This window comes from Sarcophilus harrisii, chromosome X (genome assembly GCF_902635505.1).
Source record: "Sarcophilus harrisii chromosome X, mSarHar1.11, whole genome shotgun sequence".
Lineage (NCBI taxonomy): Eukaryota > Metazoa > Chordata > Mammalia > Dasyuromorphia > Dasyuridae > Sarcophilus > Sarcophilus harrisii.
Window position 1 is genome coordinate 53,754,047 of NC_045432.1, and position 60,948 is coordinate 53,814,994.

A 60,948-nucleotide genomic window follows, 5' to 3' on the forward strand; every position below is an offset into this window, starting at 1 on the left:
TAACCCCAGCTGTTCTTAGCATATGTGGGAAGTGCCCTTGGTGACCCCTTCTTCCTCTCACTTGAACCTTCTAGAGAACAACTAGTTGCTAGAGCTGGCCCTTGCTTAAAAGAAGGTATTTGCCAGGAGAGTTGATAAAGAGTATTTGCTGAGGAGTTAGGAGATTGACATTTTGGTCCTGTGTCTGCCACCAATGTTGTCACCTGGAGTACTCCACATCACACCTTCTTGATTATTTTCCTTACCATAACATCATGTGTTGCCATTGCAAGGATAAAGGCACTGAGGCAAAGATTTTGTCCCTTGCCCACAGCCCAGGATTCTCTTCTGTACCATGTCTTGCATTGGTTTATCCCTCTTGGGCCTGTTTCCTCATCTGTAAACTGGGAAGGTTAGATTACAATTCTACTATGGTTCCCTTATAGTTTACAGTTATCATCCAAAGGGATTTTAATCTTTTAAAACAGGTTTTTATAATTTAAAACCAATTTAAAGCAAATACTCAGGTTGGGGTTTTGGGGGTTTTTTTTGGTATCAATTTACTTTTATTGAATTTACTCACAACAGTTTGGAAATGCTACTAAAATTTGTAGAGGGATCCTGGTTTCCCAAACTCTCTTGACAGAACTCCTTTCCTTTCTTCTGGGAATCCCTGGTGAAATTTTCCACCTGAAGGGATGGTTTCTTCCAGAGAATTAAAATTCTATTTTAAAAGTAGGCTTTAATGTGGTTTTATCACTGGGAAAAATGGGGCTCTCTGGTCTTGCAGCGAGGGAGCCCAAGGCCAAACTTGATCTCACTCGTGGCTCTTTTCACTTTTCTTAGTGCCAACTACTCAGTAGGTTCTTGCCCTTTCCCACAAGGTGATGGTAGGTGTCCTCCTGACAGCTGGGCCTCAGGTGAGCTCCAGTCCCCTTCCCTCCTTCCCAAGATTCCATTGCTGCTGCCTGAGTGTTGGCTTGGCTCCTTCTGTCAGCATCTCTCCCCAGCACTGTGCCATCCAGGGGCTGCAGGTCCCCTAAGAGCCTGGGCTCTTCCTCCTGGGTTATAGACATGGACTTGTATTCTTCCCATTTCAGAGATGGGGAAACTGAATTGTGCAAAGGTTGTGATTTGACTGCAGGATCTTGATCGGTTAGTGGGAGGGCTAGGAATGGAACCCAGGCTCTCCTAACGGGCTGTTCTTTGTCCTGTGCCATGCTCTGTGTCCCTCTTTTCCTCCACTCTAACATCCACTTTTGCATGTCCTCTGAGCTGCTACACCTCACCCTTGCTGCCTGTGCATCTCATCCTGAAGCAGACTTCTGAGATTGTCCTGGGGGCAGCAGGAACCTGTTCTTTTAGGAGTTGGTGACATTTGAGGATCTGGCTGTGTATCTCTCAAAGGAGGAATGGGGGCTACCAGACCCTGCTCAGAGAAGGCTCTACAGGGACGTGATGCTGGAGAATTATGGGAATGTGGCCTCCTTGGGTAAGAACTCCCACCCACCGACCTACCCTCACCTTCCATCGCAGCCCTGCTGTTGGATGTTTAAAAAACAAACAAACAAACAAACAAAAAAAAACTCTTTCTTGATTTCCTCATTTGGTATACTATGGACATGAGAATGTTCCTTGAAATGCTATATAAACATGAATTGTGATGATAATAATACTCCTAAACATAGGATTTTATATCTGGCCAGGAACATAAGGAAACTTGTTTTAGGCTAGTGTAGTTGGTAATTGCCAACCTATGGACTTCTCTTGCTACATGTATTCTCCAGTTTCTTCCCCCTTCTTTTTAAAAGCCTTTGTACTAATAAAGGAAAAAATGTAACATAAGCAAACATTTCATAAGCAATTGTAAGCTAAATCTCAGATATACCTAATTGATTTCTTTTACCGAGTTTAACAGGGTCCTGCTATTTTGCTTGGTTGTTTGTATGCGGAATGCTGCCTGTAGTTCTGATGATCACATGAGGAGTAAGATATCAAGGAGCTGGTCCAAGGAAAGACAACTCAGATGGTCAAGGGGCAGGGCAGCTTCTGTTTGAGGACACCAGTGGGGTAACAAAATCATTGGCATTTTTTCCATCCTCATCCTCTATAGCTCTCTGTAGCATCTGACGCTGTTGCCTACCTTCTTCTTGAAATGAACTATTTGCTGGCACAGGATTCTCCTATTTCGCTGCTCATTCCTTTTTCCACCCCTGCATTTAGAAAGCGCTACAGATTGTGGTCTCAACTCTCCCTTATTCTCTGCTTTGGAGATCGCCTCTCCTCCCATTGCTACCCATATATATTTCTGCTTTCATTTCTGTCCTGTTTCCAGCTGCCATGTACACAATTTCCCCTGGGTATCCAGTTGTTATTCATCCTAATTCCACATGTTTAAAACCACCCACCATTTTTCTCCATCAGGCCATCTCTTTGACATCCCAGTTGTGTGTGTCTTTTTTCCATAGGTCCTCCTCCCACCTCCATCTAATCATTCACATTGATTCTTTCTTCACAAACGCTTGCCGCGGCTTCTTTCAAAGGATCGGATTTCCTGACTGACCTTCCTGCCTCTGGTTAATTTCCCATACCATCTTCTTTCTTCCTAGAAGCCATGTGCACCATGTCATTCTCATGCTCTAAAACCTTTCATGGCTCCCCACTATTTACAGGTTGCAGTCTAAACTCAGGATGAGGGCAGGGGCAAGGTGGCTTCCCAGGCTGACCTTTGTTTTACCTTATTGTTCATTCACCAATCCTGGGAGGAAGCCAAATAGTTCTACTTGCCATCCCCCCGCCCCAATCATAGGCCATGCTTTCCTGCCTCTGTTCCTTTGCTTGGCCATTCCCATCCTCAGGCCCACCTCTGAATGTCAGCCATCAAGATCAAATGCCAACTTTTCCATGAACCATTCCTCATGACCCCAGCCAGAAGTTATTTCTCCTTCTAAATTCCCAGAGCATCTTTTGCCTCTGTCAGTCCTCTGACTGTTTTGTATAGTGGTAATTTGTGCATCTATTTAAACTCTGATATTAGGATCATAAGTAGCTAAGATGCGGGGACTGTGTTGTTATGCTAGCATAATGCTTTGAAGATGGTAGGGATTCAGATGGTGTGGGATGAAATTGCACCATTTAAGTCTTCAACGACTTGAGGACCGGAGGAGATATTTGCAAGGTTTTGCATCCACAAGGAGCGCAGACATGGGGTGAGTACAGTCTCCTCTACCAGACCTAAAATTCATGGTAGGCGAGTCACCTTGGAAATAACGAAAAAGTGTTTCTTTACTTGCAGGTAGTGAAATCCCATTATAATGAGCCTGATTATAACAATGACAAAAATAACATGGGAATTGTTACTTCATTAAAAGCATGACTTCTTTGGTTTACCCTAAATCAAAGAATTTCAGATTTAAAGGAAGCCAGATTTTAAAATCTGTGCTCATATTTGTTTCTCTGTGATCTGTTGAGACTGACATGATGAATATCAAGAAGCTGCTTCTTCATCTTGATGGATCCTTTTCAGCGGCCTTCTCAGGACTTTTTGTGCTTTGGCCTTGAGGTCAATGAAGCAAGTCAGATTTATGTCCAGAGATCTTCAGGCCACAAACACAGAGCATTTCTGCTCTGTAGGATTTATTTCTCTGTTCTGTGAACAGATAGGAGTAGGCAGCTTTCCGAAGCTTGTCCTTCAACTGTGCCTTTCCTATCCTTGGGAGGCCCATGCTTCCCCAGGGTTCAAATACAGAGATGATCCAGTCTTTAGGCGTTTCCTATTATCCTACCAAGGGAAAGTTGAAAAACCTAGTCCTTCCATTCTACATCAAGACCTTCTTCAAATCTTCTACCCCAGCCCACATTGGATCCTTCTTTCTACTCAGGACATACATGTGAAGGAATGTGCCATTCAGAGAGATCCTGGCTTGCTCATGTATGTGTGTGTCTGTGTCTGTGTCCTGTGTCCTGTCTGTCTGTCTGTCTTTCTGTTTCTCTGCAAATATATCATCTGTGCAATTTTCCTTTCCTTCCACCATTATCTGAACACAGTGACTGATTTCAGAATTCTTTTCACTGAACTACTGTAGCTATGACCACCTTCTTTTCCCATAAGCAGGAGTTCCAGTTTCCAAACCTGTCTTGAAATCCCAGCTGGATCGAGCAGATCTGCCCTTGGTCCTACATCTGTCCCACACTGAGATTGAAAACCTTCTTGATGGTGAGTGAGGCAAAAGGAATCAGAAATACGGGATCCAAAGACAGTGACAGCTAGATGGGAACAGGCTTTGTTTCTATATTGGATGGGAAGATTCTTCAGTGTAAGAAGAAGGGACTATGGGAACTGGCATGAACAAGAAGTTCCCCTTTTCCCTCTTCTTACGCTGGTTGTTTTCTTTAGTCCAGCCAGTTGGTTCTCCTTCCTGCCTGCCCTTGCTGTGGCCCCTGTCTTTTTACCTTTATCCACTATTATTCCCACATTACACTAAGTTCATGACTGGAGAAGCAGCATGGCACAGTGGATGGGGTGCAGTAAGAGGCAGAAAGGTTGGGATCCAAATTCTGCCTCAGAAACTTCATAGCAATCTGAACCTCCTTGAGTCTAATTTTCTTATCTGTAAAGTGGGAGTAAAACTAACACCTCCTTCCTGAGGGTTGTTTGTTTGAGACTCAATTGAGAACCCATGTGAAGTGATAAGGCCTGGACCTGGGCTTTCATTAGTGTAGAGAGCTTGTGGTGAGGAATAGGAATGGCGTAGAGTATTGAAGTTGTTACTTGCCCAGTCATAATACCAGTATGTCCCAAAGGTAGAACTTGAACTCTGATCTTCGTAGAGCTGGAAGATGAGCAATATCAAGTACTTTCATTTTTCATTTTACAGAATAAGAAACTGAGGCCCAGAGAAGTTAAATAGGGCATCTGGATAGAGCACTGGGCCTGGAGTCAGAAAGTTCTGGATTCAATTCTAGCCTGAGACACTTATTAGCTGTTTGAGCTTGGAAAGTGGGGCTAATATTAAATAGCACCGAACTCTTCCAGAGTTTTTGTGAGGATCAAATTCCTGGCACTAAAGGAGGCACTCATAAATGTGTATTCCCTTCCTCATATGTAACCTCACTCAGGTTGCCCGCTACACGCAGGCAGCAGTGGCAGAGCCAAAACTCTTAACTACCCAAGACCTCTGATTTCAAATCCAGTCCTCTTTCCAGTCTATCCTTCCATGCCATAGAAATGGGCTTGTGGATAAGTGAGTTAGATTCCACTGTGAAACCTGTGCTTGGAGAGGCTTAGGGGAAGAGCCTAAGCTTAGCCCAGTTCTGAAACTGTTAATGGATACTTTCAGAAGGAAGTGAAGCTATTCTCTCTCAGCTGCTGATCCCTTTGGAAAGGGCTCCAGTGGAAGATGCAAAAGGAAGTCTCAGAGAACCCAATTTCATTGCGGGGCACGTGTTGCAAAATGACTAGTTTTGCAATTGGATTAGCAGAGAGGGATGCTCCATTAGTGAGAAGAAGAATATGTTTCCTGGCATGGGACTGAAGATCAGGGTTGGGTTAATGCCTTAAAATTTGTTGTAGGCCTGTGAATGTTGATTTTCTCCATTATTAATTAGGTGGCTTATGGGATATTTATAAATTTTCTTGGAAAACAGCAACACTAGGGTTCGGGCATTATTTGGGAATTTCGTTCTCTTCCAAAGCATTAGACAGAACATGGTAAGAATTGAAACCGACTTGAGTTTGCACTGGCCTGGGAGTCAGTTATATCTTTGAATTTCAATGAGCAGCTAGCTAGGTGACACAGAGGGCAATATGCTGGGTCTCGAATCAGGGAGACATGAGTTCAAATGTGGTCTCAGATACAAGCTGTGTGACCTTAGGCAAGATGCTGAACCTCTTTCAACCTCAGTTTTTTCAGCTGGAGAATAGGGATAATAAGATCACCAGCCCACCCCACCCTCTGGCCACCCAGGGTTGTAGTGAGGAACAGATGAGATAAACATGTTTGGCCCTGATACCTCCTAGCTGTATGATCCTGGAAAAGTCATATGCTTCACTTTCCTCACCTCCCAAATAAGTAGGTTGGACTTGTAGCCTCTGGGGTCTTGAACACTGCCTACCATGACACTGGATTGTTGCTACATACAAAAAGCATGATGACCACGTCCACAGGCCTTCTCTCTCTTCAGTAGTTGATGTGTCTGCCACCCCTTTATTCTAAATGGAAATTGTCTCCTCTCTTAGTTTCCTAGGGAACTTGTGGTTCTCTGAACTTTTTTATTTGTCTGTCTCCTTCCACTGTCTCCTTCTGCCCTCCCCAAATCTTTCACAAGCTGTTCCCTGGCTTTCCTGCCAACCCTCTCTTTTCAACATTGTCTTCTTTGGCACTCATTCATTCTTTCCCTTCATTTTGGGGTTTTTGCATACTACTTTCAGACCTCATTTGGTCATGGTGGACTCCAATTGGCTCCAAGGGAGTGTACATAGCAATTGGCCCTTCTCAGATCGATTTTTCTTTTTTTGACCTGGTAAAAGAAGAAATTTTCTGCCTCCTTTCTTACCTAGCCTTAATTAGTGAATGGGCACAGGCCTACAGTCAAACTGAAACCTGTTGAAGACCTTAGCTTAAAAAGGGCCAGGTTTCCCCCTGCAACTGGAGCCATATCAAGCAATCCTAATCTATATTTGGCCACTGGACCCAGATAGCTCTTGAGGGGAAAGGGAGGCTGGTGCCCTCACCCAGTCCTCCCTCACTTCAACCCAATTCACTTGCACATCATGTCATCACCTACCTCCATGATGTCATGCTCCTCTTTAAAAAGGAAGGACAAATATCTTTGAGTCGCAGTAGCTGCCCCACTGGGGACCCAACTAGCCAGTTGCATTTGGGCAATGCAGTTTGCTCCTCCTTCTCTCCCTCCCTCTCCCCCTTCCTTCCTCCCTCCTTCCCCGCTTCTTCCTTCTTTTCTTCCTTCCTTCTCTCTCCTTCCCCCCTCCCTCTCTCCCTCCTTCCTTCCTTGTCTCCTTTCCCCTTCCTTTCCTCCCTCCTTCCTCCCTTCCCCTTTTTCTTCCCTCCTTCCCTTCTCTTGCTTTTTCTTTCTTTACTTCCTTTCTTTCCCTCCTTCCTTCTTTTCTTCCTCTTTCCCCCTTCCTTCTCTCCTTCCTTCCTTGTCTCTCTCACTGTTCCTTTCCTCCCTCCTTCCTTCCCATCTTTTCTCCTTTCTTCCTTTTTTCTCTTTCTTTTGTCTTCCTTCCCTTCTCTTGCTTGCTCTTTTTATTTACTTCCTTCCTTCCTCCTTTCCCTGTCTCTCTTCCCCTTCCTTCCCTCCCTTCTTCCTTTCCTTCTTTTCTCCTTCCTTCCCTTTCTCTTTCCTTCTCTCTTTCCTTCCTTTCTTTCTCTTCTTTCCTTCCTTTCTCTTCCTCCTTCCCTCCCTTCCTTCCTTCTTTCTTTCCACCATTTCTTCTCCTTTCCATTTCCCTCCCTTCTTCCTTCCTTCCCTTCTTCCTTTCCTCATTCCCTCATTTCTTCTCTCTCACTCTTTTCCCTCCCTTCTTCCTTCCCTCCTTTCTTCTTTCTTTCCTTCCTTCCTTTCTTCCATTTCTCTTTGTCTTTTCTCTTTCTTTTTCTTTCTTCTATTCCTCACTCTTTTTCCTTCCTTCCCTCCTTCCTTCCATCCCTTCCCTCCTTTCTTCCTTTTTTCCCCTCTTTCTTTTGTATTTCTTCCTTTCTCTTTCTTTTTTCCTTTACTTCCCTTCCATCCATCTTTCCTTCTTTTCCTGTCTCCCTCCCCCTTCCTTCCCTCCTTCTTTCCTTTCCCCCTTTTCTCCTTCCATCCTCCCTTCCTTCCCCTGTTTCTTCCCTCCTTCCTTCCTTCCTTTTTCCTCTCTTGCTTTTGTCTTTCTTCCTTCCTTTCTCTTGCTTTCTTTTTCTTCCTTCCCTCCCTCCTTTCTTCTTTCCCTCCTTCCTTTCTTCCTTCCTTCTCTCCTTTCCTCCTTCCTTCCTTCCTTCCTTCCTTCCTTCCTTCCTTCCTTCCTTCCTTCCTTCCTTCCTTCTTTCCTTCCTTCCTGCTTTCCTCTTTTCCCTGTCTCTTTCCCCCTTCCTTCCTTCCCTCCTTCTGTCCCCTACCTCCCTTTTCTCTTCCTTTGTCCAAATAGGGAATCATAGCCTTATCTGCAGGTGCTCTCCCCAAAGAAATATAAGAGGCCATTCTCTGCCTCTTTTACTTGGTCAGAAAAATAAATAACATAAATCTGAGAAGGAAGACTTTCAGGGTTTCTGGCCAAAACAGAAACAATGGCTATTTACACTCACTGAACATCAGGACTCAAACAATGACCAATTGCAGCTTGGGCTGGGACCTCCTGTTACCCAATCAGTGAGTGCATCGTTTTGGTTTAAAGCATGGTCCTTAAAAGAAATGTAGCCCATAAACCCCAAGATATCTTGCAAGGTTTCCGGGATCAAAATTTATATTTCTTTGTAACCTTTTTGGTTACATCTCCATATCTCTCTGCCCATTTCTCTGTTTCTATTGTCACCATCCTACCATAGGTTTTGATTCCCAGCCATCTGGATTTTTTGCAGTAGCCTTCCATTAGCTTCCCTTTCCAATCTGTCCCTCATCCTGTTGTCAGAAGAATTCTTATGTATTGCTCCCCTGCCTAAAGATTTTCACTGGTTCTCCATATCTAACAAAAGTTTCAGCTCGGGGCAGCTAGGTGATGCAGTGGATAGAGCACCAGCTCTGAAGTCAGGAGGACCTGAGTTCAAATTTGGTTTCAGACACTTAATGCTTCCTAGCTGTGTGACCCTGGGCAAGTCACTTAACCCCAAATGCCTCAGCAAAAAAAGAAAAAGAAAACAAAGTTTCAGCTCCTTGACTGACTTCCATGCTTACTCTTTAAAGCCAAACCAAACGCCACCTCCCTCAGTAAACATTTTCTGATCTCTTGTATAAGAAACGCTTTTATGTCCCTCGAACTTTGTAATGCATTTCTCTTCATGCACTTTCAGTAAATTATTTATATTATAAATATCTACATGTCCCATTCCCTGGCTGTACTGAAGATTCCAAGAAGGCAGGGATTATCTCTTATTCAAATTTTCTATCCCAGAACCTCACACAATACCATACATATTAAAGCTGCTTAATAAATATTTGTTGAATCAAATCAGTTCTCTATCCTGTTTTTGAGATTGTAGTAGGCTATAGAGCCCTTGACTCTCATCAAGACTGTATGATCCTGGGCAAGCCACTTGCTTTTTCTGTGCTCGTTCTTCAGTTGGAGTTTTAAGTTTTAAATTTCTAAACTTTAAAGTTCCATATTTTTCTGAGATACTGTAGTATCTCAGTAGTAGTATCTACTGTAGTAGATAAGTTGTAAGCCAAGCCACTCTGATCATAGAATCAGAATTAGAATTAGAAGAGATGGGGTCTGAGACCTCATCGGAGCCAGCTGTCTCATTTTGCCCATGAGGAAACCAAAGGGCAGAGAGATTCAGTGACTTGTCCAGAATTACACAGGTGGCAAAGAAGAATTTGAATCCAGGTCTATCAAGTACAGATGAAGTACCCTTTCCATTGTGCCATGCTGTAGCTTGGAGGGGGCTGACTCAGGTATCCTTCTAGTTACTCTTAGCATGCCTTAATATTACTCAGACTTTAACGGAATCCATTCAATTTTTGTTTTGGCAGAGAAATTAGACACATTCATTATGTCTTCCAAACGCCCATCTGACGGTAGTGGCGCTTCAGAGAAGAAAATCCAGCGCAAATCTATCTCTTTGGAAAGGAAAATCGAGATAATCAAGAGAGTAGAAGCTGGAGAGACGAAGAGTGAGGTGGCCCGTTCATTTGGCCTGGCACAGTCAACCTTAAAATCCATTTTAAACCAAGCTGACAGAGTGAAGGCCTCCGTGCACAATTCTAGTAACCTCACTGCTGCCAAGGTGACCCGAATCCGAAGTAGTGTCATGGAGAAAATGGAGAACATGTTAAGTGTTTGGGTGGATAACATGATACAGCATAACATGCCGCTGAGCCAGGCATTGATCATGCAGAAGGCTCTGAGTTTATTTGATCATTTGAAAGCACAGGCAGGTGAAGAATCCAGTAAAACATTTGTGGCTTCCCGTGGATGGTTTGAGAAGTTCAAAAAACGAAATAAAATTAGTAACATTCGCATCTTGGGGGAAAGTGCCAGTGCTGACATTAAGGCAGCAGCAGAATTTCCCGCAGCACTCAAGGCTGTGATCGAGAGAGGAAAATATTCTCCAAATTTGGTTTTTAATGTGAGTGAAACAGCACTGTTCTGGAAACGCTTGCCTTCCAGAGCTCTCTCTGAAGAAGAGAAGGATGCTGCTGACTTGAAAGCTGTTAAAGACCGTCTGACTGTCGTGCTAGGTAGTAACGCCTCAGGAAACATTAAACTGAAGCCTCTAGTCGTCTACCATTCTGAGACTCCTAAACATATGAGAGGTTTTTCTAAACTTACTCTGCCTGTTATCTGGAAGTCCAACAAAAAGGCCTGGGTGACAACAGACATGGTTAATGATTGGATTGTTAATCATTTTTGTCCTGTGGTTCAGTGTTATTGCACAGAATATGGTTTTAAACCCAAAGCACTGTTAATCTTAGATAGTTCCATGGGCAACCTGTCAAATTTTGACTCGCTTCAGACATGTATTCCCCTTGAGGTCTTGTTTTTTCCCCCAAACACAGCCTCACTTCTGCAACCCCTGGACCAGGGTGTTTTTGCAGTGTTTAAAGCTTATTATCTGAGGTGCATGTTTAGTCAGATACTTGAGGTTAACAGAAATAATAAGCAGTTTTCAGTCAGGGAAATTTGGAAGGATTATAACATCATGAAGGCAATCGACAATGTCAAAATATCCTGGGCAGAGGTGAATAGCCATTACTTGAGTAGTGTTTGGCGCAAAGTGTGGCCTGATTTAGAGAATGATTTCTTTGAGGTAGAGTCTGAGATTTTGGCTATTGCTACAGAGGTCGAGCACTTGGCAAAGCTACTAGGCTTTGAGGAGGTCACCCTCGATGATGTACAAGAGCTGTTGGATAACTCAGGAGACACATCCAACGAAGATCCCCAGGGCTTTCCAGAGGAAAAAGTCGAGAGCAAGGATGATGAGAAGGAGCCTGCCCCAGAACGAATATTAACAACGAAGGTTCTGTCTGATTGCTTGGCTGAAATTTCACATGCATTAGAGGTTTTGTCAGAGAACGATCCTGACTGTGAACGAAGCTGTTCAGTGAAGCGGACAGTTTTACAGGCTATGGACTGCTACTCAGAAATGCTCCAGGACAGAAAGAAGGCATGTCCAGCTAATTTGGAAGTTTTCTTAGAGAAACCTAACCCTCAGCCACAAGAGTCACAGTCAGGTTCATCTGCCAACCTGTGCAACTCATGAGCCCTCAGCTCATCCTCCTGACAGTGCAGGGAAACAAGGCTAGAGTAAAAGCTGCTTTTTGAGTGTGTGTGTGTGTGTGTGTGGTGAGTTATACATTTTAAAAGTCTACATGAATTTGAAAACATTGTTAATGTGCTTTTGTACAGCACATATGGCGATTTTAGAATTAAGTGATCTTGACATATCATAATTCCCCCCTTGTGACAACCTAAAACACAAGCTTAATCCTCTGGGATATACTCCTATGTGGAGAGCTGTACAAACTGAAATTTTTCCCTGGCCTTCTAGGTTGAAGTTCTTGCTCCTAGATGATGCTGATTGGTTACTGAAACCTGGAATTCAGGGTTTTTTTTCCAAAATGGACAGTGATCTTTGAAGCTGAAATTAATCCACTTGGGAAAAATAAATCACTACTATTTTTCTAGCTATATGTAAAGACTATGAGAAAAAAGATACCACTTTAAGAGGGGCTAAGGTGAGGAACACTGGGCCTGTGAGCGTATTGGTATAGGTAACTCCAAGGGGAAGGAACCCCTGTGCCAATGTCAAGTGACTTGCCCAAGTTCACAGAGCCAATATGTGCCAAAGGTAAAGATTTGAACCCAGAGCTGCTTTAAGCCTAGTTTTCTGTGCACTGGTACCATTTGCAGCAAGATATCCATGTGCATCTTAATATCACAGGTACTTGAATAAACCACCTAGATTTCTCCTTCTTTTATTTGCTTTAACAAAAATTTTGAATATCCTAGCCTCTGAGAAATCCACTAACTTTCAAGTACCTCTTTAGGGTTCTGAGCCAAGTACCTCATTTATTCATTGACTGAATACATTGATTGCTTCTTCTATATCTCTTGCAGTTTTTAAGCTTCCTGAATCATCTGTGGAAAGACATTTTGGGAGCAAAATTGTCTATTGTCCTTTCCCAGGTCATACCTATTGAGAATTGAAATGGTGGCTCAGCTACCCTAGATCTCATGAATTGGGAATTCCCTGACTTAGAGGAAAATTGGTAAAAGAGCAAAGTGTGGGATACCTTGGGTTCCTGCTATGTCTTGTATTTCTGTTCTTAACTCTCCATCCAGTGTGCAGGAGTTCAGGACTGCCTTAATGATTTTTTTCACATAGAAAAAATGATTTATCAAACCCCTTTGCTGAGAAAAAACATTTCTTCCTGGCTGCCCCTGCTAGCCACTCTTCAAATTGCTAAGTAACAGCATTCACCATTGCTTCGAATGATTCTGTCTCTAGCAATGGTGTTTTACTCTCTTTAACAAAGTGTTTTAAAAACCTGTTTGTTAATCAGCATTATGTGGTATCAGATGTGGATCTGAGGCCAGGTTCCACCACTTGTTATGGGTTGCCACTGCTATGTTATTTAGCCTTTTCAGTCTTTAGTGTCTTGACTGTTAAAATGGGAATGTTACTTATCTAACCTACCTCACACTTTGAAAATGAAAATGTAGAAATGTGAGCTGCTATCATTACTGTACCTTAAAAGTTTAAATCCAATAAATCAATAAATGAGCATTTGTTAAATACTTACTTTGTGCCGAGTACTGCTTGATGTCATCGTCTTGTGTCTTTCTCTCTTACTCCTGATTTTTCTGGCCTGCTTCTGCTTTTCAGAATTCTCCATGGTGTGGAATGATGTGAATAGATTCAGAATCTAAGGCTTAGATTGCAAATCTTACCAGCTATTTGACCATTCAACTTAACTGAACCTTGATTTGCCCATTTGTAAAATGAGGCTAATGCCTGCAAAATTTATCTCATGATATTCTCATGAGCAAATCTCTTTGCAAATGGGAGAAGTCTACACAAATTGTCCAGTTATCTGTCACACTGAAGGCTTGTTACAGAGTTGATCTGTATTTCTGGGCAAGGATATTTAGTGAAAGGGCAAATCCAATTCTTGTGTGATGTCTGAAAGCAGCCCTGGGTCCAGTGGAGGCACCTTAGTGATAGTCTTGGGGGAATGGTGGTGGTGGAGAGCATTCACTGCATCATAGTCATAAGCTGTATAATACTGACTATGCAAGAAGCAGGAAAGCTAGATGTATCACCAGATGCAACGTGGATCTGTTGTGATATTTTGCCTGATTGTAAGTGCTACAGCAAATGAAGTGCCTCATGATTTGAACAGAACCTTGCCTTTCTAAACTACCAAAAAAATTGAGTTTGGTTAGAAAATTCAGCCTTGGCAAAGTGCTCTGTGGGAAATACAGCTGTGTAGCCATCGGTCTGTCTTCTCAAGAAGGATGCAAGTGACAATACCAGTGGACTACTATTTCAAGAATCTGTCTCAAGGTTAGTATTAATCCTGTTTCTTTTATGATTTTTTTTTCTTAAAAATTGTATGGCTTATCAGCTTCTTGCTTTCTTAATATGGGAGTGTGGTGGGGAGGGATGAGGGGAAAGAATCTAGACCCCAAAGTTTTAAAAATGAAAGTTAAAAAAAATTTTTACATACAATAGGGGGAAAATATTAAGTTAAGAAAAAAATAGAGGACAAAACTGGTAGTAGAGTTTCTATTATACTCTGAAAATGGATGTGATAGAGGGGAATGTGGCTATGCCTAATTTTTTAAAACCCTAGAAAACAAGATTTAGGACAATATTAGTAAATTTCAGGTGGCAGGCTTCATGAACAAATTCTGTTTCCCAAGTTAATCATATGAGGGGTTTGAGAAGGCAACCAGAGAGATAGAAAGCTCCTTTGTACTTAGTGGACTACAGCAGAGGGCTAGGAATACTGCCAAAGATTTTGAAATGTCATATAGACCTAAACAAAAAATACAATTGTGTTGATAACCTATTTTCTGTTATGGTGGCATTTTGTGGGAGAGTTACACTTAGGAAATGGTCAAAAGCAAGGCAGTCACAGAAGTCTAAACCATTATGAATAAATCTGTCTTTGCCATTATATGCCCAGATTGTGATGGTATTCTGATGCTGAATGCCTAAGTTCTTAATAAATGGGATGTTAGAGATGACATATGTGGGGCCCCCTTGCTTCCTTCTGCTACCTGAGATCCTAGGGATATTAAATGTCACTTAGGATTTCTTCTGTCCAATTGTGCCAACTTTGATCTGTGGTTTCCTCCTGTGATTTTTTTTTTTTCCCAAGGCGGAGTTCAGATTGTCTGCCCTTTTCCTGATTGGTGATAGGCAGTATCCCAGTTCTACTCCACCTATAACTAATCCTTTTGAAAAATTACTTTTAATAAAAACTTCTATTGGTGGTTTTGACTCTTACCAAGAATGATCACAGCAATAATTGCTATGAAGTTTTAGTTATTTGGTTGATAAAAGCACAGGGACCCTAGACATTTGCAGAACATAGATTCCATGAGTTTGGAAATATGGGACTCGTCAAGTACCTAAAATAAAGGAGAGGGAAGAATTTGTTGGAAGCTACATAAGAAGAGAAATCTGGCTTATCTTGGAGTTCGGGCACCTAGGTGGTGCAGTGGTTAGAGTGCCAGGTCTGGAGTCAGGAAAACCCGAGTTGAAATCCAGCCTCAGTGATTTACTAGATGTGTGACTTAGGTCACTCAACCTTGTCTGTTTCAATTCCTAATCTGTAAAATGAGCTGGAGAAGGACATGACTAATCACTCTGGTATCTTTGCCAAGAAAATCCCCAAATGAGGTCACAAAGAGTTGGACATGACTGAAAAACAACAAACTTTCTGATATATGTTCTTTCTCTTTTTCATCTCCCTAATTCCTGTTCACTTCATAGTGAACCCTTCATAGCTAAGTCATAAATAGGCTTACTTGAACCAGGGAACATTTTTGTCCCTGATCTCAAAGAATGAGTTGGAAGGGATCTTGAAGGTACAATGGAAAGGTGAGACATTTTGGAGCCAAAATTGATTTGTTGTTCCTAGTGTTTCCAAATTGGGAATGAGAAATCGGAATTCTTGAAAATTCCTAAAATCACAAGTCATTCTGTATTTTTCATAATATTTTATTTACAATATTTTAAATCAGTGACCAAGACAATAAACAGTAAATTATTTTTCTGTAATGATTTTAATAAAAAATTCAGAGGTTTTCTATTTAAAAAGTAACAAATACATAAATTTTATTAAGAATCAATATATTGTGCCAATGACTTAAACCATATCTGGCAATGAAATGGCTGATTTTATTTTTCTTAAAACTACTTTCAAGATTCTTCATACTCTACTTATCATTATGAATATAAATGGCAAGTTTAATAGTATTTAAAAAGAACTGTAGCCTGTAGTGAATTTTCTAACATTGGAAAACACTATTGAATAATTTATCATTCAGATCTAGCAAGGTTAATAGCTCTACAAACAGTCATTGCCAATTAAAGGCTTATTTTTCTTCCAAAACTTATTTCTTATAATACCACCTGTAAGATTTGTACAAAGTATACTATGTGTGTAAACTCATTATATACATTTTATTTGGAAGAATGACTCATATAATAGAGCCATGAACATGCACCAGTAACGCAAATTGCAAGCAAGACTGAATAGACCATGACTGTTTCTCTCCAATGTGCTCCCTTCCTGGTTTATGGAAATGTTGACTTTAATCTATGACAGCACATCAGCATTTCCTGCTAATGTTTTTGACTTGTATTCCTTTGAATTAGTAACGTCTCTATGTTGATTAATCTGTCATTCTCAAAGGAGAATCACAATACTTTCCCCTAATTTCTTACCTGATTTTTCTCAGGAATTGAAAGTTAGAAAAATAAAATTCCCGAGAAATTCTGGGAAGGAATTTTCACACTAGTTACTTGTTGCTAAATTTGGCAAGCCTTGACATCCATCAGTGTCATGACAAGTCCAACCAAAAATCAGGTCACTGGGAAGTATTGTGCGTGGCATCACTATGGTTCAGTAGTAGAACAGAGTTGTTAACACTCAATTACCCTTCCTCATCTTACAAAATTATATTTCAGGGGCAGCTAGATGGTGCAGGGTATAGAGTACCAGCCCTGAAGTCAGGAGGACCTGAGTTCAAATCTGGCCTCAGACGCACTTAATACTTACTGGTTGTGTGACCCTGGGCAAGTCACTTAACCCCAAAATGCCTCAAGGGGAAAAAAAATTACATTTCACATTGCAGATCCTGTCTTAGTTGAGTTCTGTCTGTTCCACTGTTGTACCGGCCCTTTTGGTCATCTGGTCTCATGACCCCATACTCAAACTACCGCCTCCTAACTCCCTCAATTCTGCAACAAATTAGTTCCCCAACTCAGTCTGCACTCTTGTTCTCTTAACACCACCACCACCACCACCCTCCACCATATCCTTGAATTTTTCAATCAGCATCTTTTATACCTCCTCACTACCTTTCCTCTGAGGACACATCTTTTGTAATCTGGTCAGAAGCAGGAGGAGCTCCAGAGGCAATCTAATCAAACCTGTAACTGGAGGAGGCTCCCTTCTACAACATTTTTTTTTACTTAATATTTCATTTTTTCCAATTATATGTAAAGAGTTTTCAACATTCATTTCTGTAAGATTCTGTGTTCCAATTTTTTCTCCCTTTCTCCTTTATCTCCCCCTTCCCAAGACAGTAAGCAATCTGATATAAGTTATACATGTACAATCATTTTAAATGTATTTCCCTATTAGTCATGATACAACATTCTTGACAAACGATTGGTTATCCAGCCTTTGCTCAAAAGCTTTATTGTGGTCTCACCTTCCTTTCCCAACAACTCAGAACCAGAAGGAAGTATGGACAGTCTTTGTTCCCCAGTACTGTACCACTGTCCCCAGATGGCCACTTCTAAGAGCTGTCAGTTTGTGTCAGTTCATGGTGTTCTCTAACCCATGCCCTACTATTATTCTTGGGGTCTTCAATATTCATGTTTCTAGTTTGATCACATATGTCCCCAAATTCATCTTCAATGACCTCCACCCCACACGGTATATCACACTTTAGCTCTCATATCTCAGAACTGAATCACTTCCCAAGATCCAAAACTTTCCAATTCTACTCTGCAACCACCACCTTACCATTAAACCTCTCCCAATTCTCTTTCACATCCATCCATCAATCTGTGCTTCCTTACTATTGTGTTTTCTTCCCCTGATCCATCTTTATTCTACCAGGCTATCTTCCCAAATTTGAATTCACTTGCTCACACTCTCAGCCCTGACCCTCAGAATCTTTGACTTGAATATTTCTGTAGCTATTAGCTTAAGCTTCCTTCCACACTCCACCCCACCCCTCTCAGCCTCTGGGCCTGCTTAAGTCAAAATATGCTTTTGCTATGTTCTTGTTCTTGGACTGCTGGGAGTTTGGAGAAATTCACAAAATCCAGTTTTTCACTCATTAGAGATAGATGGTATGTAACTCATTGTAGCTCAATTAATCCTACTTCATCCTTGTGTACTTCCTTTCTCATTTCTCATAGTGACTGTTTCAGATCTTTTCTTACCTCCCCCACTTCCATACACTTCATTCTACTTTAATGCATCTAATTTTACCTCTTTTCGTTTTTCTCTTCCATTTTCCATAATGCCTTAGGGAAGGGGTCCTCAAACTTTTAAAATAGGGGGCCAGTTCACTGTCCCTCAGACGGTTGGAGGGCCGGACTATAGTAAAAACAAAAACTATTAACAAATTCTTATGCACGCTGCATATATCTTATTTTGAAGTGAAGAAACAAAACGAGGACAAATACAATATTTAAGATGAAGTAAAGTTAAATCAACAAACTTACCAGTATTTCAGTGGGAACCGTGGGCCTGCTTTTGGCTAATGAGATGGTCAATGTCTGGTTCCATATTTGTCACTGCTAGTCATAACAAGTGTTGCAAGTGTGCATCCGTTAGTCTTGATCTGGTTGGAGATTTCAAATGTTTCATTCTAGAAAAAGTCTGTTCACAGATATAAGTGCTGCCAAAGATGGTTGCCATTTTGAGTGCATGGTTCCTGAGATGAGGGTATGTCTCAGAGAGGAGAGATGCATAGAAATTATGAAGGCTGCTTGACTTGGATGCGTCTTTCAGAGAGTCACAATTCTGCAGTTCAGCCAGTTCCATTTGGTAAATTGTATCCACCTTTTCAATGTCAATAGAAAAGGGATTATGGAAAAGCTGTATGTCCTGTTCATGGAGATGAAGCTCTTTAAATCTAAATTGGAACTCTATTTTGCAATTTTTCCCGTGAATCCACAGATATTTTGTATGGGAATGCAATCAGTGGTTTTTCCACTAATAGATTTTGAGTTGTGGGGAAATGGCAGAAGTTTTCCTCCTTCACTTGTTTGATGGGGAGGCCTAATTTTACTTCAAATGCTTTGACATGTGATTGCATATCACAGATGAGCTTCCCCTTTCCTTGAAGTTGCATATTGAAATTGTTGAGTAGCTCTGTTACATCTGTCAGAGAAATAAGGTGCCATTTCCATTCTGCATCATTGAGCTCTGTTATTTCTTTGTTTTTTGAAAGCAGAAAAGTTGTCATCTGTGGAAGTAATTCATAGAAACGTTTCAAAACTCTCCCTCGACTCAGCCAACGGACCTCTGTGTGATATAGAACATCTTCATACTCAACATTTAGTTCAGACAGAAATTCCTGAAATTGCCTGTGATTTAGTGCATTAGCTCTAAAGAAGTTACCACAAGATACCACAATTTTCATAACAGAGTCCCACTTCAGTGATTTACTATACAGCACTTGTTGGTGGATGAGGCAGCGTATGGCTATTGGATGAGAATGGTTATTTTTGTCCATCTCTTGGTTAATGTGAGCAATTACTCCTTTCTTAAACCCCACCATGCTAGGAGCATCATCATTTGTCATGCTGGCTAGTTTAGCCCAATCCAGCTCCAAACCATTCATAGTTTGGCAAATCTTTTCATAGATATCCTCTCCTGTAGTTGTTCCTTTGATGCTCTGCAGTGCAGCAAGCTCTTCTATGCCTTCAAAATAATCATTCATACCACAACTAAAAATTAGAAGTCGTGCAGAATCACAAACATCATTGCTTTCGTCGAGTGCCAAGGAAAAATATGAAATTTTTTTAATGGAGTTTTGCAAATGCTGATGCAGATTGTCTCCCATTTCTTCAATCCTCCGTGTAATTGTAGGTCCTGAAAGACTCACTGTACTAAATAAATCGGCCTTCTCTGGACACATCTCTTTGGCAACAGAATCATTGCTTTTGGCAAATGCCAAGGAAAAATATGAAATTGTTTTAATGGAGTTTTGCAAATGCTGATGCAGATTGTCTCCCATTTCTTCAATCCTCCGTGTAATTGTAGGTCCTGAAAGACTCACTGTACTAAATAAATCGGCCTTCTCTGGACACATCTCTTTGGCAACAGAAAGAAGGCATTCTTTAACAAATTTTCCCGCCAAGAATGGTCTGCCAGTGTGTGCTATTAGCTTGGCAACTTGAAAACTTGCTTGCAGGGATGAAATATTTAGCTGCTTCTGCTTCACAAAAGTATTTTGCTGAGTCGTCAATGTATTTTTCAGGTTTAATATTTTATCTTTTCTCACTTTTCCAACCAAACAATCATATTTATCTTTATGTTGAGTTTCATAGTGTCCATGCTAATTATATTCTTTGAACACAGAATATAGTGTCTGGTATATCAGACATACAGCTCTTTCCTTGTACTGCATGAAAAAGTAATCATAAGTCCACTGTTCTTTGAATATCCTATACTCCGAGTCAATTTTTCTTTTTCTTGACATTATTATCTCCTAGGGATTCCAAATTGCTATTAGTAAAATATATATATATATATATATATATATATATATATATATATATATATATATATACACACACACACACACACACATACAGCGCTACAAAAACGATATACCAGCAATAACTTTGCCCACACAGAGACATACAGACTGCAATGCCCAACTTCCTCCAAGCTGCCTCTGCGCTGTGATGCCTCCATTTCCCACACTCTCTCTCCCGCTCTTCGTGCTCCCGCTTCTGACCTTCACTGCTGCAGTGAATTCCTCCTGCAGTGGCCGTGACATGTGCAGCATGCACTGTACATCCCCCGCGCCTGTCTGTTGTGGTGGCTGCCATTACTGTACAAGGCTGTGGGCCGTCAGTTCTCCATCTTCTGCATCTCTCTCTCTTCCCCACACCACACACCCGGGCCTAGGAACTCACTTCACCTTGTTATGGCCTCACACTCTGTCTCCGCCGCTTCAGCCCAGTGCTGGAAGTGTGCATTGCTAACTCGAGTTTAAGTCGAACGTCACTTCCGGTCTGATTTTGCCATAACCCGGCGGGCCGCATAAACGTCCTCAGCAGGCTGCATCTGGCCTGCGGGCCATAGTTTGAGGAGCCCTGTCTTAGAGTGTTGCCTTCATTCTCTTTGTATCCCATTCACTCTTCTCTTCCAATACTTTGTTCCACCATCCATCTCTTTCAGGTCTCCTGTCTCTCTCAGTTCTCTTTTTGTTTGCATATAAACGAGATCAGGTCTCCTTTTCTTAAAGAAGTCTTTCCTTGGTCTTCTTCATCTAATTAGCATCTTATCTCCCCCATCCCACTGCCAAACTTCTTGAAAAAGTAGTAGATTTTTCGGAGACTTCCTCATTATCCATTCTATTCTCAACCCCTTGCAGTTAGGCTTCTATTGAAACTGATCTCTTGTATCCCCTAAGCTCACCAATGAAGCCTAATCAACAAAACTCATGGCCCTTTTCCAGTTCTTTTCCTTGTCCTCACTGCAGCATTTGAAATTGTTCCCTTAACCCTTCCTTTAGCTTTAGAGGAACTCTTCAGTTTCCTTCCTGTTTCTCTAGTCTTTCTTTCTACAGTTGCTTGCTCCTCCCTATCTTCTCAGTCTCATTACAGTGAATATTCTCCCGAGGGTCTGTTGTTCTCCCATTTTTTTTTTCTTACCTCTCTCTCTCTCATGACAAATTGATTTACTTGTATGGTTTCAAATACCACTCATTATGAGCTCTGAAAAGTTGTACTTTCAGTTCGGAACTCTGCCTACAGTACATCTCCACCTGCATTTCCTCAAATTCAATGTGTCCCAAACTGAGCTTATTATTTTTCTCCTTAAACCTGATCCTTTTGATTCCACTTTTTGTTGGTGACAACATTCACTCAGTCTCTCATGTTCAGAATCTTGTGGTTATCTTGAACCATTTTCCATCCCCTCTTATCAGTCAGGCATATTCTATTATTGTCACTTCTACGAGCAACAGCATTAAAAACAGTTGGCCTAAATTAATCAAACCTGTACAAGTACACATATATAAACATAGGATTGATCTATATTTGGACAGAATATTGAGGCTTAAATTACATATATAACTACCACTTGGGTAAGTCCTATGTGTTTTTTTCTTTCGGGACATGAAAAAATCCAGCTGCCAGTAAAACATAATCAGATTATAATCTGCTATATTATTGCACCATGGAATAATACTCTGTAGCAGAATCTGCCAATTACTATATGTAGCCCATATTAGTAGGACTACATTTAGACACATCTTTTCATGTAGGATATTGTTTAAAAATTATTCATGTACCTGAAGGAATCATATAATTAACTACATTTGTATTGCTTGCAGACATGAAAGTCCCAGGGAGAGGACTGTATTGTTCCATCTGTCAGGACCTGTTCCTAACATAAACAGTATATGTGGGATTTTTGTGCCACACCTATAGCTTTCTGTAGCAACAGTAAGTAGAACAGGAAGTTTAGGAGAGGACATTAAGTAGATAATGGCTGTAAAAGCAAAATCTAAAATATTTAGAATTGGTCACTGGATTGCCATTCCCGTTTCATCTACCAGATAGTGCTCAGTTTTGGATAGACATTGCAATTTTTTTTTTCCTTCATGACATGAAAAAACCCATCTTTCAGCTAAACGTAACCAAACTCCAATCTGGTTACATTACTGGCTCCTAGAGCACCCTTCAGCTGATCTGCCACTTATTATGTGCAGCCCACTTAAGACTCAATTTTTCAAAACACAGGACATACACTGTTGAAAAAAACCTGAGGTGGAAATTGCCAAAAGGCAAGCTTGGGCTTGATGTCAGGAAAAACTTTCTAACAATCATCTGTCTATAAGAGAAATGGGCTTGGGAAATGATGGGTTTCCCCTATACAGGTATCTTCAAAGAGAGGCTGGATATGTTGAATGGGGGTTTCATATGGGTTAGACTTATGTTGTCCACTGAGGTCCCTCAAAAATCTAAAATTCTGGGAAACACTTATTTGGTGAACTGTAATTAATACTGTGACTAGTATTCATTTGCAAGATAATTTCACCCTTTCACAATGCACTTTTGTGAAGGAATGACTAGATCCAATGTTTTTAACACAAGAATCACCTGAGATGGATTAGAAATATAACAGTATTAAATATACCCAGTAGCATAAGTGGGGAACCTTTTTTTCTGCCAAGGGTCACTTGGATATTTATAATATCATTCACGGGCCATACAAAATTATCAATTTATAGAACCCAAGCAGTGGAAGGTAGCTGTAACTAGATTTGAGCTCACTCAACATCGCCTGCAGTTGCCTTAGCAAATGATTTCAAAGACTTATACAGCCTATGGGCAGATGTTCCCTATCCCTGCTCTGGCAGACCTCTCAGAAAAGTATATGAAGTGAAGATGCTGTCATCAGCTTTTGGTCTGAACTGTGAAGATGCCAGGGATCAGAGTAGACCCTGGATTGTTACATTGCCCACTGGAAACATGACTGGCAAAGGCCTCCATACCATAGAGAGGATTCAATTAACCTACCCCTCCAGAGTCAGTGCTTGATGGGGAGGCATTAGGCTATTCTCTGTCCTTTTTTGAACCTTAGTCTTTCTGCTCTATAATATCAGGGAGATGAGTGGGATCATCTTTAGGACCCTGGATATCACCTCTGTCCCTTACGTCTAATTAATCACTTGTAGAAGTCATCCTCTATCCCACATTCAGGAAAAGCTGAACAATTCCCAGAAATCTCAGTGATACTCCCAGGTCTAGTTATTCAGATAATGTGGAAAGGATAAGCAGAGAATCAGCAGTTTTAAAAAACCTTTCGTTTTTATTGCTCTTAAAATATTAGAAATCATTTCTTCACCACCTTGTAAGATAAGGTGGTACAAGGCTTCTTGTCTTCTCTTAACTGATGAAACTTGAGGCGGAGAAATTTGCCCATGGTCACATGTAAATAAATGTCAGAGGTAGGATTTCAACCAAGGTATCCTAACTCCAAGTCAACATTTTGCTGTCTCTTAATATCTGAACCCTCTCCTATAACTATTTATATGCAAACTATCAAAATGATCTGAGTATAGACTGAATTTCCCCCCCCCCCAAAAAAAAAACCCAACCTGGTTGGTATTGTCATGGTCACCTGCCTTCCTATATTCAGGAAATATATAATTCCCAGAAGTCTCTATGAAAATCCTAAATTTCTCATATATACTCACAAAGAGCTTGGTGATTCCTATAGTTATGCCTAACCAGAGGGAGTAGAAAGGACTCCTGAAATTGCAACCCCCAAACATCTTCAGGCAGGAAGCCAGTTCAAAAAAGGAGGGCAATTGTCAAGGGAACTGGATATGGGATTTCAAAAACCCAGGTTCAAAGCCTGTGTACCAGGTCAGTTTTCTCCTTTAGCCTATTTTACTCATCTGTAAAATAGGAATGATGATAATATTCTGATCTATTCCCTTCTCTCTGCTGATACTGTCTTAACTCTGGTATAGGCCCTTACCACCTTGCACTTTGATTATTGCAATAGCTGCTGGTGGGTCATCCTGCCTCAAGTCTCCCTCCACTCCATTTCACTCTGTCAAAGGGCTCTTCCTAAGGCAGAGAGCTGAGCATGGCACCACTACCTCCCCCTCTCAGTTTAAAAACAAACTCCAATGGCTCCTTATGACCTCTGGCTCCAAACAACCTTCCCAGCTTCATTAAATGTGTTATTCCCCTTTGCATGTTGTTCTTCATGCTGTTCTTTACACTTCACTTCCTCTCCTTTTCCATACCTTTGCATGGAATATAATGCCTACCCTCCCTTAGGAGGCTAGACCGTCTTGAGTGTCTGAGGCCATATTTGAACTCAGGTTCTCCTGACTTCAGGGCTGGTGCTCTATCCACTGCACCAACTAGCTGCCCCTCATCACCTTTATTTAGGAATATATCCCTTTCCCCATCCCAATTCACCAAGTCATTTTTTGTAATTTTTTTTAAAGGAAAAAATAAGTTTAACAAAAGCAACCAACACGCACACATTCTTACCATATTCCACCTCTGCAAAGAGAGTAGATGCATTCTCTCAATGCTTCATTGGAATCTGTTCAGTTTTTTGTTCTTCCATTTACGTTGCTGTAGTCATCCCACACATTGTTTTCCTGCTTCTGCTTACTTTACTCTGGATCAGTTTGTAGTCTCCCATCTTTGAATTCTTCATATTCATTGTTTTTTATGGCCCACTAATATCTGACCATTTGTTTAGTCATTCCCCAAATGATAGGCATCAGTTTTATTTCTATTTTGTTCTCCTATAAAAAAGTGCTACTAGGTATATTTCCATGCATTTGGATCTTTCTGTTTGACTTTAATCTTCTTGGAGTATATATCTATCAGTGTGATTTCTGGATCAAAGGGTATGAAAACTTTCATTACTTTTTTTTTTTCAGCATAATTCCAAATTGGTTTCTGAAATACCTGGACTAAGTCAAATTTTTTTTCCATGGTGTATCAGTATAGCACCTTCTTGGCAGAGCTAAAAACTGGTCCAGCCATTTTGGAAAGCAATTTAGAATTATGCTCCCCAAAGTTACCAAACTGTGCCTGCCCTTTGACCCAGTTATATCACTCCAAAGACATAGAAAAAGGATCTCTACAAGAACGAGCCCAAAACTGGAAAAATAAGGGAATGTCCTCTCACTCGGGAATGGCTAAACAAGTTGTGGTATATAAATATAATGGAATTTTATTGTGCCACAAGAAAGACAAAATGGACATATTCAGAGGAAACTGAAAATCTCTATCAAATGATGAAGAGTAAAGTAAGCAGAACCAGAACGCTTTAGACAATTACAATAAAAAAAAACTGTGAAAGACTTCAGAACTGTGATCAACACAACCCTATACCATGTCCAAAAGAATGAAGATAATGTATGAATCTAACCTCCTACAAGAGAGGTGATGCACTTCAGATACAGAGATACACATTTTTGGACATTGTTAATGTAGGGATTTGCTTTGCTAGCCTATGCCATTATGTTGAGGGCTATTAGTTTTTTGTTTATTTGGGGTTTTTTACCATATGCTACCCTGGGACATCTGACTTTGTAGTTAAAACTTCCCATGTGTGCCGTCTGCCCATATCATGGGAGCACTTAACCTGGGGTCTGTGAACTTTTTAAAAAATATAACTATATTCCAATATAATTGATTCTCTTTGTAATCCTATGTGTTTTTAAATGTATTTAAAAGCATAATCATCACACTTGAATTACTGCAGTAGCCTGGTGGGTGCATGTACCTTATCAGGTCCCTCTCCACAAGACCAATCATGTCACTCTCCTACAGGGTAAACTCCATTGCTCCACATCACCTCGAGGAACAAATATAAACTGCTCTGTTTGGCATTCAAGGCCCTTCCTAATCTGACCCCTACCTTTCCAGTCTTGTTCCACTTTACTCCTCAACAAGTACTCTTCAACATATACTCTTCTTAAACTCAGTGGCACTGGCCTCTTGATTCTTCCCCCATCAAGACCCTCCACTCTTGGTTCTGGGCATTCTCTCTAGCCGACCTCCAGGCCTGGAACGCTCTAACTCCTCCACTCCACCTGCTTCTTTTAATTTCCAACAAAAATCCCTGGTTCTCCATGAAGTCTTCCTCAACCCCTCTTAATTCAAGTGGCTTCTCTGTTAATTACTTCTTATTAGTTTGGAATATACAGCTTGTTTGTGCATATTTGTTTGCATGATGTCTCCTCTATTAAATTGTAAGCTTCTTCTGGGCAGGGACTTGTCTTTTGCCTATTTTTGTATCCACTTAGCACAGTGCCTGGCACATATCGTATATCCAGCAATCACCAGACTGCCAAAGAGGTCCATTACACAAAAAATAAAAACCCCCCTTCTCCCCACCTCCCCCCGTGCTATTAGAATATGTGCCTCTTGAGAGCAGGGATTATCTTGTTTTCCATTTTTATCCCCAGCACTTGGGATACCCACTTTGTCTGCTTGTGGGCCAAGCTGCACCAGCAGTACCCATCCATTGTCCCTGCCTTCCCTATTCTGACCTCTCCAGACAAGCAACAGATGACACAAAAAGGACACAGGATGACTCAAGTCAATACCATTTCAGCTGTAGTACCACTCACTGGTTACTCCACACACCAATCATGGGCAGAGCAGGGAAAAGTGACTATTGTCCTACACCTCTGAACCTTGACTGTCAGCAATACCTCTTTGGAAATTTTGAGCTTTAGTTTGCATGTCACCCATTACCACCCCTATGACTAGCAATTCTCCAACCTGTTTCTCTTGCCATCTCTGTATTAATCAACCACCAGCTACACAGGAACCAACTACCTCCAACTCTCATCTCCATTATCTCCAACCCTACCCAGCTTTTCCATTGTGACTTCTAGGATTCACATTCCACAACGTGTTTTCCTTGTTCTAGGACCTTTCGCACTCCTAACTACCAACCCCCGCAGAAAGCTGACTTCTTCCTCTGACCCCCTTAATACTATAACCTTGGGCTTCCTTTCTACCTTTACTCTTCTTACCTCTCTTCCTTCCCCTAACACACATACATATCTTGCTTTTTGTTCCCAAACTGTGAGTGTATTTGTTCTTTTTACAGTCACAATGGTATAAGGCATAGAAATGACCTTGAAGCCAGAAAGCCCCGAGATCAAATCCTGCCTCTGAAAAAGACTGGCTATGTATCTTGGTGCATGGACAACTCACAAAAATTATAAACTGCACCAAAGATGGCAACTTGCAATACTGGAGGGAGTTTCCTTACCTGAGAACGCTCTAAATCAATGAAATTACAGGCCAGTTCCTAATTCTACCTCTCTTGGTATTTATTCCATAAATATACTTGATGTCTACCAGTAAAAACATAATCTTCTTGGGAGTAGGGATTGTTTCATTCATTGTACTTGTAATCTCAAGCTATTATTGCAGTAGCTGACACAGAGACAATTAATACTCAATTAATATTTATCCATTTGCTGGTTTTGATATATATTTCTCCAGTCATGAGTGTTTTGGAGCCACCTTGCATATGGTTGCTGAGAGTTTGCGATTCTTCTTTTGGGAGCTAGCAGCAAAGGGTTGAGATTGCAAAGCGATAGATCTAGGCTTCATAAAAGGCAAAACTTTCTAACCATTAGAGCTGTCCCCAAATCAAACAGGCTTACTGAGATTCTTTCTAATTCAAGGAAGAAGGAAGGCAGCAAGTTGACAATTTCTATTCTGCCAAGTTTTTTTTTTTTTTTCCCTATTGCTAATGGCATGTATGAAAACTATTTTTGCCCCCCTTTTGTTCTCTTAAATTTTTTTAATCTCTTCATGTTGAGGTAGAAACAGCTTTTTAAAAAAATGTAACTGGAATCAAGAAAGCCATAGCATAAAATGAAAGGTGGTTGGTGTGGGAGCCCAGGGAGATGGTATGAGTGTTCAAGTGCTCAATCCTTTCTCTCCTTTCTCCTGTAAGACCATCAAAGTTCCCCTTCCCTCAGAGTTTGAATAAAATAGATTGAACACAGTGTCACAAAGCAAGACTATGACTATAAATAGGAAAACAAACACTATGTAAGATTTCATATCTCTGATATCTCTGCTGGTCCCATTTCATAGGTAAAATAACATTCACATAAGACAAAGAAGGGGGTGATACACTTTGAGATAGTTTTTAGTTTTGCTTATCTGAAATAGTGAGCCTGAAAGCGATTGAAGTTTGAATGGTCCCAGCTCACTCTGTGAAAATCAAGAACAATTTTGTACCCAATAGCATCCAAGGATATTCTCTAATGGCAAAACACCTACTATTAAGTGTATTTACATGGAGTAGACCAAGACAGGTGAGAATCAGGCGTATACAGACATGGTGTGTCAGGAAAGGAAAATTGGGAAGACAAAAGGAGACAGAAGTCCTCTATGATCATGTCACTAGGGGTATCGGTGTCCTTACAAGTTGCAGCCAGAAAGACCTGGAGGAAAATCTAAGCTTATGGCTTTCACATGAGATGGCAGCTCTGCAGAAGAGGCTCAGGCCATCATCATTTACCTTGGCTTATGTCAGTTATATAATGCATTTAGGGTTAGGGTGACATTCTGAGGCAGAATTACAGCTCCATATCTCTGTTACTCCCCTTCACTCACCTGAAGAATGGCCTGCTGTAAACAGCTCCATTCATTCTGAAGGAGAATGTGATATAAAGTTCTGATGTTGTCTTGTCCTCAAGAGGATGTTTTTCCCTGAAACTTGATTCCAAGTTTGAGTTCTGCTTTGGTCAGAGACAAATTATAATCCCATAAATACTGTTATAGACAAAATAATAGCTCCAGGTAAAAGAAATCTACTGAGTAGGTGTTATGGAATGTTTTCTGGAATTGTGATCTCTGGCCCAAACATGCCAGGAAAAAGTGAAACTTATTCATAGACACCTTGAACTAACTTATCTAGGAGTTTCACACAGCTAAACAAAGACCCGTCAACTCAATAGCCACTTTTTCTGCATGATACAGTCTCCAGAGCACTGCCAGAAGATGCAGCCTGCAGGGAATTTCAAAGGTCAATACCACCCACACTTAGAATAGATTTCTCCCCAATGAATTCAAGCTTACCCTCTTGGATTCCCTTAAAAGTCAGCCAAGTCTTCCACATTCCTTTCCTTGAAGATTAAAGACTACCCATTGCCTAAGTCATTTGTTTCCCTCCTCACATTCCATGATATGATTCAAGGCAAGAACTCTAGATTGGTGGATTCTCAACACTAAAACAGTTTGGAGATGATACCATCCACTGGCTGACTAGGAGAGCCTAGAAGACAAAGGCTGATTATGGGAGCTTAGGCACTGGGGTCACCTCCTTCACAAAAATCTGAGCCTTCCACTAGGTACAAAAAGCAGGCAGGATCTACAAAAGGGACTGGAGAACAATCCCTATTAAAAAAAACATTTATTATTTCTCAGAAAATCCCCCTATTCTTTCCTTCTGCTACAATCAAGAGTACATCAACAGGCAACACACACCCGACAACCCTTGTTTCCTCAGACTGAGCCAGGGACTTAAGACCAGGGCAGGGGGAAATGAGCTTTGCTTTAGGGTAAATGGTCACCATTCTGTTGCTAATACTGCTTGTCCTGTCTGTGCTGAGCTCCCGCTCCAGCTACCCAGTCCTATTGGCCAGCTTATTTAGGCACTTGTTATCTGCCTACTCCTAACTTGGTCAATTTCCACTTCTGAATTTCTAGACTAAACCTTTCTACTCCTCTTCTACCCTGCCCACAGTGATATCACAGAACTGTGTTGCTCCATTTGGATTTCAGATATGCACATGACCATCTGATATATCCTGTAACCTTTCTTATACCCATGAGACCCCCTTAATCTAACTGGCTACTTGGTCCCAATCATCCCTACCCTGCTTCATTCATCCTGTTGTCATCTAAAACCCAGCACTATAGTACATTGCACTGAAACTGTGATGCAATGAAAATATAATGGAAATGAGTGCTCTGGACACCAAGTGAAAGAAACATACTGTTTATGTGAGTGAATCTCAATAAAGTTTACTTCAAAAGGTGAGTTTTAAAAATACACATGTAGCAGATTTTCCACTAGTTAGTATTAAAACTTACAATACAAGGGAAATTGTTATATCCGTTTGAGCTTGATCCAAGTTAAAGAACAAAAAGATATTCAATTACAAATCCAACAATGTCAATTTCAATGTTACTTATATTTACATATTCTGAATTTTGCCATTTGAACCAAAATTGTATTTTTTTTTAATATAAAGTTTCTGTGAGTTCAAAAAGTGTGAAAATCCCTGAACTTAATGACCTGTAAGTTCCCTATTAATGATAAGAAATTCTCACATAATTCTCCTCAAAAGTGCCCTTAGAGTTTCACAACCCTACTCCATGAGCATTAGCCCACTTGGCAGAACTTCTTGGCAGCTCCCTCTCCTTTGCAAGGGATTCCTAGGGATTCAGAAGCTCAAATACACGTTAGCATGTAAATGATACACTGCTTTTGGAAATTCCCACTGTCTTCTATTACAATATTCAGAAATATACTTAAGATTCCACATTTACAACATTTAATCTTTTAACCACCCAACTCCAGCCCCCCTCCCCCCTCCCATCTAGGATCATCCCTCAATCCATAAGAACTTCTGGAGGAGGGAACTATTTTTGCAAGAGTGCCTAACATTTCTTTGTGTAAATTACTCTATGTAACTCTGTGTACATAGTACATGCTCGATACACGTTTGTATTCATTGAACTCATAAAGCAAAATTTCTGATGCTGGATAAAGAGTGACGGATCATCCATTCAAAAGATTGAAGGCTTTTCTTTACATACAATATTCTTCTCCAGCATGAATCTTCTGATGTTGAATAAGAGACGAACTCTGGCTGAAGGCTCTCTCACAATAACAACATTTATAGGGTTTTTCTCCAGTATGAGTTCTCTGATGTTTTGTAAGGTGTGAGCTTTGACTGAAAGCTTTCCCACATTCTTTACATTTGTATGGTTTCTCTCCAGTATGAGTTCCCCTATGTTCAATAAGGTGAGCACTCCTGCTAAAAGCTTTGCCACATTCATTACATTCATAGGGCTTCTCCCCTGTATGAGTTCGTTGATGTTGAATAAGGCCTGAGAGGCCACTAAAGGCTTTCCCACATTCATCACATTTAAAGGGTTTCTCCCCAGTATGAATGAATTTGTGTCTAGTAAGGGATGAAGTATCACTGAAAGCTTTTCCACATTCATCACATTTATAGGGCTTCTCCCCAGTATGAACTCTAAGATGTTGGGTAAGGTGTGTGCTCCTAGTGAATGCTTTCCCACATTCACTGCATTCATAAGGTTTCTCTCCAGTGTGAATTCTCTGATGCTGAGTGAGGTGTGTACTTTTGTTGAAAGCTTTCCCGCATTCACCGCATTCATAGGGCTTCTCTCCAGTGTGAATCCTCTGGTGTTGAGTGAGGGATGAACTCTTACTAAATGCTTTTCCACATTCACTACATTCATAGGGCTTTTCTCCAGTATGAGTTCTTTGATGTTTAGTAAGGGATGAGCTTTGGCTGAAGGCTTTCCCACATACATTACATTCATAGGGTCTCTCTCCAGTGTGGATTCTTTGATGGTCGATAAGGGATGAAGTTCGACTAAATGCTTTCCCACATTCTTTACACTTATAGAGTTTTTCTCCAGTATGAATTCTTTGATGTTCAGTAAGGTGTATGCTCTGACTGAAAGCTTTACCACATTCATTACATTTGAAGGGTTTCTCTCCAGTATGAGTTTTTTGGTGATGAATCAGGGATGAGCTCTGACTAAAGGCTCTATCACATGCATTACATTTAAATGGTCTCTCTCCAGTATGGAATCTCTGGTGTTTTGTAAGGGATGAACTCTGGCTGAAGGCTTTCCCACATTCCTTACATCCATAAGGTTTTTCCCCAGTATGGATTCTCTTATGCTGAATAAGGCTTGAGAGCCCACTGAAGGCTTTGTCACAATCACCACATTTATATGGTCTCTCTCCAGTATGAATGAACTGATGTCGATTAAGGGATGAAGCATCCTTGAAGGCTTTCCCACATTCAATGCATTTATAGGGTTTTTCTCCAGTATGAATCCTTTGATGCTGAGTAAGGTGTGTGCTCCGGGTAAAGGCTTTCCCACATTCAATACATTCATATGGTTTTTCTCCAGTATGAGTTCTTTGATGTTGAGTAAGATGTGTACTTTTGTTGAAGGCTTTCCCACATTCAGTGCATTCATAAGGTTTCTCTCCAGTGTGAATTCTCAGATGGTCAATAAGGGATGAACTCTGACTAAAGGCTCTATCACATTCATTACATTTAAAGGGTTTCTCCCCAGTGTGTGACCGCTGATGTTTCAAAAGGGATGAGTTCTGCCTAAAGGCACTCCCACATTCTGTACACTTAAAGGGTCTATCTGAACTATGAATGCCCACGTGTACAATAAGAGCTGAGCGGTTCCTAAATCCTTTCCCACATTCGCCACACTTCCAAGCCTTCTTCACTCCATAAAGTTTCTGAAGTTTAGCTAGATCTGAATTCTTTTTGAGGCTTTTTCCATGTGCATCACAATTAAGAAGGTTTTCTTCTGTAGGAGCATTCTGCTGTGTAACAAGTATAGACTTCAGACTGAAGGTTCCCTCAAATTCATTACATTCATGACCTTTGTCTCCAGCAGAAGTTTTCATGTGTGTCATTGTCATTTGCCTTATGTGGCTCTCCTGAAGGCCCTGCTCTCTCTCTAGTTGGCCCTTACAGTCCCAGCTTTCTAGAAACATAGAATCCCAGGAACCATCCCTTGTGAATCTTTCTATTATCTCCCCATGGGATGAGCCTTCTTCAGAAAAGTCATGCTTTGGAGAAGACTGCTTGATTTCAGGCTTAGTCTCCCAGTCTGAAAGACATACAAAATAAAAAGGTCGCCTATTTCCTGTGTCAGAAGACAGTAAACTGCTACAGTGAAAATAAGATAATGAATTTAAAAATGAAAATACTTTCACAACATAGACAGCTTTAACATCTCTTAAGTATACCATTAAAAGCAGAAGGAAGGACAAGTGGGCAGGAAAAGAGCAGATGTAGGAGACAGAATGGTCCACATCACATAGTAAACAAAGAGAATGAAAACAGCTTATCCAGAATTATGGGGTACTGGAAATACTAACTTGGTGAAAAGGAAAGGCTCTAATTCTGCCTCTGACACTCACCAGCTGTGTGACTCTGGAGAAGTCATTTAACCTCTGGATGCTTCAGTTTCCTAATATGTAAAATAGGAAAATCTCTATAGTACACAAAGAGTTTTTTGTGATAATCTATTTAAAACACTTTGCAAACTTTAAAGCTGACGATCAGAATATCTAGCCACAGAGATTTCACATTTAACAGAAGGATTTGTTAGCTGTTTTCCATATCTCAGAAACAAGAAATAATGTGTTTGACAGGAGAAGCACTGACCTGAAATAAGAAGGCTTTAGATTGAATTATGAGGGAGAGAGAAGGAAAAAAAAACTCAATAAAAGCACAAAACTAAATATTATGGAAAACACTGTGGACAGAACAGAATGAAGATTTCTGTAAAATGGTGGTGGTATCCAGAATCTAGAGATGAATAATCATCTGCAGGTGGATAACTATACATAAAATGCATATGTGCCTATACCAAAGCAAAAATCAAACTGTTAACAAAGTGAGCTTGAAAGGTGTAATACAAGAAATTAAACTTGATTTCACAGCTATCACTAAAACTGGGGGTTATGGACTGGGCTATAAATGGAAGCCAATACTTTATTCAAAAGAAACAGTTCTAATAGAAGGGGACAGATGGTATTAATGCACATTTGAAAGGTAAACATGTGTACAAAAATCCATAACCCTAGAGAATAAATTTAAAAAACTATTACAAGTAATCCACAACTTTAGCAAAGTTGCAGAATACAAAATAAATCCACATAAATCATCAACATTCTTATACATCACTAACAAAATCCAACAGCAAGAGACACAAAGAGAAATTCTATTTAAAATATCTGTTGATAGAATAAAATATTTGGGAATCTATCTGCCAAGGGAAAGTCAGGAACTATATGAGCTAAAATACAAAACATTTTCCACACAAATAAAGTCAGATCTAAACAATTGAAAAAATATCAAGTGCTCTTGGATAGATTGAGCGAATATAGTAAAGATGACAATACTACCTAAACTAATCTATTTATTTAGTGCTGTACCAATCAAACTCCCAAGAAACTATTTTACTAACCAAGAAAAAAAGAACAACAGAATTCAGCTGGAAGAACAAAAGGTCAAAAATTTCAAGGGAATTAATGAAGAGAAAAGCAAATTAAGGTGACCTAGTTCTACCAGATCTAAAACTATATTATAAAGCAGCGGTCATCAAAACCACTTGGTACTGGCTGAGAAATAGAGAAGTTGATCAGTGGAATAGGTTAGGTTCACAGAACAAAATAGTCCATGACTATAGCAATCTCTAGTGTTCAACAAACCCAAATCCCGCAGCTTTTGGGATAAGAACTCACTGTCTGACAAAAAGTGCTGGGAAATTTGGAAACTAGTATGGCAGAAACTAGGCACTGACCCACACTAACACCAAGATAAGGTCGAAATGGATTCATGATCTAGACATAAAGAATGATATTATAAACAAATTAGAAGAACATAGGATAGTTTACCTCTCAAATCTGTAGAGGAGGAAGGAATTTGTGACCAAAGAAGAAATAGAAATCATTACTGATCACAAAATGGATAATTTTGATTACATTAAGTTAAAAAGTTTTTGTACAAACAAAACTAATGCAGACAAGATTAGAAGGGAAGCAATAAACTGGGAAAACATTTTTACATTCAAAGGTTCTAATAAAGGTCTCATTTCTAAAATATATAGAGAATTTGACTCAAATTTTTAATAGTTCAAGCCATTCTCTAATTGATAAATAGTCAAAGGATATGAACAGACAATTTTCAGATGAAGAAATTGAAACTATTTGTAGTCATGAAAAGGAGTTCCAAATTACTATTGATTAGATAAATGCAAATTAAGACAATTCTAAGATAACACTATACACTATACAGATGACAGGAAGAGATAATGACAGATATTGGACTGTATGTGGGAAAACTGGGACACTGATACATCATAAGTAGAACTGTGAACGGATTCAACCATTCTAGAGAGCAGTTTGGAACTATGCTCAAAAAGTTATCAAACTGTGCATATCCTTTGACCCAGCGGTATTTCTACTGGGATTGTATCCCAAAGAGATATTAAAGAAGGGAAAAAATGTTTGTGGCAGCCCTTTTTGTAGTGGCAAGAAACTGGAAACTGAGTGGATGCCCATCAGTTGGAGAATGGCTGAATAAGTTATGGTATATGAATATTATGGAATATTATTGTTCTTTAAGAAATGACCAGTAGGATGATTTCAGAGAGGCTTGGAGATAAACTGATGCTAAGTGAAATAAGCAGAACCAGGCAACAACAAGACTATACAATGATCAATTCTGATGCACATGGCTTTCTTCAACAATAAGATGATTCAAATCAGTTCCACTTGTGCAGTCATGAAGAGAGCCATCTACACCCAGAGAGAGAACTGTAGGAACTGAGTGTGGACCACAACATAGCATTCTGACTCTCTCTGTTATTTGCTTCCATTTTGTTTTCTTTCTCAGTTTTTCTTTTGCTTTCTTCTTGACCTGATTTTTCTTGTGCAACAAGATAATGGTAGAAATATGTATACATATATTGGATTTAACATGTATTTTAACATATTTAACATGTTTACATGGAGTTTTAACAGCAAGGCAAGAAAAAGAAACAAGAGAACAATCATTGGCAAAAAAGAAATCAAATTATTGCTTTTTGCAGATGTATGATGATTTAGACAACCATAAAAGCACAACTAAAAAATAACTATGGCAAAGTTGTACAATATAAAATGAACACATATACAACATTAACATTTTAATATATTGTCAACAAAACCTATCAGGAAGAAAAAGCAAGAGAAATTTCATTTAAAATAATTACAAACAGTACAAAATACTTGCAGCTATCTGACAAGATACACAGGAACTATAAGAATACAAGTCACAAATAAAGACTGATTTAAGTAACTGAAGAAATATTAACTGCTCAGGGGTAGACTGAGTCAACATAATAAAAATGACAAAACTATCTACATTAATTTATTCATGCCAAACCAATCAAACTACCAAAGGATTACTTTATAAAATTTAAAAAGAAAAATCCTAAGAAAATTCATATAGAAGAACAAAAGGTCAAGAATCCTAAAGGAAATGATGAAAAAGTGGGACGAAAGAGAGCCTAGTATAGTAGTCTCAATCTCAAACTATACTACAACGCAATAATGGTCAAGATAATTCAGCATTGGTTAAGAAATAGGTCAATCAGTGCAACAGATTAGGTACACAACATATAAAAATAAACAAACATAATACTCTAATGTTGGATAAACCCAAAGATCCTAGTTACTGGGGGAAGAATACTTTTTGATAACTGGTGATAAAACTAGAAAGCAGGATAATAGAAACTAGGTATAAACAATATCTCACACAATATACCAAGATAAGCTCCAAACAGCTATGTGATTTAAATATGAAGTGTGATATCATAAACAAATTAGAAGAGCCAGGAAGAACTTACTTCCCAGATCTATGAAAAGAGTTTATGTCCAAATAAAAGATAGAAAGCCTCACAGAAAATAAAATGGATACTTTTAATTACAAAATATTGAAGAGTTTTTATACAAAAAAATACAGCTAAAATCAGAAGATAAAGCAGGAAAAGTGGGAAAAAGAAATCTTTGCAAGAGGTTTCTCTGACAAAGGTCTTATTTCTAAAATATACTGGGAATTAATTCAAATTTCTATGAGTTAATAGCCATTCCCTAATTGGTAAAGGGTCAAAAGATTTAAATAAGCACTTTGCAGTAAAAGAAATCCAGGCTATTATAGCTATGTGAAAAAAAAAATGTGCTTGCTTAGGAGTGTTAAACTCAGAAACAGATCCCTGTGAGCTGTACTGATTCAGAAAAATCACAGTTTAACCTCATCTGCGTTTTAATGTATTTTTATTTATTTTGTTAAACATTTCCCAAATACATTTATATCTAGTTTGTGTTGCACTGCACCTTTTCTCCCTAATACCTAATAATTAAAGAAGTGAATATCAAAACAATTCTGAGGTACCAGCTCACACCCATCAGATCAGCAAAGCTAACAAGAAAGGACAATGACATGCTAGAGGGATGGAGGACAAACAGGGACATTAAGTTACTGTTGGAGAAGGTACGAATTGGTCTAGTTATTTCTGAAAAGCAATTTGGAATGATTCCTCAAAGTTGTTACAACTATGCATATTCTTTTTTTTTTTTTAGATTGAACAGTAGTTTTTTTTTTTTTTATTAGTATTATAGCTTTTTATTTAAAAAACATATGTATGGGTAATTTTCCAACATTGACCCTTGCAAAACCTTCAGTTCCAAATTTTCCCTTCCCCCTCTCCCCCCATCCTCCCCTAGATGGCAGGTATTCCAATACATGTTAAATATGTTAAAATATATATTAAATCCAATATAGGTATACATAGTTATACAGTTGTCTTGCTGCACAAGAAAAGTCAGATCAAGAAGGAAAAAAAAAAACCTGAGAAGGAAAACAAAAATGCAAGCAAACAATAACAGAAAGAATGAAAATGCTATGTTGTGGTCCACACTGAGTTCCCATGATCCTCTCCCTGGGTGTAGATGGCTCTCTTCATTACTGAACAATTGGAACTGATTTGGTTCATCTCATTGTTGAAGATGGCCACGTCCATCAGAATTGATCATCATATAATATTGTTGAGGTGTATAATGATCTCCTGGTACTACTCATTTCACTTAGTATAGGTTCATGCAAGTCTCTCCAGGCCTTTCTGAAATCCTCCTGCTGGTCATTTCTTACAGAACAATAATATTCCATAACATTTATATACCATAATTTATTCAGCCATTCTCCAACTGATGGGCATCCACTCAGTTTCCAGTTCCTTGCCACTACAAAAAGGGCCGCCACAAACATTTTTGCACATGTGGGTCCTTTTCCCTTTTTATGCTCTGTTTGGGATACAAGCCCAGTAGTAACATTGCTGGGTCAAAGTGCATACCCTTTTAAATAAGCAATAATATTGCTAAAAAAAAAATTGCAGTAACATTAGTAAAGTCTGTATCCAAAAGAAAGAGGAAAAGGACCCATATGTCAAACAATATTTATGGTGGCTCTTTTTATAGTGACAAAGAACTGGAAACAAAGGGATGCTATCAATTGGGGGATGACTGAGCAAGTTATGATATATGAATGTTATGAAGTACTATTATGCTAAAAAAAATAAAGGGCCAGAACTTGAAACAAGGTACTAACTCACTGGAATTTATAGAAACAATGCTTATGTACTAAAGTTCACACCTTTAAGAGTTCACACATTAGCATTGGAAATTCACAAGTCAGGATTCAGTCAAGGAGATTCACAAGTCAGGAACCCACAATCCTACTCTCTCAGAGGAGGAGTCAATCTTAAAGTTCACACCTCTAAAAGAGCATATAAAAGGACAAGCCCACTAAATGCTCTTGGAGCCTCAGCCAGGAGTCAGTTTGGGAGACTGAGAAGCCAGGAGTCGGAGTTGACCTAGAGGCAGAAGCTGGAAGAGCTAAAGGACTACCAATAAGAGCTCTCAGAACCAAGGAGAGAGATAGGCCTCTAAGAAAACTAACTGCGTTATTTTGAAGGAGACAGTAAAGGAGACAAAAAATGATAAGTTTGGATTTTAACTCTCTGGCTGCATTTGAAGTGATTATTACTCTGAACTGAAATGAAGACTGCCTATAAAAGCTCCCCAAGAAATCTGCTCCCAGAGAATGATCATAATTTAGAGAAAATAATACTACATTTTGGCACCCGAACGTGGGACTGACACAATCCTGATTCCAGTGGAAAAGCCTCCGATCCTGATCTCAGTGGAAAAGTCTCCTCGACCCAGAAATTAGGGTGAGTACAACAAGGAAACTTTGTTAAAGAGCTAAAGTAATATTTCAGCTGAAATGGGACAGATATTTAGAAAACAGCTGTCTCTTAAAGGAAAATGTTTAGAGAGCATTGTCAGGGTTATGAAAAGCCAAGGTTTGATTATAATTGGGAGCAGATCATTGAACTTTTAGAAACTGTACAATATATATCTCCTTGGTTCTCTATGGAAAAAGAATTGGATCTAAACGAGTGGAAATTAGTATGAGAGGAACTTTGTCAATTCTACAATAAAAATGGACCTGACTCAATTTCCAAAGACACACTTAATACACATAATTTAATACAACTGGCTTTAGGAAATTATATAATTGTTAGACTAAGGAAAAAGAAGAGCAGGAGGGGAAGGTGCCAACTAAACTAGGTGAAAAGGATGAAGAATCAGATAAGAATTCACAGCAGGAGAAATTAGATCATTTCACATCTCATGACCCTCCCCCCTCAATTAACCCTTCATGGATAGAGGGAGAAGAAGGGGGAGAGGCAGTAACACAATCAGCACCTCTTATGAAGCAGCCTGTGATTAGATTAGAAAAGGCATTAGTTAAAGCAAAAAATAAAGGACAAGATGTATCTGATTTTATAAATGCATACCCTGTGATTGAAGAGATTGACTCTTCAGGTCAAAAAAGGAGAAGATACACTCCTTTTGATTTGGAGAAAATCAAGGATTTGAAAAAGTGTTGCACTCTTTATGGGGCTACATCATCTTATGTTAAAATGTTACTAGATAGTTTGGCCTACCTAGTAGCATTTTAACATAAGATGATGTAGCCCCATATAGAAATCCATAGCTAAGACATATTTAGAAACTGAACAGAACTTGTTGTGGCTTTCGAAGTATCATGAATTATGTAGGAGTCAAGCCAGATGCAACAGGCAAACAGGAGTTAATGTACAAATCGCTTTTGACCAACTAGCAGGTGAAGGTCAGTATGGAGAGAATTCAGAACAGATTAATTACCCCACAATAGCTTACGAGCAGATCGCAACGGCTGCTATAAAAGCTTGGGGTACCCTTCCAGGAAAAATTGAGGGGAGCCTTCACAAAAATAGAGCAAGGTTCCAAATTTTGCGGATTTTGTGGGATGTTTGCAAACAGTTGTAACAAGAACTATTGGAGAAAATGCAGCTACAGAAATAATGACCAGACTTTTGGCTAAGTTAAAGCTTTTTATTTTCAAAACATATGCACGGATAATTTTTCAACAATGATTCTTGCATAGCCTTGTGTTCCAAATTTCCCACTCCTTCCCCCCACTCCCTCCCCTGGATGGCAAGAAATCCAATATACGTTATATATGTTAAAATATATACAAAATAAATCCAGTATGTGTAAACATATTTATACAATTCTCTTGCTGCGCAAGAAAGATCAGATCAAAAAGGAAAGAAATTGAATAAGAAAACAAAATGCAAATGAACAATATCAAAATGAGTGAGAATGCTATGTTGTAATCCACATTCACTTCCCACAGGCCTCTCTCTGGGAGAAGATGGCTCTCTTCCTCACAAGATCATGGGAACTAGCCTCAATCATCTCATTGCTGGAAAGACTCATGTTCATCAGAATTGATCCTCTGATAATCTTGTTTATCATGTACAATGATCTCTTGGTCCTACTGATTTCACTTAGCATCTGATGTTCTTTTCATGTGCCGGCCCCATCACACTCCCCTTCCCAATGATACTGCATCTTTGGTGCTCTCCTCCTGCACCTGCTCTCATTCCCCATGCCTCCACCTCTACAATACTAGAGATCACTATCAAGTTCTATCCACCAGTACAGATTCCTGAGGGGGTCATTGTCTTGTAACCAACTTGTCCTTCCTCCTTTTTCAAGGAGTCCACATCTGTTTTATTCTTTATGCTTATTCCAGAGGCTATCATCTTAGGGTTAAGATCACATCCCTAAATGTGATTGTACCCTAAAACTCTGTCCTAGTTCCTCTTTTTTTTTGTACACTTTCTCCCTCGGTGGAGGATGGGGAATAAAGGAATCAGTATTTATTTATTAAGCATCTCCAGTGTGCCAGGTACTGTGCTAAGTGCTCTTCACAACCCTGGGAAGTAGAGCCCATTATCTTCATTTTCTTATTGAGCAAACTGAAGCTGAGAAATGAAGTGGCTTTGTCCAAGACCACAGAGCAAGTAAGTGTGAATTTGACTCCAGGCCCAGGGTTCTATATACTGTAGCAACACCCCATTACCTCCATGGTGATGTCAGCAGCTCCCAAGCTTACTGATCTTCTCTATGCGGATGATTCCTTGACCTCCACGTCCAGCCCCATTCTGTCTCCCGAATGCCAATGCTTTATCACCAAGTGGTTAGCAAACACTTTGAATTGATTACCCTCCAGGCACCTCAAACTCACTACATCTAAAACAGAATTTTATCCATGTCCTCTCCTCAAACAGACTCATCTTGACAAGTTACCCATTTCTGCTGAGGGCCTTACCTCCCTTCCAGTCTCCAAAATTCAATAGCTTGGGCTTTTGACCTCCTCACTCTCCCTCATCCCACACAGCTACCTGCTGTCTACCTCTTGCCCTTTCTATCTCCCCAGCATCTTTATCTCCTTCTTACCCACACAGTTAATACCTTAGTTCTTCCTAAGATATGAAGCCTCTTCTAACCCCTGAATTGTTAGTTCCATTGTTCACCAACTACTGAATTGTGAGCTTGAGATCAAGGAGCAGATCAGATCATTTGGATCTCTGAATCCCCACCACTCAACAGAGTACCTGGCACACAGTAGGAGCTTAAGAAATGCTTGTTGACCAAAGAGGACATACACAAAATGGCGAGCACCTGTAAAATATATATCAGCAAGAATTCTAACAACTAACATTTCTATAGTACCTACAATGTGCCAGTATGAGATGCTGAACACTTAAGTATCTCATTTGATCCTTGCAACAATGTGGGGAGTTAGGGATGCTTATGATCCCTATTTACAGATAAGGAAACTGAGAAAAATGGAAATTAAGTGACTTGGCCAAGATCACACAGTTAGTAAGTGTCTCAGATGGATTTGAACTCAGGACTTACTGATTCCAGGTCTGGAGCTCTAGCGGTTATGCCTCCTGGGAAGACTGAATGGCACAATGAGCTACAGCTCTCAAAGATGGCTATTATAATTAGCAATAAGCATGGCATCTCTGTCAAGCAAAGTTACTTGAATCCCATGGTTGCCCCAGGAGAAAAAATGGTCTCCATGCTATAAAAGGGTCTAACAGAATAAACAAAAAATTGTAGCACAAAATAAAGATTAAGACAGTGTTATAAAGAACTCATTTCCAGGCCTAGATGAGTTCTATTCTAGTGTGCTCACAGGGCCTGCAGGCATGATCTGAGAGGCATGGAGAAATCCTGGATGACAAAAGTAGACCTGAAACTTGGGCTTGGGAAATAGCCTGGTTTTAAAAAACAACAAAAGGGTGAGGAGCAGCTAGATGGCACAGTGGACACAGCAGAGACCCTGGAGTCAGGAGGACCTGAGTGCAAATACAGTCTCAAGACAATTAATACTTCCTAACTGTGAGACCCTAGGAAATCACTTAATCCCAATTGCCTAAGGGAAAAAAAAACCCAAAAGGGTGAAGTTTTAGAAAAGGACACACTGATAATAAATACTGATGATTTAAGTACCCAACAAACTGATCTCATACCTTTCTTTTCTTTTCTTTTGAAAGTGTTATTATAATGGGAGGATGCCATAAACATTCAATAAATATTTGAGAAAGATATTCTAGTGTTAGGTGCTACAAAATATAGTTTTAGTTATGTCCAACACCTATCGTGATAACACACTCAAAATCTCATTATACAATTGACAATTGTAGACTTTTGCAGGAGCTCTAATTTGTCAGTAATTGGCATGCCTTCCACCAATGAAGTTTCTCCATCTTCATGGTCTTTGGGGGTTGCTATTGCTGAAAACCCATCCTCCTGTCATAAGCCTTGTAGTGAGCCTCTCTCCGCCTAGCTAGGCTGGACCTCAGACAACAGACTCCCCAGGGCCCTGCCTGTGACCTACTGGCCTTCCCTTTTTCCAACACAAGGTCACCCCTGAGCTACACTGAGGTATTGATAGGCCTTAAGAGGTAGTTCTCATTCATATGGATAAGCTAGTAGAATGTGGGCTGAATATTGCCAGAGTGTGCTATTCTCAAAGGGCAGAAGAGAACATCATTATATTGTCATCATCTAATGCTAAAGCTTTCACATACATTACTTCATTTGATCCTCACAAAAATCCTGTGGGAGAGGTCAGGTAGACATTATCATTCTTTTCCAGATAAAGAAATCCTGCTTTAGAGATGTTATGATTTGTATAACCTATAATAGACTGCTTGAGCTATCTTGGGGAGGAGGTAGGAAAGGGAAAGAAGGAGAAAAAATTTGGAATACAAAATTTACAAAATGAATGTTGAGAATAAGTTGTGGCATATAAGTGTTATGGAATATTATTTTTATAATTATATTTTATATTATTATATATATATAATAAAATATATTTTATAATTATAATTAGCAGGATGATTTCAGAAAGGCCTGGAGACTTACATGAACTGATGCTAAGTGAAATTAGGAGAACCAGGAGATCATTGTACATGGAAACAAGATGACATGATGATCAATTCTAATGGACATGGTTCTTTTCAAAAATTAGGTGATTCTGGTCGGTTCCAATGGTCTTGGGATGGAGAGCCATCTGCATCCAGAGAGAAGACTGTGGGAACTGCGTGTAGATCACAACATAGCATTTTCACTCTTTTTGTTGCTGGCTTGCATTGTGTTTTCTTTCTCGTTTTTCCCCCTTTTTGATCTGATTTTTCTTGTGCAGAATAATTGTGAAAATATGTATAGAACTGCATATGTTTAACATATATTGGATTACTTGCTGTCTAGGGAAGGGGGTAGGGAAAAAATTTGGTACACAAGGTTTTGCAAGGATGGATTTTATAATTATCCATGCATATATTTTGAAAATAAAAAGCTTTAATTAAAAAAAAATTAAGATAAAAAGTTATCTTTTTACATGTAGTTGGAAAAATATTAGTTAAAAAAAAAAAGGATGCTATAACTAGTACCAAATACTTTAAGAATGATTAATCCCTTAAAGATTAATAGATCATTATCAAATAAGAAAACTCTGTTCATGGTCTAATTCTATTCAAAAGGCTTATCTATAGACTTGGAAAAAATATAGAAAATATGCTTATTAAATCTTTGGCCACACAAATCTGAGAGGAGTAGCTAATACTTTTTTTTTTTTTTTTTGGGGGGGGGGTAGGGCCTAGACTTAGAATTTCATTCATGTAGATAAGTCCCATCATTGAAGTTTCCTCCACTAACACAAATTAGCAACCCTTCTGTAACTAATAGTTACAGAGAACTAGCCAGCTAACTGAAGAGGTTAAGGTAGGATTTGAACCCAGGACTTCACAACTCCAAAGCTACCCTTCTGTCTAGCCATTTTTTGTCAACTGCCTTTCCAGCTAATAAAGTATCTGAAGCAAAATCCAAAGTAATTTTTTTTTTTTTTTTTTTTTTTTTTTTTTGCTGAGGCAATTGGGGTTAAGTGACTTGCACACATCTAGGAAGTGTTAAATGTCTGAGGGCAGATTTGAACTCAGGTCCTCCTGACTTCAGGGCTGATGCTACCATCAAATAATCTTGATGGACTGGCATACTAAGCAAAACCCAACACAATGAAATTTAACAGATAACTGTAAAGCTGTGGAGCAACATGAGATAGTAGAAAGAAGACCCAATATGAGTCTCAATTCCACCACTTATAAGCCATGTGACTCTAGACAAGTCTCTTAATCTAAGTTTTGGTTTCCTCATTTGTAAAATGGGTGGGCATAATAATTAATGTTTTCACTGATTCAAAAAATAATTATAACATTTAAATGGGAATATATGTGAAAGCACACACATATATATTTAGTAATATTATATATAATATGTTATATATTTAGTGAAAACACTAAATGATAAAGAATTTTAAGTTATCATCATCATTAATAAACACACTATATTTAGGTTGAAAAAAATCAACTCCTCATAGATGAATGGAGCCTGAGTTGTGTTAATTAATTAGGAGTCCAACAAGCATCAATAGGGTCATGTGGCTAAAAAAAACTAACCACTTCAATACTTTAAGGTTCTGTGATTTCATTGCTATGGTCCCTTTACCAATGCAGCTCCCATCTCCTTTCCTCCAAGAAGAGAGACTATCTTTGGGAGTAACTGTGGCATAAAAATTTTTCCCCCTGCAGTCAGACCAGTCTCTCTAAATTTTGCTTGACTGGTCCTCAGATAAGAAAGACTCTGCTGAGCTGATTTCAGAAAAGCTTGGAGAGAATTAAAACATTAACTGATGTTAAGTGAAGTGAGTAGAGAATATTATACACAGCAGCAACAAGATTATGTGATGATCAAGTGTGATGGACTTGGCTCTTTTCAACAATGCCGTTATTCAGGCCAATTCTAATAGACTTGTGATAGGGAGAGCCATCTGCATCCAGTAAGAGGAATATGGGGACTGAATGTGGATCACACCATAGTATTTTCACCTTTATTGTTTTTTGGTTGCTTGTTTTTTTTTTTTTCATTTTTTCCCCTTCTGATCTGATTTTTCTTGCACAGCATGATAAATGCAGATATATATATACACATATATATATACATACATACATACACACACACACAAACACACACATATATATATAAGAATTGCACCTGTTTAACCTACATTGGATTACTTGTTGTCTAGGGGAGAGGAAAGGGAAGGAAGAAAGAAGAAAAATTTAGAACAAGGTTTTGCAACGGTGAACACTGAAAACTATCTCTGCATGTATTTTGAAAAATAAAAAAGCTATTATTATTTTTTTAAAAAAGAAACAAAGAAAGAAAGTATTTGCTGCTGAGCCCTGCAACAACATGCAAGTAAAATTTTTCCAGCTTGGCAGGACCTGCTAGACATTATGCTCTATTAGCACAACCTCCAAGAATATACTGTCACCTGCATGGAACAAAGAGGGATTTGGGCGAAGGATGAAATCTCAGGATACCTTACCAGACATTAAAACACTGTCCACATCAATGTCATGGGAATGAGCTGTTCCCTTTTATTATGTGCTTTTCACATTAAACCACGAATACTGTGTTAAATTCTGGAGGCTATAGTTCAATGTTATTTAACCTTATAATTACTAATATATATTATATACAATAATATATAAAATGTTAATATAATTGCTATATATTATGATATGTAATCACATATAACAATAATATAACATTAGTAATTTTATTACCAATTAATTTGAATTATTAATTACTTTAATTGATGATTGATAAACCAAATGAATTAATATATGATATATAATAAATGACATATAATAGTATAATATAACAAATAACAATATTTTTGGAATTTTTGTTTTCATATCACTTATTGTTACTGTTCCTTCCTCATAGAAGCCTTCTTTGTAATAAGGAAAACCATGTAAGCAAAATCCAATAGTCTCAGCAATTGTACATATACATATCATATTTATTCTATGTACATTTGTATCATATGCACCATTCTTCATAGTACCGGTTCCCAACTTCTCTAATAAGATGAAGGAAGAAGTGTGTTCCATCATCTGTTCCCCTGTTCCATCATCTGATCAAAAATAATCATTACCATTGAGCATGAAATGCCTGAATGTGTTCAGTGATGGGAAGGTCAGTCCTTCAAAAGATAGTTCATTTTATTGTTGCCTAGCTCCATTAGAAAGCTCTTTCTTTACTCATCGTGTAGAATGAGACTTAATTTCTGAACATGCACAATCAGAGAACTACTTTGCTCGACAATGCATGTTTCTTATAAAAGCTTTTTTAATTTATTTTTTTAATGGGAGGTAGAAAAAATTGTTTTTTAACTGAAAAAAACTAAATTAAATTAAAAACAAACAAAGGTCTTCTTTATGCTTATTGGAAATCTGGGAAGACCCAGTGATAAGAATATTTCAGGAGCTGTCAACCAGGACAGAGAGGGGGAGTCTAAAGATTATATTGTAGTCAGAAACAGTTGAAGGAACCAAGAAAGTTAGGTCTTGAAAAAAGATAAGGCATGCATGTGAGCAATCTTTAATTATCTTAAAGGCTTTTATGTAGGAAAGGGCACAAGACTTGCTATATAATGTTCCAGAAGGTAGAATCAGGATTAAGATGTGGAAGTTACAAGGAAGTAAATTTTGGCTTGATCTAGTTAAGAATTCTCCAATAGCGAGCCAGAGATAAAAGTGAGCTGCCTCTTTAAGTAGTGACTTCACGTGTCGCTAATAATGTTTGGGCAAAAGTTGGATGACCATGGATGATCAAGGATATTATAGAAATGATTTCTGCAACCACAGAAGATTGGACTGGATAACTCCAAAGATTACACTATTCTAATTTCTAAAACATCCCTTTCCTTCTGTTCCACCTTGGTCAAAAATCTCCCTGGTACCAAAAGGATGCTGTTCCAATTGCTTAATCAAACCCTCTACCCATTATTCCTTGCTCTCTGTTGATAGGAGTAAAAGGCCAACATAAGGAAGGTGGGGACTATAGACCAAGTGGGAGAAGTAGGTTCTGAGAAAAGCCATGTGACTTGGATGGGACATTTTGAGTGTGTCAAACATTCTTAAGTTTGTGTGGATCCTACAGGAATAAAGTTAATAGGAGTCATGCTTTGGCAAGACAAGTAGACTAGTATGAATGCAGTTGCTAGATTAAATACCTACTACCTAATCAGTAGGGCATTTTGTAAACACAAAAGAACTGAAAGCATACAAAAGTAATGATAAAACTGAAAGCTGGAATGTTAACAGCTGATATTGGTATCTAGTACTCATGGAATAGATAAGAATAGTGTATACATTCTATGACCTAAGAGCATAGTGTTAAGAGTGAACCTAGAACGGTATGTACTTCCTTCTGCATGGGGCTGAGTTTGCTCTCTAAAAGCAGCAAGAATTTGCTTCTATTCCACTGGAAAAACTCAAGCCTAGGTGGGATTCCTTAACCCAATGGCAAACAGCACAGTCCAACTGGAAAAGAATCTTGAGTAGGCCAGCTTGATGATCATGATGGTTGGATGCCAGGAAGGCTCCTGCTTAAGCAGAGGGTGGTTGGTTTGGGAAGTCTTCCCAGCAGTGGTATGAGTAGTCCCAAAATAAAGTCTAGGTAGAATATGCAATATTCACAGCCTCAGGCCATTCTATTCTCCAACCCAGAATGCCCTTCTGTTTTTTCATCTAACCAAATCTTTCAGGGCCAAGGTCAAATTCCATCACTTCTAAAATCTTCCCCAATTACTCCAGCCAATCCTGCTCTTTTCCAAAATCTTCTTACTAGCTGTAGTTTTTCACTTTGACACTGACATACATCACTTTGAACCATTATGAATATCTTTTCTCTGTGTATATCCTGCTACCTAAAAAGACCATAAACGTCTGGAGGGCAGAGATCACATCTTAATTTTTGTCTTTCTCTCCTAATAGTTGCTTAGGAAAGATGAAACAGAAAATAACTGGTGGGCAAAATAAGATGACAAAACAAATGAGAAAGAGCAAAGTTTTCTCATCTTCCTGGCACCTTAGAAAGCCAAAAGAAAAATATTTTGTGAAAGCCTGTTTTGTAGCCATTTTGTGGGACAGGTCTTATGCTCACTCCAAGCCTGTATTATAAAGGAAAGAGTGCTACATTTGAAGTTAGAAGACATAGTTCAAATGCCAATTTGGATGACTACCTGTGTAGCCTTTTCTCACTGGGGTTCGATTACCTCTTTTGTAAAATGGGGTTGCACTACAAAATCACTAAGATTCCAGTTCTAAATCAATGATGTGATATGAATATGTCAGTGATATGTGCAAGCTTGGAGAAGCTTCCAATGTAGGCAGGGACATAAATCTCACACACAAAACAATTATGGAGTACTCCAATACAACAGGTAATTGCAGCACTGTATACTATATATACAAGTGCAATAGGAGAATTGGAGGAAGGTACGCTCAACACATTTGAGGAAGTAGGCTCAATGTGGAGGAAGAATTGAAATGACTTCAATATAAAGACAAAAGGCACTAATAAGAACTATTTTTAAAAATCTGATGAGGTGGAGTGCCCGTTATGGCACTGGGAATCAATAACCATGCCTGGATTGAGAGGAAATGGTAGAATGAAATCAATGGTTTTTTGGGGATAGAGGAATATGACAGAAGTAATCAGTAAATAAGATATAAGAAAATGTAGGAGACTGTTACAACAATCTAAGCCTATAGTAATGGTGGTTTCCACTGAGTGCTGTCAGTGAAAGTGGAGAAGAAATGACAAATCAGACTCTTTGAAGTATGAATCAACAGGACTTAGTGAATGATGAGGAGAGGGAAGAGCCAGAAGTAATTTTCAGTTTTCTTGCCTAGGAAATAGGAAGAGCAACAAAGGGAAAAACTAGTTTGGAGGCAAAGAAGAGCGCCATTTTGAATGAGAAGAGTATGAGGTAAGTGTGAGTTATCCCAGGGTCTCTAAATAGATGGAAGTATGGGACTGGAATGCAAATGAGAGATCAGAGCTGGAGATCCAGATTTGGAAGCATGAAAAAAATTTGTTTAATTTGTCTTTGGCTTATAACATGATGAGTTTCAGAGGACAGTTTGATAAACATATCTCAAAGCTCTTTGTTGGGGAGGAGGTGTATGTGTTGGACAGGGACAGCAGATTATAAAAATACACTTGATAGATAACGGTTACTGTGCTGGTCACTTTTGCTTAACTATTTTTCTTCGTTACTAGGAGTGGCTGGATGGGTGGAAATAGGGAGTTGGGGGGGGGGGGAGTGAAGGGTATCCTGTTGGCTGGAATGAGGGTAGAGAGGGAAGATAATATATGAGAAGATTGTATAGTATAAAAAACAAAAAAGCACAAACTTTTTTATTTAAGCATTCGATTGCTTTGAGAAATGAAGCTACTAAGTTGGTTAACTAGAAAGTCAGTTCATACACATGTGCCTTCACTATACAAAGAAAAAGAGAACCAGACTGTAAAAGGTTGCTAAATAAGAGAAATGGAATACGAGAGGGAAGTTGCTCCAGAAAGGCAAAGCTGAGCAGAGGCTAGCTATTGTGATAAAGGGAAAAAAAAAAAGAAACTAATGAGTTCACAGAGAGCCAGAAGGAAAAGAGGCTCTTAGTGAGTAGCAAAACGTTACTTTGCTTATCAACTGAAGATAAGCTGAGTGAGAGGATAAAAGGGCGTGATGAGGCCAGAGTATGAAAAAAATGAGAATGCAACCTTTTCAATATGAAAATTGTTCCTGGTTCTATTTGTTATTGTGCAATTTATACTTTAGTTCATAGTATTTTTTTCTTTTGCTACCATAATTCTTATTTTTACAACAGCACCGGGGAGTATGAAGTTGTACACTCATGACACTTAATTTTACAGATCCATATCTCAAGTTCTGTGCCTGCTTTGCTAGCAAAGAAGAGGTCACATTAACTATTTGGTGACAGGGAGTTATCAGGACCCATGAAAAGGAAGTGAGCCAATGATACCTTGCCACCCCCAGGGATATAGTAAAGAAATAATTGAAAACACTAGTGGACTTTTGTTCTGTTAGAACTACTTCCATAACTTAAGAGAGTAAGCCCAATGGGATTGAGGTTGGAGGAGCCAGCATCTGGGCTGCTGTGCTTTCCCTGGGCAGCTTGGCACAGGACTAGTGGGAAGCCACAGCCATCGTCTTTGCCTGAGTAAAAATGAATGTTGGCATTTCCCACAATGTTTTTGAAAAGAGACTAAGACATTGTTGGTGGAGTTGAGAACTGATCCAGCCATTCTGGAGAGTAATACAGAACTATGCCCTAAGGGCTATCAAACTGTGCATACCCTTTGATCCAGCAGTGTTATTACTGGGCTTATATCCCAAAGAGATCTTAAAGGAGGGAAAGTGACCCCTATGCACAAAAAATGTTTGTGGCAGCCCTCTTTGTAGTGGCCAGAAACTGCAAACTGAGTGGATGCCCATCGGCTGGGGAATGGCTGAATAAATCGTGGTATATGAATGTGATGGAATATTATTGTTCTGTAAGAAATGACCAGTAGGATGATTTCAGAGAGGCCTGGAGAGCCTTACAGGAACTAATGCTGAGTGAAGTGAGCAGAACCAGGAAAACACTGTATATGGCAACAGTAAGATTAAGTAACAACTGTGATGAACTTTGCTCTTTTCAACAATGAGGTGATTCAAGACAATTCCAAGAGACCTGAAATGTAAAATGGCATCCATAATCCAGTGAGAGAACTATGGAGACTGAATCAATCAAAGCACAGTATTTTCACCTCTGTTGTTTGTTTGCTTTTTTTTTCTTCTTGTTATCTGATTGTTCTTGCCACAGTATGACAAATGTGGAAATAAGTTCAGAAGAACTGCACATGTTTAACTTATATCAGATTGTTTGCTATCTAGGGGTTGGGGGAGAAGGGAGAAAAATTTGGAACACAAGGTTTTGAAAAAGTGAATGTGAAAATGTTGAAAACTACATTTGCATGTATTTGGAAAAATTTTAAAGCCAGCATATTAAAAAAAAAGAAAGAAAAGAGCTCTGATATTCTATTCTGAAAACATGGTTTCATAAATAAACTTTGCATTTGTTTTCTTGGTTCAATTGTTTTTTTATTGAAATGAAATCAATTTCCGATATATCAGGGTAAGGATGTACCTGGGGATGGACATTTAGGCATTACTGGACACAAGTGTCTTCCTACAGTTTTCCAGACAAAAGACTGCTAGCCATTCTTTAAAAATGACATTCCAAAAATTGTAAATATATTGCAATGTGCAGTTTTGGTATGTGATTTTAATTATTCTGGTTTTCTCTAGATGTAAAAAAGTACATAAATATAGATATGGATCTAGAAGAACAGAGTTCTATTTTGTTTTTAACACACCAGGTTTGCTAGAAATGTTAACCTTTATTATTTTTTGGTTTGTCTCGTTTGAGGTTATAACTTGGCTCTCTGGGTCCCAGATGACTGTAAGATGAGGGATGTAAACTACTTGATCTTTAAATTTTCTTCCAACCCTAAATATGCAATCTTACAAATAACTCTATGATAATCTACTGTTACCTGTTGACAAACACTTGAAAACTTTTGAAGTAGTTGCTAAAAAAAACTTCTTGAAAAAACTATATATTTTCTTTACATGTAATTGGGGAAAAATAAAATATTATTAAATAAAAAAGAAAGAAAAGACCCTATAGCAAAAACTGTAAATTAGTTAATTAAGTGTTAACTACTTCTTTATTATCATTATTAAATTAAATTATTATTAATTATCAAATGTTATTAATTAAGTCTATTTCCACTTAGGGGAAGAAGAGACTTTTATGGAGACAGAGAAGTGGCTGGAAGAAGAAGGAAAGAATAAGGACCAAAGTAGAAGAGTGAGGACAGGTGAGCTGGGTACATGCCTATAATTCTGGCTCCTATGGAGGCCACTGCTAGTCAATATGCAGCTTGAGAATTCTAAGCTGCCCTGGGTAGTGCTAGTCAGATGTCTGCACTAAATTAGGCTTCAATATGGTGAGTCCCTGGCAGTGGACGTCACCAGGTTGCTTAAAGAAGTGTTCTGAATGAAAATGAAATAGGTTAAAGATCCCCTACTCATTGGTAGTGGGATCAGGCCTGTGAGGATTTCTGCACATCGGGCCTAGGTAAGACAGGGAGATCCAGTCTTTAAAATAAAAGTAGAGCTGGTCCATAATATCGAATAAGGCAGAGAAAAGGCATTGGACTGGTTAACAGGAAGTCAATTATGCCCTTCAAAATAGCAGTTTCATAAGAGTGGCAGAAAGTAAGGCAGATTTTAGGAGATTTTTAGGGTGAAGTGTATGCAGCAGCTGTAAAATGCATGTTTGAGGAACTCTTCAATGAAAAGAGAGAAATGTTTGACAAAAGGCAGAAGAGGGGCAGCTAGGTGGTGCAGTGAGTTAGAGCACCAGCCCTGAAGTCAAGAGGACCAGAGTTCAAAATCTGGCCTCAGACACTTAACATATTCTGGCTGTGTGACCCTGGGCAAAGTCACTTAATCCCAACTGCCTCAGCAAAAAAAAAAAAAAAAATCAACAACACACACAAACAAAAAAGACAAAAGGCAGAAGAGAGAGCAGAGTAAAGAAAAAAGAAAAGAGTTTGAATTGTTTGAAATAAAAGAAACCTTGGTAAGTTTGAAGAGATGAGAGAAAATCTGTAATGAAGTAGTGGGGTAAAGTGCTGGAAAAGATAAGTATTGGGATCCAGAATACAAGTACAGGAACTAGCTTCAGGGAGAAAGTAGTGTTCTTTTGAAACTAAGGGGCAAAACAGTAACTGTCCAACTAGCCCGAATTCTATGTGGAAACTTGTCCAAGAAGGCCTCCAGCTCCTCCTCTGTAGGCCTAGGTTTTGAGGTGAGGCTCTTCAGCTATCATACACCAAAGGTGCTCAATGACTAATAGGCCTACTGCTTCCAACGATCACCAGCTCTTTATTACTCACCTGAATAGACGTCTCTTGAGACTTCCCTTTCCAGCATCCATGGGTCTTCTTTTCTCTCTAACTGTGAGATGACATCAGGTTTGGAAATTGGAAGCCCTGTTCACAGAAAAATAAATAGGACTTCATTATTTGTGTTGAGGACACAAAGGCAGCCTGCACATCAGACTCCAAGAATTACTTATTAAATATGATCAATCACAAATAAGAATTCTTTTTCAGATAAGGACCTGTAGCTCAGAATATTTAAACCCGAGGCCTCTTGGCTGCTGGGTGATGGAACAGGTACCAGATCCCAACTTCCTCACTCATCCTCCAAGGTTCTTTCTGCTATACCAAGCTCTTAATCTTCAGGGAAGCGGGGTGGGGGGAGAAGCACCAGGCAAGACCCAGAAGGAAATAAAATGGCTCCGAGCAGAATGCTTAGTGGCAAATTCCTATAAACAGTTCATGGGAGATGGGTAAAGAACTCACTTTTAGTGAGTTCAGAAAGATGATAGTCTTCAGGCTGGAAGGCTAGGAATTTCTTACTACATAGGTATATGCAGTGTGGACCTCATGGGAGAAAGCCTTGGATTGAGGAAAAAAAGGATGTGGAAGCTACAGCCACCTACTTTCAATTCAACCAAGTGTTGGACAATGAACAGGAACAGATGTTTCTAGGACAAAAAAGATTTGGAAACATTGAATCCAGAACCCTAAGCTAAAAGGTCTTATATATACTAAAAAAAGAGGAAATAAAATTATCCAATGGGAAGATTTTCAATTAAAGAGGAAAATCATCATTACCCATTGAAACCAAGTGCCGATACTTTTCCAATATCACATCTCTGTACACGTCCTTTTGAGTAGGGTCCAGTTGACTCCACTCCTCTTGGCCAAAGGCCACAGCCACATTCTTAAATGCCATTGATTGCTGAAAGAAAGAGCATGAGAGGCTTTGTTAAGTGCTTTAATGAAACCAACAATTGATGAATTAATAAATGCTTATATTCTGAAAAGCTTTACTTAAAAAGTAAAGTCAACAAGCATTTATGAACTACTATATGCTAAGCATTATGCCATAAGCTGATGATAGAAAAGCAAAGGTAAGTTTTATTGGGGGAGACAAGAGAAAAAAAAAAAAAAAAATATATATATATATATATATATATAGAAAGAGAGAGAGAGAGAGAGAAAGAAAGAGAGATCATATATAAGCATGTACAACACATATACAAAGTTATTGAGGGAAGGAAGACACTAGCAGATAAGCAGATCAGAAAAAAGTAATCCTTGAGTTGAGCCCTGGAGAAAGATACACCAAGGCTTGGAGGTAAGCAGGAAGCACATTTCAGGGACAGAGGACAGAGGGTGCAAAAGCAAAGATGTGGGAGATAAGCTGTTATGTTCAAGAAATGCCCTGGGCAATTTAACTGGACAGTAGAGTGAATGTAGTGCATGAATATATAATGAGGTTGGAAAGTTGGTTGGCATCAGATTATAAAGAGCTTTAACTGCCAAACAAAGGAACTATCATAAATGTACATATCTGAATGCATAAGGAGAGGTAGTCTCAAAGTGTCTGGAGGTAGAACTTGATTTTTCTAATGAATCCTACACACACACACACACACACAAAGAATTGCTCAGGAGTCTGGCAAATGTGGGCTCAAGTCTTCATCGGCACATGCTGGCTCTGAGCACCTGGGCACAGGATTGACATTTCTCTACTCCAGTTTGTAAGGTGCAGAGTGGAAACAGAAGTAGAAGAGGTCCTCCAGGAGAGCACCTTACACAGTTGGAAACTCCAGGCCCAGACGTAACTAAAATGATACACACAATAACATACATAGATACATGGATATGTAAGCCTATCCCTGCTAGCCTTTCCTCTCAAACTATCTTTGTTGAACTAGTTTTCATTTCCTTTCTTCTTCTTCTATTTAGACTTCAATGTGTATTTGTTTCTCCATTAGAACATAATATATTTTCATTTATTGTACTTGTATCCCCAGTGGCTACCATATAATCACATATAATAGGTACTCAATACTTGATAGCTGATGGATAACAATTGAACTAACATCTGAAACTAAGGCAAACACACAAACTCACATTAACATTTCTGATTTGTTCCTAGAATACCAAAGGAAAGCAGAGGCCATTTAGTAAGCAGCCACTCCCACAGGGCATGTGGCTGATACAAAGATGAGCCCCTACTCTCTCTTATTTTTAAGTGGGAGATTATTAGTTTATTTTAGTATATGGCAAATTAGCATCAAAGTAAGCACATTTTAAAATCCATTCACTGTTTCTAAGTTTCTACCAGAAGGTAAAGTGGTTCTGGTTCTGGTTTTCTATTCAAACACATCTTGCTTTTTTGGTCTTTGTTTTTATTGAAATGTATTTTTTTTTCCTTCTCAAGAAGCTCACAGTATATCAATGTCAACAACAGAACAATAAGACTGATAGAAACCGTCTTGAGAAAGGTATGGCTTCGAATACAGAAACAATTCCAGAAGGCTCCTACTCTCAAAGAACTTATTTAATCTACAAATATAGAGAACTATAATACATAAGACTAAGTAAGTAGACTTTTAAAATGCAAAACAAGTTGCTATATGAAGTCTGAAGGGAAAATGAACATTGTCAATGAATTAAGGCAAATTGGGGAAGGCTTCCTGGAGGAAATGGTATCCAAGTTGGACTTTAAATGCTAGCAAAATATGATAGTGCCAGCCCATGGAGGGCTATAAAGGCCACAGGTAGAAGAGTAAATTCTGCTGAGCAGACGCTGGGAACTACCGAACGTTTCTGGTATGACTAAAATCATACATGACAAACTTATTCTGCACTGGTATGAAGAATGGATTGGAGGTAGAGAGCAGAGATGGGTAAACTTTTAAAAAGTATAGTTCATGAGTGGTAATAAGGGCTCATATTTGGATGTGGATGAGAAGATGGATGTGAGTGAAATTACACAAGTGAAAATGGCAGGGGGTGGTGATGGTAACTAATTACAGATGAGAAATGAGAGAGAAAGCTAGGAGTCTAAGAATTCTAAGGTAATAAAAGGGAAGAGTGGGTGAATGCTGGTACCAGACAGAAACACTGAAGCCAGAAGAAAGAGCAGGTTTAGGAAAGAAAAAAATGAGCTTAGTTGGGGCCATGTTGAGTTCATGATGCTGGTGGAACATTCTGAGAGATCCTGTTGACCAGAGGTGTCAAGCACATCCGCAACTGAACTAGATTAAAATGTAACTGGAAGATATTTAACAAAACAAAAGCACAATAGAACAGAACGTTAATATGAGGTTTTCCAAGCTATGAGGTGGGGGGAAGAAGAGGCCAGGGATCCTTCTGTACATTTCAATGGCCCCTGTGTCTATGATACCACTGATGTAGGGATCTGAATATAAATCTCAGAAACCAGTACCGATTTGGGGTGTCATGTTCATGGAAGTGGTAGCTGAAAGTTGTGTAGGATGTAAGTGCGGAGAAATGCCAAGAAGGTCCAGGATGGAGTCATGAAGATAAGAAGGAGATAGAGGAAATTTGTTCAAAAGGCAGGAACAGAATCTGAAGAGTGACATCTCTTAGGCTAACACAGTGAGGAGCATCAAGTGAGAAGGAGCTGTTATCAAATCATACACAAAAGATGATAGAGAAAAGACATGGAAAGAAGGTGGAAAGACTTAGTGACCCAGAGCCCAGGCCATGAGGACAGGGCAGGGAGGACTGGGTCACAAAGCTTCAGCATAAGGAAAAATGGCCTTTAAGGAAGGCAAACTGAGTCTGACTCACCTGGGGTCCAGCTGGCAAGACCACAGCAGCCATGTCCTCGTCTGGGGAATTCTCATCCTGGGAAGGCAGAGCTGGGGAATAATGGGGGGCAGGAGAGGAATCAGATTTGTCTTGAAGTTCCCAGATCTACCCGTAGGCTAGAAATCCCCACACCCCAGCTGGGTGTGCTTCTCCAATGGACAATGACTGGTGAATCTGACTTCAGGATGCTGGGCGAGTCACTTAACTTCTCAATTCCCCAGGCAACTCTCTAAGATTAGAAGTCACAAACATGTTACTTATCTGCATCACTGGAGGAATTCCACACCAGAAATTCCTGTATTAATGAAATCACAGGCCCAGATTCCTGCCCCTTACTGCCCCCGAACCTAACCTGTCTTCTTGGCTCTCTTAAGGCCAAAATGAGAACAAATTTGAAAAGGCTTTGAGAAATGAACAATCCCAATGTAAAGATGAATTCATTTAAGAACCTTCTGAAGGGGAAAAAAAAAAAGATTTACAAAGAAATAATCAGCAACAACTGCAGAATGCATTTTCCTGAACAGGTTCACTGCCTTGAACCTAGTAATAATTATTTGTGGAATTAAATTTAGGGAGTACCTTATTAGGCACAGCAGAACTGGAAGAGAGGATTAATCTGGATGATGGAGGGGGATTCACGATGAGCTCCCAAACACATTTGTGGAGCCTATCATGGAACCCTAATCCATACCCAAAGTTTCAACCTCCCACCAGGTCTTCCAAATAGCTTTTTCTTCTTTCCTGTCTTGGGAAGAATGAGCCCTCACTCTCACATCCTTCTACCATTCTCACCTCTCTCTCCAATCATTTGGGTCAAATCCTCCATGGTTAGCCCTTCCTCACTGTTTTAGAGATGGTCAGGAATTGCAAAGGCGCCAGCAGTCCCAGGATCTGTTCCTCTGTATCACTCTCCAGCCTCAGCCCTGAAGCTCTGGTTGAGAGATCTCTGGTCAGGTTTGTCTCCTGCTAGGCTGGATTCCTACTCCCTGGGGTTGGGGGGGAGGGGAGATTCTCCTCTACTTTCACTCTCAGGAGCCTGAGAGGGTCCTGGTGAGCTGGGATCTGGGGGGTTCAGGAGCAATACCCCCTAAATAGGGACGGTGGCCCTGGGGCTTTAATTTTTGTCTCCCTCCTGGGAAGCCCACTCTCTCGAGTCTCAGGGTGGGTTCCTGGAGACTCTGTGGGCAGAGACAGGCTGAAGTCGGCACGAAGACCCCAGAAGCCTTAGTCCGACCGAGGGCCCTGTAAAGAATGCCCAGCGATCCTGGAACACAGGAATGGTGACAGGGTGAGGACCAGCCGGCAGGCAGGCAGGCAGGCAGACAAGCAGAAACAGAACTGGTGGAGCTGGCTCCCACAAACAGGGACACAGAACTCTTCTCTGACGCAAAGAGATCTGCAGGGACTTGGCCCTTGTCCCACTAACATCAGCCAAACCCAAAGATCCACAGCCTGGCCCTAGCTTCTTATGGCTCAACAGGCAGAGGAGAGGCTCAGTCACACAAGGGAACAACACTCAGATGCCCACCCACATCCACACCCACACACCCATACCCACATGCATGGATCAGAAAAGGGGTGGTCTCTGAGAGGGAAGGGGAGTCCAGCTGCGGCTCCGAGTCCCCTTGGGAGAGGGTGGTACCGAGGGTGCGGTCACAGACATTCAAGTCAGAGCCGCCCCCTCTCCATTCCTTACGCCCCCATTCTCGATCCTACCCCGCACACTCCCCAAAGCCCAGGGTCCTCCGCCTCCCCGCAAAAGGCAAAGACATCGGCACGCGACAGGCGAGCGGTTACCATGGTGACCTCGAGCCTCAGCCCGAAACACCCATGGGCGCCGTGATCCCTCAGGCACCGACCTACCTTCCCGTAGGTCTGCAATCCGACCAGCGCTGCCAGCGAAGAGGACGCACCCGCCAGGCCAGACAGCTTAGTGCGCCTGCGCAGGGTGGGCTTCCGGACTGCCCATTCAAGACGTCCGCGAGTCGAAGACATTCCCGCTCCTAAACTCCATTTCCCAGAATGCCATCTCAACCGAGGCTCTCACCTCTTTTACCGCTACCTTCCCTGCTTCGTAACCCCTAACGGTGTGGCCCTGCAAGTCCGCAGAAAGAAGCGCCCCTGGCAGTCCGTGGAATTCTGGGAATCGTAGTTCTAAGGAGCGGCGAACGACCGCCGTAGGGGAAAAGCGCGGGCCAGAGTCCACTTCCGGAAGTATCTTTTTGCTCTCAAGCCCCACGCCTAATTTCCCTTCCAAGGATTTAGGTGTGCATAGTTGGGTTGGGCTGCGCAGGCGCATTTGCCTAGACCTGCCCTCACGGAGCCCGACACTAGGTGTGAGGTGACTGAGGACGGAGGTCCTCAGTGGCTAAGTGGAGGTAGTGGAAAGTGGCGTGGGATCCGTGGGCAAGGTGTCGAGGCACCCAGGAGGCTCCTCTCCTTCCACCTCAGTTCCCCAGCTCAGGAATGTCATTGCTGACCACTTCTGTGGGACAGTGCCGCCAGGGGCTTCTCCCCTTCAGTCAGACGCGGGTGAGCATCCCACACCGGACAGTAGCCTTGCTTCCCACCTTCCTAACCCGGTTTTTCTAAACAGTAATAGTTGACATTTACTTTGCACCTACTATATGGCGGGCACCGTGCTAAGCACTTTACAGTTGTTAGCATCTGACCACAACAACCCCAGGAGGTAGATGCTATTTTGTAATCCCCATTTTACAGATGAAGAAACTGAGGAAGGCAGGAATAAAGTGACTTGCCCAGGTCAGAGAGCTGCGAAGTGTCTGAGGTGGAATTTGCACTCAGGTTTTCCTGCAATCAGTCAATACAATTTATTAAGCACCTGCTGTGTGCCGGGCACTGTGCTAAGCACTAGGGATACAAAAAGGGGCGAAAAACAAAATCAAAAACAATCCCTCCCTCCAAGGAGCTCACAGTCCTTTTAGGATTTAACGGATTTAACTTGCAAATAAATATGTACAAAGAATCTATATACAGGATAAATAGAAAGTAATTAAGGCACTAGAATTGAGAGGAGAACATGGGATTTAAAGAAGGCAGGGAGGTCAGTAGGCAGAACAGAGGAGTTAGAATGTTTCAGACATGGGGTTCAGCCAGAGAAAACACATGGAATGAGAGATGGGAGGGTCTTGTTCCTTAGTGTCACTAGATCAAAGAATATGTGTTGAGGAGTAAGGTGTAAGGAGACTGGAAAGAAGGGGACCAGATTATGAAGGGCTTTCAGTGCTAAACGGGACTTTCCTTCCTTCCTTCCTTCCTTCCTTC

At 39.8% G+C, this 60,948-nt stretch overlaps 2 protein-coding genes across 3 annotated transcripts in view; one reads left to right on the plus strand and one right to left on the minus strand.

The window, feature by feature from the left end:
* The window catches only part of LOC100916244 (tigger transposable element-derived protein 1), a 13,825-nt gene extending 887 nt beyond the window's left edge, over positions 1–12,938 (plus strand). The window contains exons 2-4 of the mRNA XM_031945189.1: positions 826–899; positions 4,094–4,195; positions 9,670–12,938. Coding sequence (XP_031801049.1) covers positions 9,690–11,399 — 1,710 coding nt within the window. The 5' untranslated portion in view covers positions 826–899; positions 4,094–4,195; positions 9,670–9,689 and the 3' untranslated portion in view covers positions 11,400–12,938. The remainder of the gene's footprint in view (positions 1–825; positions 900–4,093; positions 4,196–9,669) is intronic.
* A 17,231-nt stretch (positions 12,939–30,169) lies between these two features.
* On the minus strand, positions 30,170–59,882 carry LOC100915720 (zinc finger protein 2 homolog). 2 transcript variants are annotated; one of them, XM_031945173.1, is made up of 6 exons: positions 59,527–59,862; positions 58,456–58,594; positions 57,643–57,713; positions 54,646–54,772; positions 53,860–53,955; positions 30,170–33,065 (listed from the first exon to the last, which is right to left on the minus strand). In XM_031945173.1, the coding sequence occupies exons 2-6, from the start codon at positions 58,487–58,489 to the stop codon at positions 30,976–30,978; spliced, it is 2,418 nt and encodes an 805-aa protein (XP_031801033.1). In that variant the 5' UTR covers positions 58,490–58,594; positions 59,527–59,862; the 3' UTR covers positions 30,170–30,975. The 2 variants fall into 2 exon arrangements, with proteins under 2 accessions (XP_031801033.1, XP_031801034.1); XM_031945174.1 differs by lacking the exons at positions 30,170–33,065; positions 53,860–53,955 and adding an exon at positions 54,332–54,515 and having other exon boundaries at positions 59,527–59,882.
* Between the last annotated feature and the right edge of the window lie 1,066 nt (positions 59,883–60,948).

Excerpts from the sequence above, each read along its gene's own strand:
- LOC100915720 (XM_031945173.1), bottom strand. The coding sequence starts at position 58,489 with ATGGAGGATTTGACCCAAATGATTGGAGAGAGAG. Across the intron at positions 57,714-58,455 it reads CCAAATGATTGGAGAGAGAG|CTCTGCCTTCCCAGGATGAG; the intron begins GTGAGAATGGTA and ends ATTATTCCCCAG. Across the intron at positions 53,956-54,645 it reads TCGGCACTTGGTTTCAATGG|GGCTTCCAATTTCCAAACCT; the intron begins GTAATGATGATT and ends TTCTGTGAACAG.